The following is a 72089-nucleotide window of genomic DNA, read 5'->3' on the forward strand; positions in this document are numbered from 1 at the left end:
TGACAGGGGATCCCAGTTTGTGTCTAGATTTTGGCGGACGTTTTGTGCCAAGATGGGCATTGATTTGTCTTTCTCGTCTGCATTCCATCCTCAGACGAATGGCCAGACGGAGCGAACTAATCAGACCTTGGAAACTTATTTGAGGTGTTTTGTTTCTGCTGATCAAGATGACTGGGTTGCTTTTTTGCCACTGGCCGAATTTGCTCTTAATAATCGGGCTAGTTCTGCCACGTTGGTCTCTCCTTTTTTTTGTAATTCGGGGTTTCATCCTCGTTTTTCCTCTGGTCAGGTGGAGTCTTCGGATTGTCCTGGAGTGGACGTGGTGGTGGACAGGCTACATCAGATTTGGAATCAGGTGGTGGACAATTTGAAGTTATCTCAGGAGAAGACTCAGCAGTTTGCTAATCGCCGTCGCCGCGTGGGTCCCCGACTTCTTGTTGGGGATTTGGTGTGGTTGTCTTCTCGTTTTGTCCCTATGAAGGTCTCTTCTCCTAAGTTCAAGCCTCGGTTCATCGGTCCTTATAGGATCTCGGAGATTCTTAACCCTGTATCTTTTCGTTTGGATCTCCCAGCATCGTTTGCTATTCATAATGTGTTCCATCGGTCGTTGTTGCGGAGGTATGAGGTGCCCGTTGTTCCTTCGGTTGAGCCTCCTGCTCCGGTGCTGGTGGAGGGAGAATTGGAGTATGTTGTTGAGAAGATCTTGGATTCTCGTGTTTCCAGACGCAAACTCCAGTATTTGGTTAAGTGGAAGGGTTATGGTCAGGAGGATAATTCCTGGGTGGTCGCCTCCGATGTTCATGCGACTGATTTGGTCCGCGCCTTCCATAGAGCTCACCCTGATCGCCCTGGGGGTTTTCGTGAGGGTTCGGTGACCCCTCCTCAAGGGGGGGGTACTGTTGTGGATTCTGTTTGTGGGCTCCCTCTGGTGGTTACTGCTGGTACTGGGTGACTTTGGTGGGTTGCGGCCTTTGGTTTCCACCTGTCCATCAGAGGCTGGGTGTTTCCTATTTTACCTGGCCTTTCTGTCATTCCCTTGCCGGCTATCAATGTATTCAGATGTGCTCTGTTTGGTTCCTGCCTACCTGCTCCCAGATCTGTCAGGATAAGCTAAGTGCTGATTTTCAGTTGTTTGGTTTTTTGTCCAGCTTGCTTATTATGTCTCTATGCTAGCTGGTAGCTCTAGTGGACTGAGGTTCTCCCCATGTGCCATGAGTTGGCACATGGGTTCTTGTAATCTCAGGATGGTTTTTTTTATTAGGGTTTTTTGCTGACCGCTCAGTCCCCTTTTGTATCGTTCTGCTTTCTAGTTTACAGCGGGCCTCAATTTGCTAAAGCTATATATATCATCTCTATGTGTGTGCCTTCCTCTCATTTCACCGTCAATACATGTGGGGGGCAACTATATCTTTTGGGGTTCATTCCTCTGGAGGCAAGTGAGGTCTTTATTTTCTCTGCAGTGCTAGTTAGCTCTTAGGCTGGTGCGTGGCGTCTAGAACCAACGTAGGCACGCTCCCTGGCTATCTCTAGTTGCGTTTGTCAGGCGTAGGGCAGCGGTCAGCCCAGGTTCCATCACCCTAGAGCTCGTCCGTTATTTATTTGTACTTTGCTTGTCCTGTGCTATCCCTAGCCATTGGGGATTCATGACATAGATCTATAGATAGAAGGAATGAGATAGATAGATCTATACATAGATCGATAGATATTATATTATCTATAGACCTATCTATCCCATCTCTATCTACCTGTCTATCTATCTGTCTGACTGTAATGGAGTGTTGGTTGGACAAATGTAAAAGAGGAGGTTGGACAAGAAATTACATTACAAATTTTATTTTTTTTTGTTCAATAATAGATCTTTATTTAGCTTTCAAAAATACATAAAAAAGCATCAAGTCCGCATAAAATAACGCACCGAATTGGATTTTTACCAAGAGATGCGGATTGAGTAAGGAAAAAACCGCAGGCAATGTGTGCACATACCCTAATTCTGACGGAATATAGGCTGAACTGGATGGACAAATTTCTTTTTTCAGCCTTGCTAACTATGTTACTATGTAATTGTACTTTTGAATGACACCATTCATTCTGGAACAGTGTACTAGAAAAAATAGTCCGATGAAATTGCAAAAACAAATTTATTGCAATTACAAACAAGTTTTTTTCAGTCACCCATGAAGGCACAATGAGAGAGGAGATCCGCCCCTTCAAGGACAGGAAGCCTTCAAGATAAAAAGGGCGGCTCCTGTCTCTGTATCAGTTGGTTTCCTGTCCTTGATGGGGAACCCTCGAGATAAAGACAGAAGAGGATCCCTGGGACGGATGGGGTTTGGCAGCCAGGCAGCTGCATCCGTCACCAGGTGCCGGTAGCACCTCGGAGGCCACAATTTGGCTGCCCTCCCTGAGCGAGTATGGGGGAAGACTCTGTGCCAGAACCCACAGCCAAGAGCACATCGGTGACGGGGTGAAGTTGGAAGAGAATGCCCGAGCCTGGGGTGCTCGGTATGGGGCAGAGTTGGTCTGCTGCCGCCACAGCCAGAGCTGCAGTAGCGCCATGGAGGCCGGATTTTTTCTGCCCTCCCTGAGCGGTGTGAGGACACAGGAACTGGTAGGAGATGCTCGGCGGTGTCCATGAAGCAGCGTGCAGGGGATTCACTTACCTTCCCTCCTGCTCTCCCGGGCTCTTCAGGCTCTGAAGCAGCTTCAGTAGCAGGCTGGTGGGTAGTGCAGGGCACGCGCACCGGAGGCCGACAAAGTGACAGCGCAGCTGTCCGATGCCCAGCACGGTAGTCTCCTCAGAGCGCACGTGCAGTCCGGAGGACGCTGGGGAATGCATGCACTGGAAGTCACCTATCAATGACGTGCAAGGCCAGGGGGGGCAATGCCTAGCCTGACGGCGTCCGGGGTTTCTGGAACATTAAAAGGGATGGCACAAATGCAGAGCTAGCAACATGGAGGCCCTGCCACTAGAGCAGCTACAGCCAGTGCAGGAGCAGCAGGTGTTGCTTGAAAAGTCAGACAAGGAGCGTCCTTCACGGCCACATGATAAGAGGAATCAAGATCGCCAGCAGCCATGCCGCAGCAGCAACATTTCTGATTTCATTCATCGTTCAGATCCGGTACCCGTATAAAGCTAGATAGAAACATGGAAAACATGCATGGCTTCTAAACAGATGAAACAACATCATAGCACCATATTAGATAGAAGCCAAATTTATGGGATGTGCAGGACACACCAAAATTACTAAAATACCACAGAGAAAATGGTGTACCAGTCCAGGAGTAATGCAAATACAAATTTTATTAGGATACAAATACAAAAGGTCAAAAGTGACAGTAAGAGACTAAAATCGGCTACACAGCCATAATTGCACGGTAGGGGAACAGAGCGGCATCCATAGTCCAGCAGTCAAAGTCAGACGCAATACAATATCCAATCCAGAATGTCTAACACTCCTATATAAAATATAAACAGACAGTGGGATATAGAAAGAAAGTAGCAAGCCATTCAGATCATGAGACTATTAACATACCGTGTAATGACGAATGCTGGATGATGAGCCCAGACGTCCCCAGCCCTCCCGACACGCGTTTCGGATAAACCTTCCTCAAGGGAGGTATACCCACACTAAAATCCCCCATCCCTTTATGCCTGCCATTCCGATCACCTGTCCGCTCCAAAGCACGCCCACCACCGCTGATTCACACGGGCCCATGTGATCAAGTGTGAGGAAACAGCCGGAAGTGACTAGGATCCGGTCTGACAGACACCGCGCATGCGCAGAAATCGCGTTGCGGCCATCTTAGTAAAGGGCACAAATTGCCCATAGTGCTATGCAAGAACACACGGAGTGCGGAACCTGGATATATGCATACAGAAATAATAAGGGTCACTTTTACCTGCAGCTCCAGGGGACCGCCATGGGGGCGCCCTTTGCGCCCGTCTATGCTTGTCTTTTCCTGGGGCTGTGGGAGAGGGAACTTTTCCTGTCTGATGAATTGGGGTCTATGGACCGGGTCCCATTTTGGATGAGGTACATAGACGATATCTTCTTCATGTGGCAGGGCACTCCAGTCGACCTTGAACAGTTGATCCATACTCTAAAGGACAATGATCTCAATATCCATCTTACATTTGTATTTTCTTGATGTGAGAATAAGGAGGGACCCTGCCGGTACCCTGCAAACTGATATCTACCGGAAAGAAACATCCACAAACACATTACTACATGCTTCTTCGGGTCATCCACACCACATGATTAGATCTGTGCCTGTTGGACAATTTCTCCGCCTCCGTCAAATTTGTTTCTCGGAGGCGGACTTCTTGACCCGGGCGGATGACCTGAGGGAACGTTTTAAAACCCGTGGATATAGTAATAGGTCCATCAAACAGGCATTTAACCGTGCCAAGCATTCCACTCGGCATAATCTCCTATATGGTAATGACCCTCTATCCAACCCTGTTACCTCCTCTAAACTAAGATTTATTATTACCTTCAGCTCCCAGTCTGACAGGATTAGATCAATCCTTCAAGGTGCTTGGCGGATTCCAAGGGTGGATCCGGCTATTGCCAAACTGCTACCTGAGAAACCATCTTTAGCATTTCGGCGAGCAAAAAACCTTAGGGACCATCTTGTCTCCAGTCACTATTCATGCCATGGGGTAGCTAAATTTCTTGACATCTTTCCAAGAGAGGTGGGGTGCTATCCGTGTGGCGGATGTGTCGCCTGTCCAAACATTGTTAGATGTGATGTGTTTACAAATTCTGACAATACTAAACAGCATAAAAATCAGACAGCGGATCACCTGTACCACTAGATATGTGGTGTATCACGCCACATGTTCTTGTGGACTAATTTATGTTGGGTTAACAACACACCAGTTGAAGGTCCGTATAAGAGAACATGTGTTGGGCATTCAGGTGGCACTCGACCACACAGATGTATCTACCCTCAAAACTCTACCCCGCCATTTTAAAGAGTTTCATAACTGATAGTTTTTCTCTGAAAGTTAGAGGTATAGATGCTCTCAAAATTAATATCAGACTGGGAGGACTATCTAAGAGACTGGGTCGACTGGAGAGAAGATGGATCTGGCAACTTAATACTGTTCAGCCCTATGGTCTCAATGAAGGGCTCTCTTTTGCGCCTTTTCTTTAATCCGCTGGCTGTTGCGCATCTTAAGTAGTGCATTCATCTGTATTTGCTTTTTATTATTTGATTTTAATTATCCTTTTATGTTGTTTTCAGTTTCACGAGTGTGGTGCATGCATCTATATGAGGCCGCAATGTGGAGATCTTTCAATATCATCATCTATGCAGTTACGTTTCTTCTCAGCAATTGCTGTTTCGGTCTTGGATTTGTCTTTTGGTATATTATCCATGGTATCATGCTATTCTGCACAGCGAGGGACCCTCTTACTATATTTGATATCATGGATATGTATTGATTATGATTGTGTCCCTTTATGTATTATTGTTGTAATTGCCTTTACAATTCTATGGGCTGATATATTATGAACTTTTTGCTATAACCCTGATATATGTGGTGTTTATCGGCCCATTATGCTGTCATGTTGTATTATATATTTATATACTCCTATGATGGACATCTGTAGTGCATATTCCATTTATGCCCCTTTTTTACCTGTAACCATGATCATGCCAATGTATTGACCTTGTCGTTTGCTGGTAATGTGACGTATTTATTTCTTCTCTGTATATGGTCTAACTAAATATACCCGTTGCGTCACTACCCTAGGTATGTGTTTAAATATTGGGTGTTGCTTTATATGTTTTGTTTGGTGCTTCTGGTTTATGTTGCACTTATTTTGTAGGTTACTGCATATTATTAAGCGCATTGTATTATTTCTGTATGCATATATCCAGGTTCCGCACTCCGTGTGTTCTTGCCTAGCGCTATGGGCAATTTGTGCCCTTTACTAAGATGGCCGCGACGCGATTTCCGCGCATGCGCGGTGTCTGTCAGACCAGATCCTAGTCACTTCCGGCTGTTCCCTCACACTTGATCACATGGGCCCGTGTGAATCAGCGGTGGTGGGCGTGCTTTGGAGCGGACAGGTGATCGGAATGGCAGGCATAAAGGGATGGGGGATTTTAGTGTGGGTATGCCTCCCTTGAGGAAGGTTTATCCGAAACGTGCGTCGGGAGGGCTGGGGACGTCGGGGCTCATCTTCCAGCATTCGTCATTACACGGTATGTTAATAGTCTCATGCTCTAAATGGCTTGCTACTTTCTTTCCCCACTGTCTGGTTATATTTTATATAGGAGTGTTTACCATTCAGGATTTAATATTGTATTGCATCTGACATTGACTGCTGGACTATGGGTGCCGCTGTTCCCCTACCGTGCAATTACGGCTGTGTTGCCGATTTTAGTCTTTTACTGTCACTTTTGACCTTTTGTATTTGTATCCTAATAAAATTTGTATTTGCATTACTCTTGGACTGGTACACCATTTTCTCTGTGGTATTTTAGTAATTTTGGTGTGTCCTGCACATCCCATAAATTTGGCTTCTATCTAATATGGTGCTATGATGTTGTTTCATCTGTTTAGAAGCCATGTGCAATATATATATATTTTGAGACCTGTAACATTTTAATTTTTCAGGATGTGGCCAGAGTTTATTCTTCGCACCCTGAAGCAATATTTTCACTGATACCATTTTGGGGTAGATACAATGTTTTGATTGCCCTTAATTGCAGCAAAAAATAAAAAAAAATTAAAACTCAAATTTATTTATTTGCAGTTTACCATTTTATATTTTAATAAAATCGGACATTCCTAAGCACAGCATAAGCAAATGTGTATAATTTTATTTTTTTTAATGGGGCAAAAGGGAGGCAATTTGAACTTTTTTTTTTTTTTAATCTATTTTAGAGTTGGTCCCTTAGGAGACTAAGCAGTGATCCTCTGATCACCCAATGCTATACATAGCATTGCTGAAGGCTTGCTGTGCACAGCAAAAATCATGATCTATGAAAGCTGGCTACAGTTCACAGAAGCATAGTGATGACCAGCACAGGGTCTTCAGCAGACTTCCTGCTGTCATGACAACCCATCAGCCCCCCAGTGATGGGATCAATGACATGCTTCCTGTCTGTTAAATGCTGCTGTCAGTGATTGACAGCAGCATTTAACTGGTTAACAGCTGCAGGTAGACCTCCAATTCACTGCAGCTGATAGAGGCACTTGATGGCTGAATAATTCAACCATCTACTGCAGGGAAACATGCAGGCCGAGTATGTGAGCCCAACACAACCAAAGAAAAGACAATGTGCTTATAACCTAATGAAAATAAAGAAGTAAAAAAGCAAGTGTATTATATAGGATATTTTGTAAACACTTTTTTGATCAAAAAAGCATAAAGTTGTCCCACCGCGACAAGATATACCCATTTGGGACAGTAACTACACTAATGTTAAAACCTACCTAGTGTGAATAGTGCCTGAGAGTCACAGGGTCCCAACTGGACACTCAGCTTTGGAGGGACTAAAAAAATATATATATAAACTGCCCAGCTCAGTGTATAGGGGGCCGGCGCCCCATCTGAACTGACTACAAAAATACTGAAGAAAGATACCCTGTAAGTACCCCATGTTATTTAATGCACTGGCTTTTTAACTTATTTTTATTAGGGTATATGCACACATCACCTTTTCTTTGGTTTTGTTTGTTTCCATGGCAAGTGTGAAAATGCTTTTACATCATGCATGTTTTCAAGTCATACTCAGGCTCAGTTCTCTGTTTTTCTTGAGTATGTGAGCCCACATCAAAGGCAGGAAGGGACACAGACGATTATGTAAATATATTGAAAGACCAGTCACCTGATGCTACCTTGGCTTTGCATTGAGCCATTACTGCTCTTACTCAGGAATACAGGGTAAAAAAACAAAACAAAACAAAAAAATAATACATGCATGTGCAAATAAAGCAAACATACAGTAAAGTTTGTTTAGGAGAGACCAAAGAGGTGGTATTAACCCCTTCCTGACATGAGCCGTACTAGTACCGGTTTGCGGGAAATTCCCAAATAAAGAAAAAAAAATTTACAATAAATCCATTTATGTAAAAAAAAAACAAAAAAAAAAGCCGGATTACTTACCGGTAATGCTCTTTTAATGAGTCCACGACAGCACCCCACATGAGAGAGAGGGATCCGCCCCATAGGAACAGGAAACCTACAGAATAAAAGGAGGCGGTCCCCTCTCCTCCTCAGTTTAGTTTACAGAGTACAAAAAGGGAACCGCAAAAGCTTTAGTATTAATTCTTATTCAGCAACATAAATATCTTTAAACTCTATACAACCATTATTTGTGAACTTAAAAGAAAGAGCTGTAAATAATTTTAGGGAGGGTAGTAAATGGGTGCTGTCGTGGACTCATTAAAAGAGCATTACCGGTAAGTAATCCGGCTTTTTACCCTTCGCCACGACAGCACCCCACGAGAGATTTTCAGAGAGTCATTGTTTGGGTGGGATTACTGTACTAAGAACAGCTCTACCAAAGGTCAGATCAGAAGATGTAGATAGATCGAGTCTATAATGGTTGTAAAAGGTAGAAGGTGTAGACCAAGTTGCGGCCTTACATATTAAATGGATTGGTACATCTGCTTGTTCCGCCCAGGAGGAAGCCATGGCTCGTGTTGAGTGCGCTTTAATACCCACTGGAGGAATCTCGCCTCTTGATGTATAGGCCAAGCAGATAGCATCTCTGATCCATCGAGATATGGTAGCTCTCGTGACCCCATGTCCTTTCTTGTGGCCATGAAAGGAGATAAACAGAGCCCTACTCTCCCTCCATGTCTGAGACCTTTCTATATAAGTCAGGATGGCTCTTCTGACATCTAAGGTGTGGAACTTTTGTTGTTCTGGAGTTATAGGTGAATCAAAAAAGGAAGGGAGAAATATCTCTTGTGACCTGTGGTAGGTGGACGCTACCTTAGGGAGGTATGAGGGGTCTGGTTTTAGGACTATCCGATCATGAAATATCAGTAAGAAGGGTGGGTCTACTGATAGGGCCTGGATGTCGCTAACCCGTCTAGCTGAGGTTAGGGCTACCAAGAGGGCTACTTTATATGTCAGGACTTTTAAAGGTATTGAATCTAGTGGCTCAAATGGGGAGCTGGTTAAGGCCTCTAGCACTAGATTTAAAACCCATGGAGGTAGACGGGGAATATGAACTGGTTTACTACGTTCACAAGATTTTATAAATCTGGAGATCCACCTATTAGCTGCTATATTGCATCCATATAGGGCTCCTAATGCCGAGACCTGAACTCTTAAGGTATTTACAGATAATCCTAACTCTCGGCCTTTTTGCAAGAACTCTAGAATTTGTGTGACTGGAACTTGCTTAGTGAACGGTACCGTGTAAAAGTCTAAAAATTTATTCCATACCCTACTATATATTAGGGTGGTAGATCTTTTTCTGCTCAATAAGAGGGTGTTTACTAGTTCTGAGAACCATCTTGAACTTAATAGTTGCCTCTCAAATTCCACGCCGTCAAGTGAAGACCTTTCACTTGCGGGTGGAAAAAGGGGCCTTGGGACAGCAGCTCCTTGTCTGATGGGAGAATCCATGGATCGCATAGGCACATGGTCTGGAGACAAGAGAACCATGGTCTTTTCGGCCAGAATGGTGCAATGAGGATCACTCTTGCTTGTTCCCTCCTGATTTTTCTGATCACTAGTGGAATCAGAGACATCGGAGGAAAGGCGTATGCCAGTTTGAACCTCAGAGGATGGTGGAGAGAGTCCAACATATCTGGGTGATCCATGACGTTCAGGGAAGCGAACCTTTTTACTTGCCGGTTGTCTCTTCTGGCAAATAGGTCTATTTGTGGTATCCCCCATGATTCTGTTATCATTCTGAATATGGATTTGTTTAAGGTCCATTCCCCTTGACGTAACTCGTTTCGGCTGAGGTAGTCTGCCCTGATGTTCTCTACACCTCTGATGTGCAGGGCTGTTAGGGATGCTATATGAGTCTGCCAGCTGGAAGATGTCTGCAGCTATGGTCATTAGACTTCCTGATCTTGTACCACCCTGACGGTTCGCATGTGCCACTGTGGTGGAATTGTCCGAGTAAATTCTTACACTTGCTCCTTGAATCTGCGGAAGAAAATGATTTAAGGCATATTCTACCGCTTTTATTCTGCCTGGTCCCAAGTATCTTGGGCCAGACTGTCTTCCATATGTGCTCCCCACCCAATAGGGCTGGCGTCGGTGGTAATTATTTTAGACGGGTCTATTATCCATGGCACACCCCCTGAGAGGTGGTCCATGTCTAGCCACCAGGATAGAGATTCTAAGACATCTTTGGAAAGAGTTATTTTACTTTCTAGATATCCATCTTTTCCCTGAGCCGACAATACTTCATACTGTAATTGACGAGTATGAAATTGTGCCCATGGTACAGCTAGGATACATGATGATAATGACCCCAGTAAAGACATGGCTTTTCTTAGTGTCATGTAGGGGTTGCTTATTGCCTCTGATACCCTTGATTGTATAGTCAGTCTTTTTGACTGAGGAAGGAAGCATCTCTGACTTACGGAGTCTAGCTGGATTCCTAGAAATGTCTGAACGGTTTCTGGATTCAGCTGGGATTTTTCGAAGTTGACGATCCAACCTAACTCCTGTAGGGACGAGATCGTATTAGATAAATGAGTTTTACACTGAAGTATCGAGTTTCCTACTACTAGAAAATCATCTAGGTAGGGTATTATCAAAGTATCCCGTTGGCGTAGATGAGCCATCACTTCTAATATCACCTTAGTGAAGATGCGGGGAGCCATAGAAAGCCCAAATGGCATTGCTACATTGCTACATACTGAAAGTGACGAACCTGTCCCTCCAGGGTGACTGCTACCCTTAGGTACTGCTGACGTTCGGCATGTATGGGAAGATGATAATAGGCATCTTTTAAGTCTATTCCGGCCATGACACCTAGGAAATAAGAGTTTTATGGTAGAACTAATGGATTCCATTTTGAAGGTATGATTACGCAGAAAGGAATTTAATCTTTTGAGATTTATGATGGTTCTAAATGAACCATCTGGCTTATTGATCAAGAATAAAGGGGAATAGAACCCTTTCCCTTCTTGATCCTGGGGAACTTCTATCAGGACTTTCTTAGATAGAAGAGATAGGATCTCTGATTCCAGAGCCCTTTGTTGATCTCGTCCTTTTGGTGATGTTACTATAAAAGAATCCCAAGGGATTCGATCAAATTCCAATTTTAGGCCATATTACACAATGTCCAGAATCCATTGACTAGATGTAATTTGTTCCCATTTGGGAAGGAAATATTTTAATCTGCCGCCCACTTTCTGGCTAGCGGTATTTGTGTTTTGGATTATGGGACCCGCTAAAAAAGGCACCTTTTTGCTTCGGGTCTTTCGTCTCCCATCGCTCCCTTTGTTCGAACGGTTTGTTCCTGGTAAAGGGGCGTCTTCTGAAGGCTCTCCTGTAAGACGGAAGATATTGGTTAGGGAAGCCTTTCTTCCTTTCTCCTGCTTTATTCAGGAGTTCATCCAGCGTCTTTCCAAAAAGGAACTCACCCTGGCAGGGGATCGCACAAAGTTTTGCTTTGGCCTGTGCGTCCCCTTTCCAGTTTTTTAGCCAGAGTGCTCGCCGGGCTGTGTTCACTAGGACGGCTGATCTGGCTGCTAGGCGTAGTGAATCCACGGAGGCATCAGCCAGGAATGCTACAGCTTCTTTAATTAGAGGGAATTTCGGCAGGATTGACTCTCGAAGTTCTACCTCTAATCTGTTCCTCCATCCACACTAGTAGCGACCTTGCCGTGCAGGTACTAGATATGGCGGGCCTGAACGCCCCCGTGTTGGCTTCCCACGATCTTTTTAGTAAAGCTTCTGCTTTACGGTCCAGCGGGTCTGTCAGGACCCCTGAATCCTCCACTGGTAAGACCGACTGCTTGGTTATGGAGGCTACTGCGGCATCAACCTTCAGCACTTTTGAACAGGAATTCAGCTCCTCGTCACTGAAGGGATAGCGTCTCTTAGAGGATGATGGTAGGAAACCTCTTGTGTTTTGCTTATCCCATTCTTTTTTAATAAGTTCTTTAATAGTTGGTATGACGGGGAAGGATCTACGTTTTCTCTGTCCTAACCCCGCAAACATTAGGTCCTGAGCCGATTTCTTTTCCTTCTCGTCTGAGCACCCCATCGTGCTCCTGACAGATTTCACTAAGTTATCCACACTGCTATTGGGTAGACAAAGCCCCCCTTCAGTTTTGGATGAACTCGGCTGAGATCCCGCTTCGTCCGAGGATATATGTACATCCTCTGACTCTGAACTAACTGGAGACCGGGACCTGCTAGGCTGACGGGTACTGGTGCTACTTGTCTGCGCCAAACCCTGCATTTCTTCCCGGATTATGGCTCTGACATCTGATGGAGTCATTATATTCTCCTGCCGCAAGGTTTGTATGATACATTCTGCACAGTTTTTTTAGCATAATCATCCGGGAGGGGCTGCGTGCATAAAGCACATTCCTTGTGCTTGGACTTGTGTGTCCTTTTCTTAGTCTAAAGGAAGGGAGGAGGAACATATATCAGCATATAGGAAGAGATTCTTTCAAAAACTCACCCAGTGAAGCTGACAGGTACCGGTTCTGGAGGCGGATTTCGTTTGGTGGTAGATCCCTTTTCTGGAGGTCGACCACCACTTTTTGTGCTGCTCCTAGCGCTTCTCTCCTTGCTGGGAGAATGCTGTTCTGCTGCGGGCAGGTGCGCTTCGTCGGCCGGTGAAGCCATCTTACACACACACACACACACACACACCGGTCCGACGCCAGCGCTGCTTTTTTAAATCTGCCGCCAAATCTCCTGCCTCCCCGGACCAACCCGGAAGTGCTCCAGCGACTTCCGGGTTAGACGCGCCGCTCTCACTCACCATGCGGCAGCTAGAAGTATTAAGCCGGCCGCTGCAGCGCGCTCGTCCTCATGGTGCCGGGCGGACCCACGGTGACCGGGACCATGGATGTTCGGCCAGACGAGGGGGGAGGCTGCAAGCAGGGGCTCCCCCGCCGCTGCTTCTTTGGTGGAATGGTCTGCGGGCGTCACATTGCGTTTCCAGAGCCCCTGATGTACCTAAACAGTAGAAACCCCCACATCAGGGGCTCTGGAAACGCAATGTGATGCCTGCAGACCATTCCATCAAAGTCTGCATTCCAAAACAGCGCTCCTTCCCTTCCGAGCTCTGCCATGCTCCCAAATGGTGGTTCCCCCCCACATATGGGGTATCAGCGTACTCCGGACAAATTGGACAACTTTTGCAGTCCAATTTCTCCTATTACCCTTGGGAAAATTAAAAAATTGCAGGCTAAAAGATCATTTTGTGGGGAAAAAAAAAACAAAACAACAAGGTTACTTACCGATAGCTGGTTTTTCCGGAACCTATGACGGGACACCTGAGAGAGGGTATCCGCCCAGTCAGGACAGGAAACCCTACTGAAAATAAAAGGGCGGTACCTCTCTGGCACTTCAGTTGGTTTTCAGAGCATGAGAGGCCCCCCGGTTAGTATACAAGGCAATCCATCACATCATATTAACTAAAAAAGCACCCAAAGCAATAGTGCACACCAAAAGGGTGATAAAGGGGGAATATACAGGTGCCGGAAAAAACGGCTACCGGTAAGTAACCTTGGCGTTTTCCCTTCCCCCATGACGGCACACCTGAGAGACTTTTGTAGAATGAAACCTTAGGCTGCCGTCACACTAGCAGTATTTGGTCAGTATTTTACATCAGTATTTGAAAGCCAAAACCAGGAGTGGGTGATAAATGCAGAAGTGGTGCATATGTTTCTGTTATACTTTTCCACTAATTGTACCACTCCTGGTTTTGGCTTACAAATACTGATGTAAAATACTGACCAAATACTGCTAGTGTGACGGCAGCCTTAGGGGAGGGATCACCGCTTGTAGTACCCGTCTACCAAACGTTCGGTCAGCAGAGGAAGAAAGATCTAGTCGGTAGTGCTTGAAAAAAAGTTGAGGGCGAGGACCAGGTAGCGAACTTGCAAATTTGATCAATTGATACCTCAACCTTTTCTGCCCAGGAGGTAGCCACGGCTCTGGTGGAGTGAGCCTTGATGCCTTCAGGAACCGGAGTGCCACCCGCAGAGTAGGATAAACTAATGGCCTCCCTGATCCATCTAGCAATAGTACTTTTAGCTACCCCACACCCTCTTTTGCTACCCTGAAAGGCTACGAATAGGGTTTGGTCTTTCCTCCACTGACTAGTCATAGATATGTATTGTAACCTAGATCTTCTTACATCTAGAATGTGGAACTTTCGTTCCCCTGGATTTCTAGGATTACTACAGAATGATGGTAATCTCTTGACTCCTATGGAATTTTTTGAACCACCTTGGGGAGATACGCCGGGTCTGGTCTTAGAACAATCCTGTCATCAAAAATCTGAGTATAAGGAGGGCATATTGACAGGGCCTGTAAATCACTTACCCTACGTGCCGATGTTAAGGCTACTAGAACTGTTTTAAGGGTAAGTAACTTAGGTGATAACTCCTACAAGGGCTCAAAAGGGTGTTTAGTTAGGGCTTCTAAGACTAAATTTAGATCCCAAGGAGGGATTTTTGGGATAACGACCGGTCGAGATCTACTACAAGATTTTATGAATTGTGAGACCCATCTATTTGAGGCAAGATTACAGTTATATAGGGCCCCCAAGGCTGAAACCTGAACTTTAAGGGTGCTGGTTGCTAACCCAAGATGTAATCCTGCTTGCAGAAATTCTAGGATAGGACCCACTGGAGCCACCTCCCCCAATGGTTCACCCAAGAAGTTAAGAAATTTTTTCCATGTCCTACCATAGATCCTAGAGGTTATGGGTTTTCTGCTTTTCAATAGGGTGGAGATTAAACCCGGTGAGAATCCTTGGCGACTTAGTAACACCCTCTCAAATTCCAGGCTGCCACATGGAAGCCCTTCACCTGAGAGTGTGTCACTGGGCCCTGGGTTAGCAGGTCCAGAACCTCTGGCAGAATCCATGGGTCTGTTACAGTCATCTGCCTTAGAAGGGAGAACCATGGTCTCCTTGGCCAGAATGGAGCTATGAGGATAATTTTCGCTTGATCCTCTCTGATCTTCCGGATCACAGCTGGAATCATCACTATCGGGTGGAATGCATAGGCCAGAGAACTTCCAGGGTATCAGTAAGGCATCTACTGCGAAAGTATGTTCTCTTGGATTTAAGGAGCAGAACTTTGACTTTTTTGTTGTGTGAGTTGGCAAACAAGTCTATTTCTGGTGTGCCCCAGGCTTGGACTATTTGTTGGAATATCTGGGGGTTTAGGGACCATTCCCCGTCTTAAGCCTCTGCGACTCAGGAAGTCTGCTTGTGTGTTTTCTATGCCCCTGATGTGTAGTGCCATCAGAGATGACAGGTGTTCTCCCAACTGAAAGTAGGTTTGATTCTTCCATGAGGCCTTTGGACCTCGTCCCCCCCTGATTGATATACGCCACCACTGCTCGATTGTCTGTCAGGATTCGAGTATGGTGACCCCGGAGCAAAGGGAGAAAATGTCTTAGGGCTTTTTCCACTGCCCATAGCTTTTTCGTTTGACCCATAGTTTTCTTCTAGTAAGGACCAGGTTCCTTGTACAGAGTGAGACCTCAGGTGAGCCCCCCAACCTGTACCCCTTGCGTTGGTCGTGATGATGTCTTTGACCGGATTTTGCCACAGGACCCCCATTGTCAGGTGGTCTTCCACCGTCCAACAAACTAGGGAATCCCTTACGCCCAGGGAGAGACATAGATTTCCTTCTAAATGCCCTCTTAACAGTCTTTGAGCTGAGAACTTCCCACTGTAGTTGTCTTAGGTGGAATTGTGCCCATCCTACTGCCGGAATACACGATGTTAACGAGCCTAGTAGGGACATCGCCTTTCTTAGAGTCATTGCTGGTTGAGGTATTGCTGTACTGGCCAAGTTTATTATCTTGGCTACTTTTGTTTTCTGGAAGGAGGCAGAGCTAACGCTTGAAGTCCAGCATTAACCCCAGGAAGGACTGAGTTTTACTGGTAGTAATCTTGACTTGGTGATATTATCCAACCCAGCTCCATTAGAGTTGATGTTACCACCGATACTTGAGTGCAGTGGGACTCTGACCTCCCTATTACAAGGAAATCGTCCAGATATGGGACAATTACTACATCCCGGGACCGGAGGTATGACATTACTTCCACCATTACTTTGGTGAAAACTCTGGGGGCTGTAGACAGGCCGAATGGAAGGGCTGTATATTGGTAATGCTTTACCTGATTCTGAACATAGAGAGCCGCTCAAGTATTTTCAATATTCCTGATGTATTGGTATATGGTAGTACGCATCTTTTAAGTCTATTACTGCCATGAAGCAGTGTTAGAAGAGAAGTTTTATGGTCGTGTTTATAGACTCCATCTTGAAGGAGTAATTCTCTTATCGATTGGTTGAGCTTCCTTAGATTTATTACACAGGTCAACAAAAAAAAAATTTTTTTCTGGTGTCCAAAATATTTTAATGAATTTGGGGTATTTTTGGGGTGCTGATTCTGAATATGCTATCAGTTTTGCCAGATTGGCTCAAGTTTTTGAGATTTTTGGTATCTTATTTATAGCACTTGTTGGTAAATGCGACGCATCATCTCATTAATTTCTTTGGATTAGTACTTGAACTGAGCAGTTCTCAATATAGTTTTGTGTTAGTGTTCTAAAAGTTTCTTCATAGCTTGATTTTTGCACTAACTTTATGTTGTTGTCTGTTTTCCAGTGAAAAGCATGAACTCATCAAGAAGAAGTTGTCTTAACGATCCAGACTCATTCTGTTACATTTGTGGTGAATACACACTGCCAAAACATAGAAGAAACATAACAGACTTCGTAAAAAGTGTATTTTGCCTATTTTGGGGTTATGCTTGGGGACCAAGACAAGTTTTGGGCACCACACATAGTGTGCAAAGCATGTATCGAATTATTACGAAAATGGAGCAAAGGACAAAGAAAAAGCTTCAAATTTGGTGTTCCAATGGTGTGGAGAGAGCCAAAAAATCATCATGATGACTTATTTCTGTGCAGTGCAAGTGCAAGGATTCAATAAGCATAAGAAACGAAAATGGGAGTAACATGGAATCTGCAAGAAGGCCTGTCCCTCATTGTGAAGATGTGCCTGTACCTGTGTTTACCATAAATAACAGTCATCATGATGATTTTTTGGCTCTCTCCACACCATTGGAACACCAAATTTGAAGCTTTTTCTTTGTCCTTTGCTCCATTTTCGTAATAATTCGATACATGCTTTGCACACTATGTGTGGTGCCCAAAACTTGTCTTGGTCCCCAAGCATAACCCCAAAATAGGCACAATACACTTTTTTTACGAAGTCTGTTATGTTTCTTCTATGTTTTGGCAGTGTGTATTCACCACAAATGTAACAGAATGAGTCTGGATCGTTAAGACAACTTCTTCTTGATGAGTTCATGCTTTTCACTGGAAAACAGACAACATAAAGTTAGTGCAAAAATCAAGCTATCAACAAACTTTTAGAACACTAATTAACACAAAACTATATTGAGAACTGCTCAGTTCAAGTACTAATCCAAAGAAATTAATGAGATGATGCGTCGCATTTACCAACAAGTGCTATAAATAAGATACCAAAAATCTCAAAAACTTGAGCCAATCTGGCAAAACTGATGACATATTCAGAATCAGCACCCCAAAAATACCCTAAATTTGATGAACTATCTTTGGCACCAAAAATGCTGTTGACCAGTGTTATAGTTCTCCAAGAGCCATCCGGTTTATGGATTAAGAAGAGGGGGGAGTAAAATCCGCCTCTTTCTTCCTGAGTCGGGACTTCCTGAAGAACCTTTGTGAATGAGTCACCTCGGTTTCCAGAGCAGATTGCTCCTGCTGGGACTTTCTTCGGGGAGTTATTATAAAGTTTCGCCTGGGTGGACAGATGAATTTTACTTTTAGGCCGTCTTTGATAATATTCACGACCCAGGTACTGGGGGAGATATTTATCCAGGCCGGAAAGAGGGAGTCTTCCCCCCACTTCTGGCGAAATGTCATTGGGGGGGGGGGGGATTTTTTGCCGATGTAGAGGGCTCTTTAAACATATAGCCCTATCCGCTCATCCTTAAAGTCCCAATTTTTCCACTCCCCTGGGGGGGGGGGGGGCAACCTCTGTTATATCTTTTCCTCTGAAAAAAAAGTTTATTTGGAATCATTAGGGATATTGGGAAAAACTTTTTTTTTTTTCATCTCCTGCATGTTCCAGGATCTCTTCTAGCTCTTTCCCATAAAGAAGTTGGCAGTCTCATGGAATGGAGCACAGCTTGTGTTTAGATGGCAAATCCCCCAGACGACCCTTGAGCCAAAGGGCTCTTATTGCCGCATTGGACAAGCTCGCTGCTCTGGCAGTTAGTCTTGTGGAATCTGCAGTAGAGTCTGCCAAGAAAGCTGCTGCTCCTTGCACTAGAGATATATTTGCAAGGATGTCGCTTCTGGGTACTTTGTCCCTTAGCTGATCCTCTATCTGCTGTAGCCAGACCATTAGAGCACGGGCCGTACATGTACCAGCAATTGCTGGCTTCAGGCCCCCCGCTGAGGCTTCCCAGATGTCTAAGAAAACCATCTACTTTTTTTATCAAGCAGGTCTTTAAGAACACCCGAGTCTTCTAATGGAAGGGACGATCTTTTTAAACATTTGGCTACTACCCTGTCAATTTTAGGGATCTTCTCCCAAGATTCAGAGTCTTTATCCTCAAAAGGATATCTCCTTTTGGAACCCATTTATTCAGGTTTTTTCCACTCCTTCTCAATTAATACTTTGATTTTTGCATTTACCAGAAACGTGCGTCCTTTTCTCTTCTAAGCCACCAAACATGACATCTTCTAGTGACCTAGGTGTCTTCTCCTCCTTAAGACCCATAGCAGATCTAACTGCTTTGACTAATTTGTCTACGTCCTCCGTTGGAAAACATGGACGACCTCCTGAATCACTGTCCAAGAGGAATCTGAAGACTGGATAGAGGCCGAGGAGGTAGAGGGAGATCGGGATGATTTACAACTCTCCTGTCTGAGAGGCATCTGACTCTGTAGACGCCTTACGGCTTTTCCTTCTCGGTTTATTAAGTGTCATTTTCAAGGAGTTTATTTCTGCCTGTATTATGGCTTTAAGGCTAGTGGCGAAATTAGGTGTCTCTTGTATGGTTTTATTAATGCAGTCAGCACAGAGATCCTTCTGCCACTGAACTGCAAGCGGGTCTTTACAAAGGGCACACTCTCGGTTCTTTGTTTTCCCGCTAGACTTCCTGGACCCCTAGTGATCAAACAGAAAAAATGGACCCTGTTACCATAAGGGTGACATTCACGTAGATCACTCACCACCGCCAACAATGAAGGGTACCGGTTTTGGAGGTTGGACAGATGCACGTGAAGCGTCCCTCTTGGACAACAAATCTTGCCAGACAAGACGACCGCTGCTCCTACCACTTGAGCGGATGCTCCTGGTATGCTGGTGGCTCGGCAAGGCATCTGGCGAGAGCTCCTGCTGCTCTTGCTGCCCCACTTCCATAATGTAGTTTATGGGCACAAGTGCGTCTTCTGTGGTTATCACCCCTTTTATGGGGGATTCACTGCACTCCCCGCCTCCTCCGGTGCCCAATAGTGGCCCCTCCCCTGCCGCACCATCGGAGTCTATCCACCGGCCGGCGTTTTCTTCATGGGCGCTGCCATCTTGGATCTGGCGCCCGCCTATGACACACGGGCACGCCCATTCCCAGCGTGCCTTGCGTGTGACATCAGACTGGCGACCCGGAAGCGGACGCCGCACGGCAGAAAGGAGGGCGGCGTGGTAGCCACGGAAGGAACCCGGCCAGGACCGTGCTGCACCAATGCCTGCTCGGACGCAGAGCCCCGGAGGACCCGCGGGCAGCGCCTCCAGACCCCGAGCTCCGACGTACAGGCGCTGCCTGTTCTTCCACGCTGGGACGGGAGCTGGGTAAGTAGAACCGCTGTGTTCAGCGCAAGGGTCCCTGTCAGGACAGGAAACCCAACTGAAGCGACAGAGGTACTGCCCTTTTATTTTCAGTAGGGCTTCCTGTCCTGACTGGGCGGATCCCCTCTCTCAGGTGTGCAGTCATGGGGGGGAAAAAATTTTTTAATTTTCACAGCTCTACATTCTAAACTTTAGTGAAACAATTAAGGGTTCAAAGTGCTCACAACACATCTAGATAAGTTCCTTAGGGGGGTCTACTTTCCAAAATAGTGTCACTTGTGGGGGTTTCCACTGTTTAGGCACATCAGGGGCTCTCCAAACACGACATTGTGTCAGATCTCAATTCCAGCAAATTTTGCATTGAAAAGTCAAATGGCGCTCCTTCCCTTCCGAGCTCTACCATGTGCCCAAACAGTGGTTTACCCCCACATATGGGGTATCGGCGTACTTAGGAAAAACTGTACAACGACTTTTGTGGTCCAATTTCTCCTGTTACCCTTGGTAAAAAAAAACTAATTGGATCTGAAGTAAAAATTTTGTGAAAAAAGTTAAATGTTCAATTTTTTTTTGTAAACATTCCAAAAATTCCTGTGAAGCAACTGAAGGGTTAATAAACTTCTTGAATGTCGTTTTGAGTACCTTAAGGGGGTTCAGTTTTTAGAATGGTGTAACTTTTGGGCATTTTCTGTCATATAGGCCTCAAAGTCACTTCTAGTGTGAGGTGGTCCCTAAAAAATAAAAGATATGGTTTTGCAAATTTTGTTGTAAAAATGAGAAAATCGCTGGTCAACTTTAAACCCTTATAACTTCCTAACAAAAAAATAAAAAATTATGTTTCCAAATTTGTGCTAATGTAAAGCAGACATGTGGGTAATGTTATTTATTAACTATTTTGTATGATATGACTAATTTAAGGGCATAAAAACAGTCTAAAAATTGCAAAATTTGCCATATTTCCATTTTTTTCACAAATAAACGCAAGTCATATCGAAGAAATTTTACCACTATCATAATGTACAATATGTCACGAGAAAAGAATCTCAATGACCAGGATCCGTTGAAGCGTTTCAGAGTTATCACCTCAAAGTGACAGTGGTCAGAATTGAAAAAAAAATGGCCTGGTCAGGAAGTTTAAGACAGGCTTCGGGGTGAAGGGGTTAAGCATCCCAGCAATCTGGTGGCTTCAGTTGTGTCAAGATAAATCATGCAGACCGGAAACACCATAAATTGTAAACTTAACCTAGAGGATGAAGCAAATGTATTTTAACATGTTGCTGAGGCAGTTTTCAAACAAGTTATTTTATTAAGACACGCTATTACAAGTCATAGATACAGAGAACCATTGATATTAAGTGCCTTATGTAACAGTCTGAACACTGGTATAACAATACTAGAAAACCCGACACCAAAACTTTCCAGTACAATACAACAGTAACCAGCACAGTAAGATGACTGGATAAGTGAAAGGCTTCTCATTAACCAAGCAAATATGATGCATCAAATTTGGCTACATCATTATAGCTGCTAAACATATAGGAGGGGAAAACACTGAGATTAGCTTTGCAATGTTGAGGCAGCCTTTTAAGACAGAAATTAGTTTTCAGCTTCATCTTTGCAGTCTTTTCCCTTTCTGATCTCATCTTTTTTCTTCTCCTGGGGCGAGGGAGAAAAAAAAAAAAAAAGTATTGTTACTGAATCATGGTAAGGAATTCAGAGGGTGTTTAAAAACATTAATTCTCTAAAATGGGTCACTTACCAACTCCCGTAATCGCTCCAGTTTTGCTGCTATCTGGGCCTCCCTGTTTTCTTTAATGGCTTCCATTTTGGATGTCAGCTTTTCCTCAGCCATCTTGCTGAAATTGTCATTCTCTTCTTTAGCTTTCTGCAGCACTTCTTTCTCATGCTCCCTCTTTTCAGCAAGCTGCTTCAACAGTTCAGCCTCTTGTAACTGAGAAAAGATTAAAATCTTTTTTAAGTTGTATATGTATTTTGTCGTTGCTGACTTAACCTAATAATCTATTTAAACATGAACATGTTTATGTTATTTTTGATACTCATCTATTTTATGCCCATACTAGTTACATCAATTACTTATTTTACTGGTGTGGTTCACCGGTCCAGAGGTATTTAAGTGGGATATATGGGTTATTTGGAATGTCATGATTAAGAGAGCTTGGTCTCCAGAAACGCGTTGAGAATCTTACCCATATGGTTAGTGTTGAAGTTTGTACCCTCTATGTTAAATGTTGTGAATAAAGAAACTTTATTCACGGATTCGGTGGAGCCAGACATCTTTCTTCTTTTGGATTATACACGCTTGGACACAGCGGGTCCGTGCTCCCGAAAGCTCAGCTAATGCATTATGGGTGTCATGTTAAATCAATAAAGCACTGTGTGTGGGCACTTTTTTTTCCTCACAGGCTGAGCTTGCAAGGAGGAAATATAAAAATGGTTCACCCATTCAAGTTTTTGGGTGCCAGAGGGAAAACAAAAAAAGAAAAAAAAAAAAGTTTTATGGATGAACTTAGACCAACAGATTGCTTACAACAAAACCCAGCAGCATCTCATCTGAGACTCTTCTAGTCCAAGAGAAATAAGTGGGAAGTGCAGCATAAAAACAAGAAAAATCAACAGTGGACAATTAACGCCATAAGCTGCACAGCTTATTGTAGTACAGCTTTCACTTCTACACTCCTAGAAGTGCACACCGAGTGCAACAACCTCAATTGTTTAAGTTTTGATATTTTCAACTTGGAGGTGTAAAATATGAAAAATTGAAAACACTAGGGTGCGCAGAGGTGAACATACTCCCTCAAAACTTAGTTTACTGCTAGAATGCATTACGACTGCAGTAAATCTGTGTGGGATCTGACATCACTTCTCCCCGCCTGATATTTTTTTGAAGTTTAGGATCACAGTGCAACTGCAACGTGATACTGTGGTTTGACAATGGCCAAAAAACCACCAACTAGAAGAAAAAAAAACCCCCTTAAAATTTAACTTATTACACACATTTAAACACACGGTAGAGTATACATGAACAGACCCCAATAGAGCTGTTCACCTGCCTATCAGCAGAGGTTGGTACCACCCACTCAATGTTGGCAGTCCAAGTAAGGACTCTTTCACACTTCTATTTTTACAATCTGCACAGGATCCGTCAAAATGTTGAAAATACGGATCCTGTGCAGATTGTAAAAAAACTGGTGCACTGGGTCTTTTTTTTTTTTACGGACCCGTCGAGGCTATGTGCATCTGTTGTATGCATCTTCGCAGCGGTTTTCCACTGCGAAAACGCATACACAACCCATGTTAGAAATAATTACAAAAAAAAAGTGTTATTCTTACCTTCCGGCGTCACCTGCAGCCTTCCCGATGCTAGTGACTCCAGTTCCCAGTAATGCCTTGCGAAATGACCCGATGACTGCTACGTCATCTGGGGTCATTGCCGCGATGCATTACTGGGAACGGGAGCATCGGGAATCGAGAATATCAAATTTTTTTATTTTTATTGTTTTTAACATTATATCTTTTTACTATTGATGCTGCATAGGCAGCATCAATAGTAAAAAGAGAGCGAGCGAGAATTTCCCTGACTGGAAATTCTTCCACGCATGCTCAGTTTCAAAAGATGGAATCTATCGCTGGATTCCCGCTTTTGACAGTCAGCGATGGATCCTGCGTCCATAGGCTTCCATTATAGCCAATAACGGATGGTGCAGGATCCGTCGCTGAGCGATTTTCCGACGTGCACAAAAAAAAAAAAAATAAAAAAATAAAAATAAAAAAAAAAAAATTTCCTCTGTGGGTTGTCTCCGCCCAACGGACACCGATTTTCCTCTGATGAAGACGCTGGAGTAGCGTCGATACGTGTGGGGTTCAGGGCTCTCTTTCTCGAGGGACAGGACTGGGTAACTTACCTCCATAACTGCTATGGAATTACACCTATTTATTTCTTGCATAGACTGACACTTATTCATGCTTTAGGACATTGGATCTTGATTCCTTGTATTTCCATATGGCATGTGTGTGCATATGTTTATTTAAACAACTAGGAAATTGGAGTATTGCAGTATATTTATTTCCCTGATTATTTTCTACAGGGGTCTGCTCTTAGGGTATGTGCACACGTCCAGATTTCTTGCAGAAATTTCCTGAAGAAAACCAGAAATTTTCTGCAAGAAAGCTGCATTTTTTTCCCTTTTTTTTAGCATTTTGCAAGCGTAATTAGCTTGCAGAATGCTAAAGTTTTCCAAGCGATCTGTAGCATCGCTTGGAAAACTGACTGACAGGTTGGTCACACTTGTCAAACATGCTGTTTGACAAGTGTGACCAACTTTTTACTATAGATGCTGCTTATGCAGCATCTATAGTAAAAGATAGAATGTTTAAAAATAATTAAAAAATGGTTATACTAACCTGCAGACAGACGATCTCCTCAGCGGCGTCCGTTCCTATAGATGCCGGTGTGGTTCAGGACCTTCGATGATGTCGCGGCTTGTGATTGGTCGCGTGACCGCTCACGCGACCAATCACAAGACAGCGTCGTCATCGCAGGTCCTGAACCACACAATCTATAGGAACGGAAGAGAGCATGCACCGGAGTGGCGGGAAATCAGAGGGTGAGTATATCACTATTTTTTATTTTAATTCTCTTTTTTTACCAATTATATGGTGCCCAGTCCGTGGAGGAGAGAGTCTTCTCTCCTCCACCCTGGGTACCAACCGCACATAATCTGCTTACTTCCCGCATGGTGTGCACAGCCCCGTGCGGGAAGGAAGCAGATCAATGCACTCCTAGGTGTGCGGAATCCCCGCAATTCCGCATTTTTAATGAACATGTTGCTTTTTTTCCACGCTGCGATTTTTTCGCAGAAAAAAAAAGCAACATTTGCACAAGAAATGCGGAATACTGTAAATAGGAGTCATATGTTAGCTTTTTTTCACGTTTATCACGTTTTTATAGTGAAAAAAAACCGCTAAAAATCCTGAACGTGTGCACATGGCCTTACCTGTTTACCATCTGTTTGCACACATGCCGTTTTGGACAAGATAGGATCCATGATATATCTTCTCCTGATATTAGGCTGGAGTACATGTTATTTGTCATAGTACTCAGGGGGTCAGTTGGCAGCAAACAATAGGATTTATATTTGACCAAGATTGGTGTACTCGTATACTTAGCACTTTTTGGTAATCTTTCCTGTTCTACATATGTTGTGAAGTATTACCTTCTTTTTTTCCCCTCGGGTTAAATTTTTTATGGTCTATTTTGCCATACCATTGTTTTAAATGTATGTCTTGCCTGGCTCTGTTTTTGGATTATGACTTTTGTACAATAAAATTTTTTAAGGGTGATCCCATTGGTTTGAATATCTTCTCTCTGTTCAGTAATTATTTATATGCAATGGTTGATCCCCAATTTTTGTATTGGAGTGGTGCCCGCTTCTTTCTCTCTACGGACACCAATTTTACTACGGATCCAGTGCACGACAGATGAAACGGAAGGCAATCCATCGCAAATACAAGCCTATGAGGAAAAAAAAAAAAAAAGATCCAGCAGAAACACTTGCTGGATCAGTTTTTTTTTTCTTCACAAAATGATGCATTGTGATGGAAAAAGACGAAAGTGTGAAAGAGGCCTAACTTAATAGTGACGTCCTCTTGTCTTCCTACAGTGGCTCCGGCGCAGGCATACTTTGTCTGCCCTGTTGAGGACATCGCATGAAGATAGGAGGCACTGGACCCGGATCGTGACTCCCATCGGACCGGACCGCAGCGGGTGAGTGTAATCTAACTTGTTTTTCTTAGATTCTAATCACCCAGGCGACGCCTCATCTTCATGCGATGACGTCCTTTTCTTGTCTTCCTGCTGCGGCTCCAGCGCTGGGAAAGGTCAGAGAGGCCCGGCGCCTGCGCACTGCTGTACTTTGCTCTGCCCTCAACAGGGCAGACAAAGTAAGCCTGCGCCAGAGCCGCAGCGTGAAGACAAGAGTACGTCATCGTATGAAGATAGAAGGCGCCGGACCACAGCGGGACCACTTCTGGGTGTTTTACCTTTCCGGTTACATCGGGGACTTATCTACAGCATTACAGAATGCTGTAGATAAGCCCCTGATGCCAGTGGCCTTAGCTCATATACAATTTTTGGGGTGACAGATTCCCTTTAAAAGATCCCTTTATCCCGATGGTGAATGAGAATCTGTGGTGGGGTGCAGTTCAGCCCCGACAGGTGATGTCTATGCCCGCCCTTACCTGTCAGGGATGAAACGGACTGCATGTTTGTTCACCTCACACGGGAAGAAGTACTTGCCCAGAGACAAATCTGCGATAACAGTTAAATTATAAGCTAATCGCTCTGGACTAGGGATGGGGGGAAAACCTCAACAAAGTTTCACTATGCTTTGGCACCAAACATTCTATGATGTGGCCAGTTTAAACATGCTCAAACTGGTGACACGAATACCTGTATTAGTGGGCTAGTCAGTTTGTAGACAACCATTACTTATTTGGAAAGACTGAAATTAAAATACCACATCTGGCTCTATTTATGCAGGTTCAGTTTAAAATTCCACAATTTAGGGGCATATGTTGAAAAGCAATGCAATATTGGGCACATTGGGTACATGCTCAAAGTTTGCAGACTTGTCAGTTTATTTTAAAAAATAAATAAAAATTTATAAGGGACCTGTCAGGTTTTTCTCACCCCCAAATTAATGCCATACTTAAATTTAATATCATGGGTTTACATTTAAAATTTTTTTATTTTATTGCTATGCTAGTGAACCACAAGTGCAGTGGGCAGGTACAGCACAGACAGCTTTGCTGCCTCTTCCCTATTACTACTCACTGAGGTAACCAGAGAGAAGAGGGCTGTTTGTGCATGTTGCAATCAGCAAATTATAAAGATTGCACCAGACACTATGTGCTCTGCCGCAGTGAATCAACGCACATGTACTATTTTTCAGATGGGAGTTACAAGCAAGCTAGTGAAACAGTGACCTGTCAATCACTGACAGGTGGAAGATGGGGGGAATAGGGAAGAACAGCAGCAGAGCTATGAGTGCAGTGCCTGTCCACTGCAATTGCAGCTCATTTGCATAACAATACATTTATTTTTTTTTCTAAAATAAGAATATCAAATTAAGTCACTACCATAACATAGATGGCATTAGTTTGGGGTATAAAAACCCCGATGACCGCTACCTTTAAAACACATTCCATGGAGCATCAGTCCATTCAAGGTTAAGCAAACTGTATATAAAGGAAGTAACTCACCTTGCGCCTCTCTTCTGCTGCTTCCAACTTCTTCTGAATTTCTTCCAGCGAGCATTCCTTTTTCTTCGGTGAGGCAAGTGAAAGATCAGGAGCAGCATCAGTAGATGGGGGGCTCAGTATCAGCTCAAATGCCTGACCAGAGGCACGCTTCTCCAGCTCCTTGACCTTAATATCTATATAAAAAGATAAAAAGCAGCGAGTATCAAACAGGTACATAAACCTCTATAAAGGCAGACCTGTCCTCAGATTTCACAAACCAAACTATAGACTATTAGGCTATGTGCACATGTTGCAGAATTGCCACGGAAACTTCTGTGGCAATTCTGCAACTCCCTGCCACGGGTAGAACACATGCAGAATTTGCATGCGTATTCCCACTGAACACTAGTGTTTTGCAAACGTAATTAGCTTGCAGAATGCTAACGTTTTCCAAGCGATCTGTAGCATCGCTTGGAAGTCTGATTGACAGGTTGGTCACACTTGTCAAACAGTGTTTGACAAGTGTGACCAACTTTTTACTATTGATACTGCCTATGAAGCATCAATAGTAAAAAGATATATTGTAAATAAAAAAAGTGATATTCTCACCTTCCCGCTCCCAGTGTTGCCTCGCGACTGAGCCCAGATGACGTAGCATAACGCGAGACCGCTACGTCAGCATCACGAGGAGCGGGAAGGCTGTGGGGGCCGCCGGAAGGTGAGAATAAACGGTTTTATTTTTTATTTATTTATTTTTTCACAGGTATGCGCTTCCCAGGGCCTGGAGGAGAGAGTCTCCACTCCTCCACCCTGGGTACCACCCGCACATGATCCGCATAATGGGAATAGCCACATGCATGGAGTAAGCGGATCAATGCATTCCTATGTGTGTGGAATCCCCGCGATTCCGCACAAAGAATGAGCATGCTGTGGTTTTTTCGCAACGCAATTCCACCGCAAAAAATTATGCAGCATTAGCACAGCATTGCGGAATCCCATTGAATTCAATGGGCTGTGATGTGTATGCGTTTTCACCGCGAAAAATGCATACAGTCTGCAACATGTGCACAGCCTTAAACAATTCTTAGAAAGTGGAGGATTGTGGTTTTACTTTGGGTTAAACCCATTGGGGCATTGCTTTTTCAGATATTAAAATGAGCACGAGTCCAGCAATCGAGTTAGAGGACTCATGCCCAAGAGTATTCAATCTCTACTGACCCAGCCTGACTGACAACTGCACTTTGTACTGAGCAATGCAAGATTTCAGGAGAGGTACGAAAGAAAAGACTAGGCTAATAATGGTGTGAACATCCACATAGTAAAATAAGAAAAAAACCCTTTATTGCACCTCAAGACAAAACATTTAAAAACCATGTAACATGACCAATAAACCATCACCCTCAAAGAACTAGGCCAATTACTCATTTGTGAAACAAATGAAATAATCAATATTATATTTATGAAAAGCTCAGTAATGGCCCATGTACACCATAATATGGGTCTAGTCAGTAAGCACAAGCAAATATTAGTGGCAAGCCATACAACATCCCAAAAATGATGTGACCACAAAAATATGTATAGTGAACACAATACACCTTACATAGCATATATGCACATGATTGCTGTCACAAGTGTGCCACATTGGGAAAACAATGATTCATCCCAACCACCAGATCACTGTTGTGTTATCCTAAACGGTATGGGAATAAATTCCCACAATATGAAACTCCATAGTTGGAAAGAGGAAAGGACAAGGAAAGTCCAATAATGGAATGTGCAGCAACACTGGGAAAGGTAAATATACAACCTGATGGATGGTCACTCCTGGTGGAATAATGTGAGCATGGAATCCTAATAAAGGATAAGAGGGGGGGGAGGTAAGGGCCCCACACGTATCGCTGCAGCAGCAGCTTCGTCAGGGGAAGTCAGACCCTCTCAGCGCCCAGGCCCTGATGCACATGGTACTCTGAAGACGATGAAAGTTTTGGAAGATGCTGAAGGAGTACCTTGCCAAATGTACCAGCATCCTCTGCGATTCCTCTGTGCCTGACTTACCCCGACGAAGCTGCTGCTGCAGCTATACGTTTGGGGCCCTTCCCTCACCCTCTCTTATCCTTTATTAGGATTCCAGGCTCACATGGCTCCATCTTACAGCCTTTCTCCTCAGTTGGTAATGTGGTTTTACCCACTCACATCCCATAGGCTATTGTAGCCCTCTGTTGATCTTTATTCCACCAAGAGTGACCATCTATCAGGTTGTATATTTACCTTTTCCCAGTGTTGCTGCACATTCCATTATTGGACTTTCCTTGTCCTTTCCCCTTTCAAACTATGGCGTTTCATATTGTGGGAATTTATTCCTATACCTTTTAGGATAACACCAGTGATCTGAGGGTTGGGATGCATTATTATATGTTTTCCCCAAAGTGGCACACTTGTGACAGCAATCATGTGCATATATGCTATGTAAGGTGTACAGTATTCAATATACATATTTTTGTGGTCATTTTTGGGATGTTGTATGGCTTGCCACTAATATCTGCTTGAGCTTACTGACTAGACCCCATATTATGGTGTACATGGGCCATTATTGAGCTTTTTATAAATATAACATTGATCATTTCATTTGTTTCACTCGATGCCTAATTGGCCTAGTTATTTGGGGGTGAGTTTATTGGTCATGTCATTTTACATGTTTTTAAAGGTTTTGTCTTGAGGTGCAATGAAGGGTTTTCCTTATATTTTACTATGTGGATGTGCACCCCATTATTAGTCTAGTCTTTTTGCTGATTTCATACACATACAATACAGACTAGGTGCTCCACCCCATTTTTGCAATTTATACATTTGTGATAGTGCACCCCTTATTCCTCTTGTAGATTTCAGGAGAGGGACACAGGCAGTTGGGCTAGTTTAGTGAAGGTTACAGTTACATTTTCAATAATAATCCGATATGGATTTTGAGTGTAAACATCAGGTTTAACCCCTTCATGACCGTGGGATTTGTTTTTCCGTGTTCGTTTTTCGCTCCCCTCCTTCCCAGAGCCATAACTTTTTTATTTTTCTGTCAATTTGGCCATGTGAGGGCTTATTTTTTGCAGGACGAGTTGTACTTTTGAACGTCATCATTGGTTTTACCATGTCGTGTACTAGAAAATGGGAAAAAAATTCCAAGCGCAGTGAAACTGCAAAAAAAGTGCAATCCCACACTTGTTTTTTGTTTGGCTTTTTTGCTAGGTTCACTAAATGCTAAAACTGACCTGCCAATATGATTCTCCAGGTCAGTACGAGTTCATAGACACCTAACATGTCTAGGTTATTTTTTACCTAAGTGGTGAAAAAAAATTCCAAACTTTGCAAAGAAAAAAAAAAAATTGCGCCATTTTCCGATACTTGTAGCGTCTCCATTTTTCGTGATCTGGGGTCAGGTGAGGGCTTATTTTTTGCGTGCCGAGCTGGCGTTTTTAATGATAGCATTTTGGTGCAGATATGATCTTTTGATCGCCCGTTATTGCATTCTAATGCAATATCTCAGCAACCAAAAAAACGTAGTTCTGGCGTTTCGATTTTCTCATTACGCCATTTAGCGATCAGGTTAATGCTTTTTTTATTGATAGATCGGGCGATTCTGAACGCGGCGATACCAAATGTGTAGGTTTAATTTTTTTTTATTGATTTATTTTGATTGGGGCGAAAGGGGGGTGATTTAAACTTATGGTTTTTTTTTTGTTTTTTTTTCACATTTATTTTTTTACTTTTTTTTAAACTTTTGCCATGCTTCAATAGCCTCCATGGGATCGGCTCTGCTACATAACAGCGATCATCAGATCGCTGCTATGTAGCAGAAATACAGGTGTGCTGTGAGCGCCGACCACAGGGTGGCGCTCACAGCTACCGAGGATCAGTAACCATAGAGGTCTCAAGGACCTCTATGGTTATCTTCCTGACACATCGCCAACATGTGATGGGGGTCGGCGAGGACGTAATTTCTGGCCGCCCGGCCGGATGCGGTAGTTAAATGCCGCTGTCTGCTTTGATGCGGGCTCACCGCGGAGCCCTGCATCAAAGCAGGGGAGCCGACATCGGACGGTATAGTACGTCCGATGTCGGTAAGGGGTTAATGTATTCAATACAATAGTTTTCTGAATATGGGGACAGAGGTGGTAGAAATTACCAATTTTCCTTATAGGCCAAGCAAACAGGTTATTAATACTTTGTAATGCTCTAATGAGGTAACCATATTAGCGGTAATTCCAAAAGCCCTTTATAAACTAGTACAAAACAAAGCATTACATCATTTGTTTTATTTGCAGAACTCATTTTATATTAGTGACAACAGGAGACCACCAGATTGATTGTCAATTAAAGTGAATCGGTCAGCAGGTTTTTACCATTTAATCCGAGGACAGCATAATATAACAGCCGAGACAGATTTCAGGAGGTGTCACATCACAATCCTCAGACTGACTGTCCGATCTGACAGCATGCATTTTCTCCGCAGCTGGTCAGGAGAGCAGACGGCCAGTCCGAGCATTGTGATGTGACCCTTGCGCAAGTAATACAGCAGTCAGACTGCCCCCTTATAGTCCATGAGCCGGGCCAGATATCGGTACCACCCGGAGTGACTAATTTTCTTTGGTATTTTTAGGTAGATGCATGTCTGTAGTTTATTTTTTGATATGATAGCCCTTACATATACGTAGCTTATTAACCCCTTCAGCCCTAGGCCTATTTGTACCCAAGTGCCTAAGCCAATCTGACCTGTGCCACTTCATGGGCTAATAACTTTGGAACGCTTTCACCTATCCAAGCCATTCTGAGATTGTTTTCTCGTGACATATTGTACTTCACGTCAGTGCTAAATGGGAGTCAATATATTTTACCTTTCTATATAAAAAAATGCTAAATATTCGGAAATTTTGGAAAAATCGGCAATTTTTTAACTTTGAAATTCTCTGCTTTTTACAAAAATACTGATACCCCCCATAATAGTTATTAATTTACACTCCCCACATGTTTACTTCATATTGGCATCATTTTGAAAATGAAACCTTATTGTTTTACGACGTAATAGGGCTTATAGTTTTATGCGCAATTTTTCACATTTACAGCAAAACCCACTTTTCAAAGGACCAAGTCACTTCTGAAGTCACTTTAAGGGGCTTACATAACAGAAACCACCCATAAATTACCCCATTTTGCAAACTACACCCCTCAAGCTGTTCAAAACTCATTTTTAAAAACTGTTAACCCTTTAGGTGTTCCACAGGAATTTTAGCAGAATGAAGGCGAAATTTCAAAATTTCATTTTTTTTCCAGATATTACATTGTAATCCAATTTTACCTGCAACCTAGCAAGGGTTAACGGCAAACCCAAACTTGGTTACCCTAATTCTGCAGTTTATAGAAACACCCCACATGTACTCGTAAACTAAAGTATGGGCACACAGCACAGCTCAACACGGAAGGAGCGCTATGTGGTTTTTGGGTGGCGGATTCACTGGAAGAAATCTAGGGGGCCATGTCACATTTGAAGGCTGCCTGAGGTACCCCCACAGTGGAAACCCCAAAAAGTGACCCTATTTTGGAAACTACACCCCCAAGGAATCTTTTAGGGGGTATAGTGACCACTTTGACCCAACCAGTGTTTCACAGTAGTTGGAAACACTTGGTTGAGAAAATGGAAAAAGTGCATTTTTTACATGAAGGTGTCATTTTAGGCTCATTTTTTTATTTTTAAGAGGTGTACCAGCAAAAAATGCACCCCACTATTTGTTCACCAATCTCTCCCGAACACAACAACACCCGATATGTTGTCGTACACTGCAGTATTGGGGAACGGCAGGCCTCGGAAGGGAAGGAGCGCCAAATGACTTTTGGAGTGCAAATTTTACTGGAAGAAATCTAGGGGGCTATGTCACATTTGAAGACACCCTGAGGTGCCCCAACACACGCACACACACTGACACATACACGTTCTGTGCTGAACAGGACTCTCCGGTCTTCTCTGCAGAGCTCCTATCTCCCTCTGTAGAGGCTGACACCTCCCAGGCTTGTGACTGATCACATGGCCGTGACATCACCACAGGTCCTGTAGTCCTGTACTGTGTGCTGCTGCTGGTAAGGAACTTGTGGAGAGAGGGGGAACAGTCACCTAGCACCAGCGCTCCCAGCTCTAAGAACGAGCGCCTCATGAAGGTGGGCCCCTGCCTCCTCCTTCCCTGCGCGGCGGCCTTTCCCCCCGGCGGCTGTATTCGGCGTATAAGACAACCGCCCTCTTGGAGCCATGTTTTTCATGGCTAAAAAGTCGTCTTATACGCCAGGAAATACGGTAAATAAAATTTTAATGTTTTTCTTTGTGTTTGCAGGTGTTTACTGACTATCTAACGGCATGATGGAAGTACCAGCAAGGAAGAAATCACGGATCGACTGTATCATACACTGCTCTAATGATGACAGCGATGATCTGGCGTCCCTTAAGGATTTGGACTCCTGGAAAACATTGCTTAGGGCTGCAGAGATCAGGCAGCATGAATCAGTCCTGGTAGCAGCTAAGGGCCTTGAAGAAGGAGAAATACCACACATACAATATCACCGTAAATGTCGTAGTATCTTTACAATGAAGAAGTCACTGGATTCTATCCTTGGCAAGGGTGTCAATGTCGAAACAGCAAGCAAAATCTCCATGAGGAAGCTACCGAGGGGTGCCCCCAGTGATAGCAGGGTGTATGCCAAAGTATGTATCTTCTGTGAGAAGTCAAGCAAGTACCTAAAAGGAAAACAAACAAGGGAGCCAATTGTCCAGTGTGTTGAGCTACGAGCAGATGAGACGATCCGCAGAGCAGCGATAAGGAAAGGCACACAGAGAATACTTGGTTTACTTAGCAGAGACCTTGTTGCTGCAGAGGGGCACTACCACAAGTCGTGCTACAAACTATTCACAAAAGATGATTCCCAAGTGGCCTGTAGGTCTAGTGCAGCTGAAAATCAGGTCGAAAGCGAGGAAGTACGCTACGAAGAGGCAGAGAAAGAGGCCCTTGAAGAACTCTTCTTGTATATAAGGACTAAATTGTTCCCAAACCCAGAAGTACTGCCTATGATAAACCTCACATCTAGGCTTGAGAGATTAATGATATCCCGTGGTATCATCCAACTGAAACCATCGACAAAGAAACATGTTCGACGAAAACTTGAAACAGAGATTGGGGAATCACTCCGCTTTCTCTCAGATGAGAAAGGTAAGCTTCTAGTCTATCCATGTAGCCTATCAATGGACGACCTTGTCCGGCAAGTACACAGCATGACAAAAGATCTGCAAGAAGCAAGAGCTGCTAACTCTGGAGATATCGTAACCAAAGCAGCAATGCAGCTAAGGAATGAGATCAAGAAGCAAGATGTGAGTCAGCCATGGCCTCCCAATACAGATCAGAATGTCGTTCCTGCATTAGTCACTCAATTCCTGCAAACCCTGCTTACAGGAGATTGTGAGTGCCAAACTACCTGTGAAAGAGCTCAACGTCTTGCCACATCCTTCGGCAGTGACTTGGTTTTTGCTGTTACCAATGGAAAGACAAAGCCACCAAAGCACGTACTGCTATCCTTTGCAGTTAAGTCTTTGACCGGCAATACAGAACTGATTCGAACTCTGAATCGTCTTGGCCACTGTGTGTCATATTCAATGGCTGAGGAGATCGATACAGCCCTTTGTATCCAGAAGTTGGAATGTTCAAAGGATGACATCCCAATGCCAGCAAGTATCTACCCAGGTGTGTTCACAACCCTGGCCTGGGATAACATTGACAGACTTGAGGAGACACTAAGTGGAGCAGGTACATCTCATAGAGTCAATGGCATTGCTGTTCAGTCCAATGTTGCATGCTCTGTGACAAAGAAAGTCCTGCCAGATGTAACCAAGTCGAAGAAAAGAAGCATAACTCTGACAGAATTAATGCTACCGATATACAATGTTGGGCAGCGGGGAGAGCCACCCAGGATTGAGACTTCGAATGTTAACACTACCAAGGAGGTCCAGGATTCAAAAACCAAAAACCATATCTGGCTTCTGGCTAGAATGTCAGACCATGAGGATCAGACCACCAGCAGTTGGACTGGGTTCAACATAAAAATCCGCAGCGACATTGTAGTGGCCCAGGACACTGTAAGCTACCTGCCCACTATCAATGCTCCTGCAACAGCCATGTCCACTGTGAATGAAGTCTTGGAGCAAACACATGCCATCATGCAGACCCTGAAGCTTAACAGAATTGTGTGTGTGTTTGATCAAGCACTCTATGCCAAAGCTGCCGAGGTTATCTGGAAACAGGAGAAGTTCAAGAACATTATAATTAGAATGGGTGTCTTCCACACAATCTGTAATCTCCTCTCTATCATAGGGAACAGATTTCAGGATGCAGGCCTTAGAGATCTGTGTGTTGAATCCGGTGTAATCGCTGAAGGATCAGTGTCTGGAGTGATGGACGGCCGGAGGTACAACAGAGCAGTGAGACTACACAAGCTGGTCTATGAAGCACTTATGAGGCTTGCATGGAAAAACTTCCTTCCATGGCTAGAAGAAAACCATGCAAGGGACCTTCACCATCTGGATGAAACACTGAAGAACATCACAAACTTTCGCATCAGTGTGTCGCAGGGATCCTTCGAAAAGCTCTTGGATAATGAATCTTGCACACTTACCCTGAAGCTCTTTCAAGTTTATCTTGAGACCCTCAGAAATGAACAACTCTCAGCATTCTGGATGTCATACTTGGACATGGTCGAGACCATGCTGGCCCTGGTTCGAGCTTCAAGAGAAGGCAACTGGATGCTTCACCTAGGAGCAATCCGACAGATGATACCATGGTGTTTTGCCTATGACAAGGTCAACTATGCCCGATACCTAACCTATTACTATGCCACAATGTCTCGGCTGCCCATAGAACACCCAGAGGTCCATGAATACTTCATGCAAGGTGGCTTTTCGGTCCAGATCGGTAGCAAGAATCCTTTTGGACGAATTCCTGTGGACCAGACCATTGAAGAGACAATCAACAAAGACACCCAGACACCAGGGGGCACAAAAGGCTTCAGCCTCAAAGTTGGAGCTGTTTCCAGGTTCTACCTGACATCAGAGTACCGCAGTATGTACTTGAGGCAGCTGAGGGCCCTGGTAGGCCAACAATATACTGACTTCAGCCATTCAGACCTACAGGTGTCTAGGATTAGAAGAGATGAAGCCGATGTCCAATCTTTCGTTCAACTGCTGGAGACAGGTTGGGTGAACCCCTTCAACAAAGAGCATAATGGTGAACTTATCAGTTTGTCAACAGCGACTGTAGCACCACCAGATGTAGCCAAAGACCTTCAAGGGGCATACAGTATAGGAGAGGATGCATATCAAACATTCAAGGATGAGCGTTTGGGTACCGATAAGCCAACTACATTGTTTCATGACAAGATGACGAAGAACAAACTTAAAACGTTCTCTAACATCCAAATGAAGACACGCAGACAAGGTCTTGGCAAGGAGGTAATTTTGAAGGCTGACAGAAACCTATTTGGCCAGATGATACTTGTATTATATATATATTATGGAGTAACATATATATATATATATATATATATATATATATATATATATATATATATATATATATATATATGCACATGACATGTTCAGTGTGTATTTACATAACTTGGATTAAATTTTGTTACAAATACTACATCTAGTCACTCCGGGTGGTACCGATATCGTCATATTTGGTTCTTGGCTCATGCTAAAATTCCTGTGGAACACCTAAAGGGTTAACAGTTTTTAAAAATGAGTTTTGAACAGCTTGAGGGGTGTAGTTTGCAAAATGGGGTAATTTATGGGTGGTTTCTGTTATGTAAGCCCCTTAAAGTGACTTCAGAAGTGACTTGGTCCTTTGAAAAGTGGGTTTTGCTGTAAATGTGAAAAATTGCGCATAAAACTATAAGCCCTATTACGTCGTAAAACAATAAGGTTTCATTTTCAAAATGATGCCAATATGAAGTAAACATGTGGGGAGTGTAAATTAATAACTATTATGGGGGGTATCAGTATTTTTGTAAAAAGCAGAGAATTTCAAAGTTAAAAAATTGCCGATTTTTCCAAAATTTCCGAATATTTAGCATTTTTTTATATAGAAAGGTAAAATATATTGACTCCCATTTAGCACTGACGTGAAGTACAATATGTCACGAGAAAACAATCTCAGAATGGCTTGGATAGGTGAAAGCGTTCCAAAGTTATTAGCCCATGAAGTGGCACAGGTCAGATTGGCTTAGGCACTTGGGTACAAATAGGCCTAGGGCTGAAGGGGTTAATAAGCTACGTATATGTAAGGGCTATCATATCAAAAAATAAACTACAGACATGCATCTACCTAAAAATACCAAAGAGAATTAGTCACTCCGCTTGGTACCGATATCGTCAAATTTGGTTCTTGGCTCATGGACTATTAGGCTGTGTGAAGATTCCAAAGAATGAAGCTTTATGATAAGATAATCACTGATCTGACCACAACATATGAGCCCTGGTCTGACCATGCCCCCTCTGATAAATAGACAATGTGCATAAAAAGCTGTGGTATGAAACAATCAACAAGGGAGCATGGCTTAAAAAGGGTATTAGGCTGGGTTCACATTGCGTTAACAGCAGCCCGTTCAACACATACGTTAACAGGCTGCTGTTAACACAAGTGCCGGTATGGCTGCCCGCTAACGCAGATAGAGTATCTGCTAGCTCTATCTGCACTAGCGGTGACGGACCCAGAAACACTGCAGCCCGCGTCTCAGGGTCCGTCACTCAATGATGGAACATCGCTAGCGATGCGTCCGACATTGCATTCAATGGTGGCGTTAACGGACTACGTTACACCGCGTCATGTGATCAGGGGTCAGTGGCATAACAACCAGAGGACTCCTGCAAACCTCTATGGTTGTTGATGCCGGATTGCTATGAGCGTAAGCCTGTGGTCGGCACTCATTGCAATGCTGCAATTCTACTACATAGGAGCAATCTGAGCATCTCCACTATGCAGCAGAGGCGATCAAGTTGTGGCAGCTTCTAGTCTCCCATGAAGGCCATTTAATAAGCATGCCAAAACGTAAAAGAAAAGGTAAAAAAAAAAAATATATAGATTTCAAAGTTTCAGGGTATGTGCACACGTTGCGGATTCACTGCGGATCCGCAGTGTTTTTTGCAGTGCAGAAACACTGCAGATCCGCAATTGATTTACAGTACAATGTAAATCAATGAGGAAAAAAAAAATAAAATAAATGATGTGCACACTTTGCGGAAAATCCGCTGCGGTTTAAAAGAAGTAGCATGTCACTTTTTTGTGAATCTGCAGCGTTTTTGTACCCATTCCATTATAGAAAACCGCAGCAAATCCGCAAGAAAACCGCAGCAAAAGCGCACAACAAAACGCAGGTGCGTTTTCTGCCAGGAGAGGCAGAATCCACACCAGAAATTCCTAAGCCTAATCCACAACGTGTGCACATAGCATCACCGAGAAGAAAAAAAAAAAAAAAAAGGGAAAATACACCTGGTCTTAAAGTTAAAGGGAATCAGTCAAGTTTTAGCTGAGGATTCTGATAGCATGATGTAGAGACAGATTCTAGCAATTGATCACCTACTGGACTGCTTGGAGTTTTGATAGAATCCACGTTTTATCTGATGTAGATTTAGCAGAGCCAAGACTTCTGGGCTGTGTATATTACCAACCACATCTCTACCAATAAGTGGTGGGGCAAGGGTTACACACTGGTCCCACACATGCTTCACAAAAACTCCATATATGTTTGGAAACTACCAGTGAAGATTGCAAATGTTTACCACTAAAATGTTTTAGCCCGTGTGTTTATTTTGTTGAGAGCTAAAGGGAGAAAAACCCCAAGATTTTTCACAAATGCAGCAATACACCATGTGTGGTCTGAAACCAGGTTGCCAAATAACAGATTAGAGCAGATTTCCTGGATTAGTTGGCCAACTTCACAAGGTACCAGAACAGCACCCCATTTTGAATATTGTACCTCTCTGGGAGATCAACAGACGCAGTGAACATTTTGGTTTACAAGTGATGTTTGTTATGTCAGTACAATTACAGTGATACCCGATTTATTTAGGTTTTATTTTGAAACACTTTATCACCATAAGGCTTGAGTCACAGTAGCGTATTGCATCGGATGCGATATGCTAGTGACCCTCGGCTCCTGCTCTGCTACGAGCGGGAGCAGAGTTTCATGTGTCTGTGCTCCGAGCCTCTCGCACAGAGCAGATCGGAGCACAGCTGCAGAGAAACTAATTTCTCCATCTCCTCCATTGCCGGCGTATATCGCACATCACCCGGATGATATCCAAGTGATGCGTGTTGTCTCACTCACACCCATAGGCTTATATTTGTTCAAGTGAGCCAATACTCGGTCAAGTGTTGGTGACAATCGCAGCATGCTGCAATTTCACTCACACGTATAATACGGCCGAGGGGAAAAACCGATGATGGGAGCTACCCCATAGAGGAATACTAGTCCGAGTGCTGTGCAATTTTTAATCGCATAGCACTTGTCCGTATTATACGGTAGGGTGACTCCGGCCTAAGAGCTGTAAATTCAGTCAGGTGAGAGCTTGCTTTTGTAGATGACACATACAATTTGCTGTAAACCTTTGGAATGCATTTTTTGTGTACCAGTATGAGGAAAGTTTGTGTTTAGTGTGTTCACTGTACGAGTTATTAGTAATACATCAGGCTGTTCTGGACACTGCAATACCAAAATGTGCACTTTGTGTATTTGTTTTTACGAAAGATCAGTCCGAGTCTAATACATACTAGTTTAATCACTGGTCTAATATATTGCAATGCATTAGACGAGTCAGTGGCACACTAACAGAACGGCTATTGAGCCCTGGCATAAGCAGGGTCTAACAGGCCACAATACTTCACAGACCCAGAGGTCATGGTTTCAATTTTGGCTGCCAACACTGTGGCCTGCTCCCCACGATCACAATGCAGGGGTATGGATGTGTTGCGAGTTAGCCCCCCTCTAAGCAATTGTTTCATTTAGGATATTGACCACAGCGTATAAAGGGAACCTGTCACCAGTTTTGGGTGATACAAGTTACAGCCATCATCTTTCAGGGCTCATAACAGCAATATATATATATATATATATATATATATATATATATATATATATATATATATATATATATATATATATATATATATATATATATATATTTTCACACTAGCGTTTAGACTGGCTGCAGACTTCGTCCATGTGAAGCTCTGCCCACTGCCGCACCTCTTCATTCAGCTCCGCCTACGGCTGCATGCACACCCCATCGTTAACATTGGGTACGCAGGCCATGCCACTGTATGCGGATGACGCTGCATGCGTCGTTTTGATGGTGCAACGACCTGCACTGAACACGAGTTGCAATTTCATGCAGATGTCGCAGTCAAGGCGACACATGCGGTAGTATCTCTATACAGCTGCATGACCTGCGTACCCAATGTTAAAGATAGGTTGTGCACGCCGCATGCAGCCGTAGCTGAATGAAGAGGCACGGCAGTGGGCGGGGCTTCACGGAGGAAGTCTGCATCCCGTCTACATGCTGGTGTGAAACTAGCCTAAGAAAAATGACTTATACTCACCTATGAATAAAGAAAATTGGCGTGCACTCAGGGTAATAAGGGAGCGAGGTGCAGGTGTAGTGGGCTGTAAAAAGCCCCACGTACATAGAGAATATAGTACACCGCACACTCTTGTATATGTTTTGCAATTGTGAAGATTTATTAACAAAGTAACTATATGATGTGAAAGCGACCAGAAGTAATTATGACGTTTCGGCCCTCCCAGGGCCTTAATCATACAATCGCTAGGGAAAAAAAAAACACAAAATAAAATACATGAGTATACAGTATATATAATAAACAATACTCAAAAAAAATAGAACAAAAATAACAGATCCCAACCTGGATGAAAAAAAGGCAAAGAAAAATAAAAAAAGGAATAAAAAGTCATACATAGTAACTGTGAAAACATGCATAATAAAGAGAACACCGCATACATCTGCAAAATAGGGGGTATAAGCATTGTCACAATCACAGGGGAGGAAAAGGCTAGGAAAGCCAGGTCACATGACTATATGCATATAAGTAAAAGACAATTTTTACCTTTATTGTGCAGAGAAGAGAGGATAGAGATCCTTGAAGGAAGAGGTATATACTGTAGGAAAAACAGTAGACGCATACAAGTATGCTTTGATTTATCTAGACCCCCAAAACAGGGCAGTCTAAGGCTACGTTCACATTTGCGGTCAGCGCCGGGCGCCGCAGCGGCGCCGCATGCGTCATGCGCCCCTATATTTAACATGGGGGCGCATGGACATGCGTTGTGCTGCGTTTTGCGCCGCATGGCCGCAAGCGTTGGACGCAAGAAACGCTTCAAGTTGCATTTTTTTTGCGTCCAACTTTCGGCCAAAAAGGACGCATGCGGCGCAAAACGCAGCGTTTTAGCGTGCGTTTTCGTTTGCGTTGTGCGCTGCGGCGCACAACGCAAATGTGAACGTAGCCTAAGGGACTTTGTGTCCGCAGCAATCTGGCACTTAAGGTACACTACACACTGCTCCACCATGCCTACTATGTCCTCTATGTACCTCCTCATACTTATATGCGTCTACTGTTTTTCCAATAGGAAAGTGCTGTTGAAAACCCGCAGAGGAATCCGCAGAATTAACCGCAGGAAAATCCGCAGTGAAAACCACATCGGTTTTGCACTGTGGTTTTTCCAAATCTGCTGCGGAAAAATCCGCAACAAAATCTGCAAAGTGTGAACAAGCCCTTAATGTGTTACATTCTTCACCTATGATACTGCCAGAGAAACCGGAACTCTGCTTTTTCAGGAATCCCAGACAGTGAACAGCGTTAAGAGTATGAACCTCTGCTCCATTCTAGTCTGACAACATCGGTAGACAGTGTTTATAAGGCCTCTTGGCTCTTTAGATTAAAGGTACCGTCACACTGAGCAACTTTCCAACGAGATCGACAGCGATACGTGATGTTGCAGCATCCTGGATAGCGATCTCGTTGTGTTTGACACGCAGCAGCGATCAGGATCCTGCTGTGACATCGCTGGTCGGAGCTAGAAGTCCAGAACTTTATTTCGTCGCTGGATCACCCGCTGTCATCGCTGATCGGTGTGTGTGACACCGATCCAGCGATGTGTTCGCTTGTAACCAGGGTAAACATCGGGTTACTAAGCGCAGGGCCGCGCTTAGTAACCCGATGTTCACCCTGGTTACCATTGTAAATTTAAAAAAAACCAAACCAAAACAAAAACAAAAAAAAAAAAAAAAACAGTACATACTTACATTCCGGTGTCTGTCACGTCCCTCGCCGTCAGCTTCACGCACTGACTGAGCGCCGGCCATAAAGTAAAAGCAGAGCACAGCGGTGACGTCACCGCTGTGCTTTACGGCCGGCACTGACACAGCTCTCCAGCGACCACACAACGACTTACCAACGATCACGGCCAGGTCGTATCGCTGGTCGTGATCGTTGGTAAATCGTTTAGTGTAACGGTACCTTAACCCTTTCACGACATGCGCCGTACATGTACTGCGCATGCCGTGTCTCCCCCTTTGATGTGGGCTCCGGCGCTGAGCCCACATCAAAGTCGCGACATGTCAGCTGTTTTGGACAGCTGACATGTGCGCGCAATAGCGGCGGGTGAAATCGCTATTCACCCGCCGCTATTAACCTGTTAAATGCCGCTGTCAAACGCAGACAGCGGCATTTAACTACCGCATCCGGCCGGGCGGCCGGATATGACGTCATCGCCGACCCCCGTCACATGATCGGGGGTCGGCGATGCGTCAGGAAGGTAACCATAGAGGTCCTTGAGACCTCTATCGTTACTGATCGCAGGTAGCTGTGAGCGCCCCCCTGTGGTCGGCGCTCACAGCACTCCTGCATTTCAGCTACATAACAGCGATCTGATGATCGCTGTTATGTAGCAGAGCCGATCGGGCTGTGCCTGCTTCTAGCCTCCCATGGAGGCTATTGAAGCATGGCAAAAGTGAAAAAAAAAAGTTTTTAAAAATGTGAAAAAAATATTAAAAATATAAAAGTTTAAATCACCCCCCTTTCGCCCCATCCTAAATAAAACAATAAAAAAAACCAAAAACCTACACATATTTGGTATCGCCGCGTTCAGATTCGCCCGATCTATCAATTAAAAAAAAGCATTAACCTGATCGCTAAACAGCGTAGCGAGAAAAAAATCCAAAACGCCAGAATTACGGTTTTTTGGTCGCCATGACATTGCGTTAAAATGCAATAACGGGCGATCAAAAGAACGTATCTGCACCAAAATGATATCATTAAAAACATCAGCTCGGCACGCAAAAAATAAGCCCTCACCTGACCCCAGATCACGAAAAATGGAGACGCTACGGGTATCGGAAAATGGCACTTTTTTTTTTTTTTTTTTTTAAGCAAAGTTTGGAATTTTTTTTCACCATTTAGATAAAAAATAACCTAGTCATGTTAGGTGTCTATGAACTCGTAATGACCGGGAGAATCATAATGGCAGGTTAGTTTTAGCATTTAGTGAACCTAGCAAAAAAAACAAACAAAAAACAAATGTGGGATTGCACTTTTTTTGCAATTTCACCGCACTTGGAATTTTTTTCCCGTTTTCTAGTACATGACATGGTAAAACCAATGATGTCATTCAAAAGTACAACTCGTCCCGCAAAAAATAAGCCCTCACATGGCCATATTGACGGAAAAATAAAAAAGTTATGGCTCTGGGAAGGAGGGGAGCGAAAAACGAAAACACAAAAACGAAAAAGGGCCGCGGGGTGAAGGGGTTAAGAGAAAAAGATTGGGCAGCGTGAATGTTAACATTTAGGGCATGTTCCTAGAGTCAGTAAACACTGTGGGTTGAACGCTGTGTACATCCACAGCAGCCAGATGTTACAGCATAGTGGATGGGATTTCAAGAAATGCCATGCCCACTATGCATGCATCAGCACCCACAGCTTCCCTGCAGAGACAGACATGTGGCACATCCAGACCGCAGCATGTCTATCTTGCGGAGACGCTCAGTCTCTGCAAGAAATATCACCCGTCCAATGTATTCAATGAACACATGCGGAATCACCTGCGTTCAAAAGCCGGCAGCGCCATGGACGCAGCAGACATGTGCTGCGTCCAAAAGTACTGCCTCATATTGACCATGGGAACATACCCTTACACCTAAACCTTTTGTTCCTCAGAAGATCAGATGCTTCCAGAGCAGAGGGGGCCTCTCTAAACTCTGAAAATAAGAATGTACGGCTCACCTGTGTGCAGAATTTGAGAGAGCTAGCAGAGTACAATGCTGCACATGATCTAGTTTCTGTCCCGAGTCCCAGGTACCCTCTGACAGCTTAAAGGGAACCTGTCCCCCCCCAGTCGTTTCAAACTAAATGAGCCACCTTGTGTAGCAGTAATGCTGCATTCTGACAAGGTGGCTCTTTTAGTTCTGGGTGCTGTAACTAGAGAAATAATCAGTTTTATAGTTTGTCAGAAATACCTGGTCCTCAGTCAAGGAGGTCGGCGTTTCCCCCCTGCTTTAGACGCCACACAGCTGTCACTCACATCTTCTTGGCGCCGGCTCCTCCTCACCGCTGTTTTGAAAATAGCCGGCGCCTGCGCTCTCTTCCTCTGCCTGGTGCAGGTGCAGTGAGCGCTGCCCGTCTTTCATCATATGCAGCCCAGCTGACTGCGCCGCCACCCTGCTTGTGATTCCCAGCCCCGCAATGTGAATAAAAAAAGTCACCGCATTACTGCTGCACAAGGTGGATCTTTTAGTTTGAAACGACTGGGGGGGGTGACAGGTTCCCTTTAAGTGCATCGCTCTTCTGATCTGCAGCTGAACCCGGACTTCATGTTCTACCTGTCCAAAGGACAGTGACACCAGCACTAATTGGTGTTGTGATGCGTCATGCCAGCACCTATACAGGGGCCACAGGGAGCGCAACTGTCGACAGTGGGAACGGCACTGACACGGAATACAAGTATAGGCTGTATTTTATGAGGGCCTAACATTTTGATCAAGAAGGCGTTGTCCTAGTAGTGGACAACCCCTTTAAGAGTGGCGTTTAGGGTTTGAGTATTTAAAGGGGTTGTCCACTACTAGGACAAACTTGATCTGAAGGTTTGTCCCAATTAAAAAAACAAAAACATAATATCCATACTACATTTCTGTGCCAGGACTCACTTTTTATTTTATCGTTGGCCAAACAATTAAATCAAGAAGGGGTTGTTTTTGCTAGTGGATAACCCCTTTAAGACTGGTGTTTAGCATATCAGACTTGTGGACTCAGGACAGAATGACCCTTCAAACGAAGTTGAGCCACTCAGTGCTTCATGGTACAGCCAATCTAAATACACCTTTCCACCTGCTTGTGTTCCCTCAGTCTCCTTATTGACAGCTCTGGCTTCAGAGCCAGAGAAGGGCAAAGAAGGAAAACAAGCAGGTGGGAATGTATATAAATGATTGGCCCCACCATGATGCACCATGCGCCTGTACTCCGCTTGAACAGTCACTCTGCTGACAGTTCCTGTATTCAAAGAAACACTGAAGTGTATTGCACAGAATTTATGAAGAGGTGTTCACCTCTAATTTGGTTCATTTTCCTGTGCTGTGCACCAGTTTTCTGATTTAAGATGAACAATTTATCAGTCTACCACACCCCTCACAGGCTCCACCCACTGCCAGTGCTGGGTAGGACAGGTGTAAAATCTGAGAGTTTAGTGAATCCTGCACTTAGCAAGGGGTGGGAGACTATGACCCTGGAAGTCCCTCCCAACTCTTATTATAAAGTTGCCAAAAATGTCACAAATTTTGCAACATTTCACTTTAATGCCAAAAAACCTGGTGAAAACCACATGGATTAGTCCGGGCTAAAGTTAAAGTAGCAGTTAAAAGGAGAGATCTAACTTCATCTACACCTCATATTTGATGGTGACCAGTAAGAGGTAGTCATTGTAGCGCAATGCTTTGAGCATATCCCCCGTTCTAGTTACTTGGTTGGAACAGGATAGTCTTCTGGTGGTAGTATCCAGTAGCAATACTTTACAACCATTAACCACAGCTATCAGTAATTAATTTAAAAGTAATTTAAGGGATTAAATGGCTCCAAGTGAAATTCTCTTAAGAACTGGCCGATTTTTTTCTACCCCTTGGGCCGGTTGCACACAATCCGGAATTAACCTTACCTAATTAACCACTGCCTAATTATGACACTGTACCAACAGCTTTACAGTTTACCCTCAGTGCTTCGGTATTGTGGCCAGCACTCATCAAATTTGGATTTTTTTGGTCACTAACCCACAATCTATATGTTTGCACACCTCTTGCTCTGTTGTGTGGTTTAAAAAAAAAAATACTTTCGAACATTTTATGTGTGATTAATTGAATAAAGTTTTCATATTTATGATAATTAGCATTGACTCTGGTTCCTCGTTATATAACAATCCGGAAGTAGCAGCATTTTGGACGCACATATGATGTACTGGAAAGCAGGAAAAGCATTCCAAGTGTGGTGAAATAGCAAGAGTGCAATTTTTTTGGTGTTTTAGTTACAGCATTGATTTTACAGCAAAACTGACCTGGCAAAATGATGCTCTAGGTAAGGACTAGCACGCAGATACCAACCACGTATAATTTGTTTTCTTTGAAGATGTTGTCCACTACTGAGACAACCCCTTGTCATATGCTACGCTTGACCACCGACAAAAGCTTTGACTCCCCTCCCCTTGTAACAGTCGCATTCCCGGGGCTTGTGCGGTTAAACTTGTGAGCTGGGAACCCAATCAGCGATGGAGTCACTGTCCCCACCTTAGTAAGGTTAAGTAATTAACAGGAAGTGTTGTGGCTGCTCTCCAACCTCCTGATAATTACAAACCGTACAGAGGCAGGGACGCCATTGCTGATTGAGCGCCGGGCTCACATGTCAAACACGCAAGAGCACTGGGAACAAGAGGGCTGACACCAGTGGATAGCATAAACTTATTTTATTGACAGAAAACAAAGGGGTTGTCCTAATGGTGGACATTTTTCAAAACATGCAACTTCAATTTTTGGGATATGGTGATGTGTAAGGGTTTCTTTACTGTGCCCTGAGTGTTTTTATTGATATATTTTGGGGTAGATTCAATGTTTTGATTGCCCATTACCACATTTTTTTGTAAGCAGCTGAAGAACTGCATATCTGGCATTTTTGTTGTGACACTTACCAATCGGATTTTTTTTATATTTTGATAAATTTAATTTATGGGGACCAATGGAGTGATTTGAACTTATTTTTCCTTTTCACTGTATTAGTCCCCTAATGAAATTAGATCCTGTGATTTTCTGATCACTTGTGCTATTATAGTTACAGCATTGATAAATATGGCAGAAGTCACGGTCTCCTACAGATGCCAGCCACGGTTTCACAGGAGCAGTGTGCATAGACCCCTGGCTGTAAGGGCAAATGGCAGCATCACCTGACCTCATCAAGGGTGCGCCGCTGAGGGGTCCATCCTGCAAGCACAGAGACCAGAATCCATCTTGCGTTCAGTGGATACCAGTGCGCATATTCCTATCCTGACTGAGGACGCTCAGGATGGAGCGATCAATTATGGTAGATTTGTGTTTACAGCACAGCTAACATACATTACTAATAAGAATGAACCACAAAAGCCCTTTATTCGTATGTTATAGGGGTACACAAGAGTCCTACCAGCGTCAGACATGGCTGAAAGGGCGAGTGTCCACCAATCCAGGAGCTGCAATGAGAAGGAGACGTATTACTGAGAGGACAGGAGACGTATTACTGAAAGGACAAGCAACAAGTCACTGAGGTACCGAGAACCCGCGCTGTGTCCGCCCGGCAGCTGGTGAGCTCGGCGGGAATCTGCAGGTGATGGGCGGGGCATGGCCCACGTGCTTGAGCGGCCGCGCCCACTTGTCATCCCCACGAGGGTACAACAACAAAAGAGCGCGCAGTCCGAACCACGTGACGCCCGAGAGTAGACAGCGGAGCCGGAGAAATGCCGCGTGCCACACCCGCCAGACCGGCTACACAATGCGAGCATACTTAGGACGCCGTCACCAGCAGTGCAGGGAGGCGCCGGCTGCCCTCCGCCAGTGACAGGAGAGGCGGTGCCAACTACACCTGAACAAAGCAGGGAGCGCGCCTTTTCTTTCGTTCTGTCAGACAGTACAAGTCCCGCACTCCAGCTCTCTCCACATGAACCCGGCAGCGGTAATGGCAGCCGGAATAAGCCCGTCACCGTGTGACCGCTGGTAATAACATGGAACTAGGCGGCTACAGGTGCGCTCACTACGCGGGCCGGTCACATCCCCCCACCGCCTGTGCCGAGCTCTAGCAGCCATCCCTCCACACTCTGCCCGCCACCTGCCTCCGCTGCTCCTCACAGCGCGCCCAGCTCTCACCTGTCTCTGCCGATGAATACCGCGCGCGCTCTTGGCAGCGACGAACAAAAGCGCCCACCACGGCCACGTGACCTGCACTGCGCGCCCCTTATTGGTCGAGACACTGCCTGTCTCCCCGCCTTCCCCAAATACCGGCGGCAGGGGGGGGCATCTGAGGACCCACCAGTGCGCCGTCCCCACCCCTCTCTGTGGTTTAGCCCTGTGCGCTGTCGCCTCAGCGCATCCACCATACACCTGGGATGTACCATTCTACCACATGTGGAGCCGTTTCCATCTGTGTCCCAGACGCTCAGAATTCATTCATTGCAGACGGTAGAGCGCCTGCTCTGGGGGTTGTGCTACTTTCTATCCACCTGTTACACCAGGTTGTCTGACATCCATGTACTTTCACCATGTCCAGGCCATGTCTTGTGTGTGAGTCAATGGGACTAGCAGTGGTCAGTATGGCGTCTCCTCATGGTGGAGTCTCTAGACATGTGCGAGTGACTTCCAGACATGGGGGTTGTGAGGTGAAAGAACATCATACATCCCAACCAGAGGTGTAGCTAGGGTTTTGGTCCAGGGGGGGGGCGAAGCTTCTGAGTGTGCCCCTAACCAGGTAACCTTCATTACAATTCGGTGACGCGCCCTTATAGTGGAGAACCTCAGCAGATGACCGCGCTGTTACTGAAGATAATCTCTATATAAAGACCAACACTGATATTACTGCCATATGGTCAGTGGTAGATACCAGTCCTACAGAACATATAACAGATCTCTGCACAGTTACAGATAGTGACTTACCGCTGACGTTCTTTCTGATAGAATTGTTCATTTTTCCCATCTGGCCCAGACCGACACGACAACTTCTTCCAGCTACAACTCATCTGCAGAGAATACAACAAAGACACGTTTCACTTCTCATATTCCAGCCCCATCACCATCACACAAACTCCTCATCCTGCTGATACCCCAATACTGAGCCGCTGCTGCCGTATGTGTCCTTATTACTGCACCTGATACCCCAATACTGAGCCGCTGCTGCCGTATGTGTCCCTATTACTGCCCCTGATACCCCAATACTGAGCCACTGCTGCCGTATGTGTCCCTATTACTGCACCTGATACCCCAATACTGAGCCGCTGCTGCCGTCTGTGTCCCCATTACTGCACCTGATACCCCAATACTGAGCCGCTGCTGCCGTATGTGTCCCTATTACTGCCCCTGATACCCCAATACTGAGCCACTGTTGCCATATGTGTCCCTATTACTGCCCCTGATACCCCAATACTGAGCCGCTGCTGCCGTATGTGTCCCTATTACTGCCCCTGATACCCCAATACTGAGCCGCTGCTGCCGTATGTGTCTCTATTACTGCCCTTGATACCCCAATACTGAGCCGATGCTGCCGTATGTGTCCCTATTACTGCACCTGATACCTCAATACTGAGTCGCTGCTGCCGTATGTGTCCCTATTACTGCACCTGATACCCCAATACTGAGCCCCTGCCGTATGTGTCCCTATTACTGCCCCTGATACCCCAATACTGAGCCGCTGCTGCCGTATGTGTCCCTATTACTGCCCCTGATACCCCAATATTGAGCAGCTGCTGCTGTATGTGTCCCTATTACTGCACCTGATACCCCAATACTGAGCCTCTGCTGCCGTATGTGTCCCTATTACTGCACCTGATACCCCAATACTGAGCCGCTGCTGCCATATGTGTCCCTATTACTGCACCTGATACCCCAATACTGAGCCGCTGCTGCCATATGTGTCCCTATTACTGCACCTGATACCCCAATACTGAGTCGCTGCTGCCATGTGTCCCTATTACTGCCCCTGATACCCCAATACTGAGCCTCTGCTGCCATATGTCCCTATTACTGCACCTGCTGTGTGGTTCTCTGTGCCCTCTAAATTCTAAAGCACTCCTCTATAATATAGTAATGCCGGGTGCAAGTGCCCTAGAAATCAGTGCCCACATTTTGTCCCCTAGAAAGTAATAATGTCCTCTGTGTGTGACCCTTTGATAGTCACAGTAACCTGAGTTCCCCTGTAAGAATAAGTGCTCAGTTTACATTTAATAAAGTCCCAAGTCTCCCCCACTGTACAGCTCCCCTATACACAGTATGATGCCCCCTCACTGTATATACTGACCCCTTAATATCCCCCAAAATGGCTCCAACACTGTATGATGGCCCCGTCGCTGTAATCTCCACACTGAATGATGGCCCTCTAGATAGCCTCCATATAGCATAATACACCAGATAGTCCTCAATATGGTATAATACATTCCCCATAGGCCTCCACAGGGCCGGACTGGCCATCGGGCTCTTCTGGCAAATGCCAGAAGGGCCGGTGCCAGTAGTGGGCCGCTCGATCCGCCTCCCCCCGCCGTCGCATTCAACTATACCGGCGTATAGACGCCGGTACAGTTGAATTCAATGATGGAGGAGAGCGTCTACAGACGCTCCTCTCCCATCATTCCCCGCTCTGCCTCTGACACTGCGGGTGCGCGATGACGTCATATCATCGCGCACCTGCTGTGTCCCGGGCAGACTGCAGCTGCTGAGACAGAGACAGGAGCAGGAAGGCGGAAGCAACGCTGGCAAGAGGAGAGGTGAGGAGAGTTTTTTTTTTTCCTGGACTGTGGGGCCATTCTCGGAGGAGGTGAGGGGAGGGGGTGGAGGAAGAGAAGAGATGTGGGCTGTGCTCTGTGCTGTATACTACTGTGCTATATATAGTACTCTGTGGCTGTGCTCTGTGCTGTATACTACTGTGCTATATATAGTACTCTGTGGCTGTGCTCTGTGCTGTATACTACTGTGCTATATATAGTACTCTGTGGCTGTGCTCTGTGCTGTATACTACTGTGGGCTGTATATAGTTCTCTGTGGGCTGTGCTCTGTGCTGTATACCACTGTGGGCTGTATATAGTACTCTGTGGCTGTGCTCTGTGCTGTATACTACTGTGGGCTGTATATAGTTCTCTGTGGGCTGTGCTCTGTGCTGTATACCACTGTGGGCTGTATATAGTTCTCTGTGGGCTGTGCTCTGTGCTGTATACTACTGTGGGCTGTATATAGTTCTCTGTGGGCTGTGCTCTGTGCTGTATACTACTGTGGGCTGTATATAGTTCTCTGTGGGCTGTGCTCTGTGCTGTATACTACTGTGGGCTGTATATAGTTCTCTGTGGGCTGTGCTCTGTGCTGTATACCACTGTGGGCTGTATATAGTACTCTGTGGCTGTGCTCTGTGCTGTATACTACTGTGGGCTGTATATAGTTCTCTGGGCTGTGCTCTGTGCTGTATACTACTGTGGGCTGTATATAGTTCTCTGTGGGCTGTGCTCTGTGCTGTATACCACTGTGGGCTGTATATAGTTCCCTGGGCTGTGCTCTGTGCTGTATACTACTGTGGGCTGTATATAGTTCTCTGTGGGCTGTGCTCTGTGCTGTATACTACTGTGGGCTGTATATAGTTCTCTGTGGGCTGTGCTCTGTGCTGTATACCACTGTGGGCTGTATATAGTTCTCTCGGCTGTGCTCTGTGCTGTATACTACTGTGGGCTGTATATAGTTCTCTGTGGGCTGTGTTCTGTGCTGTATACTACTGTGGGCTGTATATAGTTCTCTGTGGGCTGTGCTCTGTGCTGTATACCACTGTGGGCTGTATATAGTTCTCTGTGGGCTGTGCTCTGTGCTGTATACCACTGTGGGCTGTATATAGTACTCTGTGGCTGTGCTCTGTGCTGTATACTACTGTGGGCTGTATATAGTTCTCTGTGGGCTGTGCTCTGTGCTGTATACTACTGTGGGCTGTATATAGTTCTCTGTGGGCTGTGCTCTGTGCTGTATACTACTGTGGGCTGTATATAGTTCTCTGTGGGCTGTGCTCTGTGCTGTATACCACTGTGGGCTGTATATAGTTCTCTGTGGGCTGTGCTCTGTGCTGTATACTACTGTGGGCTGTATATAGTTCTCTGTGGGCTGTGCTCTGTGCTGTATACTACTGTGGGCTGTATATAGTTCTCTGTGGGCTGTGCTCTGTGCTGTATACCACTGTGGGCTGTATATAGTTCTCTGTGGGCTGTGCTCTGTGCTGTATACCACTGTGGGCTGTATATAGTTCTCTGTGGGCTGTGCTCTGTGCTGTATACCACTGTGGGCTGTATATAGTTCTCTGTGGGCTGTGCTCTGTGCTGTATACTACTGTGGGCTGTATATAGTTCTCTGTGGGCTGTGTTCTGTGCTGTATACTACTGTGTGCTATGTGCTATATATAGTACACTGTGGGCTGTGCTGTATGTAGTACTCTCTGGGCTGTGCTGTATATAGTACTCTGTGGGCTGTGCTATATATAGTACTCTGTGGGCTGTGCTGTATATAGTACTCTGTGGGCTGTGCTGTATATAGTACTCTGTGGGCTGTGCTGTATATAGTACTCTGTGGGCTGTGCTGTATATATTGCTCTGTGGGCTGTGCTGTATATATTACTCTGTGGGCTGTGCTGTATATATTACTCTGTGGGCTGTGCTGTATATATTACTTTGTGGGCTGTGCTGTATACTACTGTGTGGACTGTGCTGTATACTTCTACGTGGGCTGTGCTGTATACTACTACGTGGGCTGTGCTGTATACTACTGTGTGGTCTGTGCTGTATACTACTGTGTGGTCTGTGCTGAATACTGCTCTGTGGGCTGTGTTATCTACTACACGGGCTGTGCTATAGTATGCAGGCTGTGCTGTATACTATGCGGTTTGTGCTATATAATATGCGGGCTTTGCTATATACTATGGGGAGTATATTATATTTTATACTATGGGGGGCTGCATTATATTCTATGGGGGGCTACATTATATATTATGGGGAGGTGGGCTGTATTATATTCTATGGGGGTTACATACTCTGGGGTGGCTGCATTATACTCTGGGGTGGCTGCATTATACTCTGTGGTTGGTGTATTATACTCTGGGGTGGCTGCATTATACTATATGTGGGCTGCATGATACTGTATCGAGGACTATGGGGAATACGTTATACTATATGAAGAACTATGGGGTGCATTCTACTATGGGAAGTGAATTGTACTACATGGATGACTGTGGCGGTGCATTATACTATATGGAGCACTATGAGGAGTGTATTATGCTATATGGAGGACTATGAGGAGTGTATTATACTATGTTGAGGACTGAGCAGTGTATTTTAATATATGGAGGACTATAGGGAGTGTATTATACTATATGGAGGACTATGGAGCACATTATAATATATGGAGGACTATGGGGTGTATTTTACTAAACAAGTAAAATGCTGCATATTCAGATTGTTTTTGCTGGAACAAAAAGCCTTGTTGTCAGCAGCACATTGCCAGTGTAAACTGTAGATGTGCTGCTGAAAACATGATACTGTATGGTGATCTGTTAGTGATCTATTAGTGATCGTTCTGTCCCATCATTATTCCTCAGCTGGTGGAAAGAGGCCGAGAAACAAGCGTTGAACAACTTCCGTATTGTCGATCAAACTCATTTAGCGGCCTGAACTCAGCGCACGTAAATACAACAGAAAGGCTTCTGTGTGATGTGGAATATGTTAGCTTTTGGGGCCCCATTTTAAACTTTGCCTAGGGCCCCACTTTGCCTAAAACCGGCCCTGCCTACAAGTGTACAAAGATATTATACAGTCACCATGTGACAAGTGGGCCTGTGTAACTTCAAATGCCAGGGCTGAATTTTAGTCCCAGTCCGGCCCTGGGCCTCCATATAGTATCATGCACTCCCCATAGGCAGACCCTATAGTATAATGCCCTTCACATAGGAAGACTATATAGTATAATGCAGCTCCCATAGGCAGCCTCTATAAGGAAGGCTGTAAATGTGTCCCCAATAAATGTGTCCCCAATCCCCACCGCAAGGCATAAAAATGACCTCATTATACTCACCAATGGTGCTCACCAAGGCATAGCTGGTCTTGACTTAAGATCGCCATCCTCCATTACTGCTTCATCTGGATGACACATCCTACGTCATCCACACCGTGTCACCCATCGCGCTCCTGTGCAGGCGCACTTCTCTCTAGGCTGCTGAAAGCAGAGCCAAGTACTGTAGTGCATATGTGCTGGGAAAGGCCAAAGGGCGCTAGTTACCTGGAAATAAAGCCGGCGCATGCGCACTACAATACTGTGCTCTGACTTCAGCAGGGCAAAGAGAAAGACACCTGCACGGGAGTGCGATAGAGGACACTGAATGCAAAATGTAGAACGCATCTTCCACACAAAGAGGGACAGCGATCACAGGAAGAGGGACGGCGCCGGATCAAGACTAGTGATGCCCGGACCACGCCATCTGTGAGTATAATAAAAGCTCTTTTTTGTGCCTTGCATAGAGGATTGGGGACATAGAGAGCATTCTAGAACACTATGTGAGGGCATAGAAAAGATGCTGGCCGGACCTTATATGGTGACAGGCTCCCACATGTAAAAGCCGTCCTGCAAGACTCCAGCCACTCGCAAACTTAAGGAAATAATCATTCTCCTTCTCATAAGCTAATCAGCAGTAAATACATTATGTGCCAAGACACTTAGCGATCACATGTCAGTTTTCAGTGTCTGTCCAGATTGCAGGATAAACAAGACATACGAGTTTAAGAACCTTCATTGCTTTATATACTGTGCCTGTAAGTATGTATGCAAGGCAACAGATCAGACATATAAAATAGCAAATGACATGTGCCAAGATCCTCCTCATGCTGTGTGGAGAGTGTCCTCTGGTCCTGGGGGCTGCTCCTCAGGCTCCTCCCAGTCAGATGCAGACATCATGTGCAGGCAGTGAGCTCAGGTCACAGTCAGAGGCAGAGTCCCCCTGCGTCCCCGGCTGCTGCTGCTGGAGCTGAGTGATCACTTCTCTGCAGCACAGGAGCTTTGAGCACAGCGCGCTCAGCCGGGATTGGGTGAGCGGTGAGTGACCTCCCTTCCCCCTCTCCTCCACAGACAGCAGAAGAGCGATCACATGACTCACTCCCTGCACTCTGATTGGAGGCCTTCTCTTCCATCTCTCTGTTGACCCCCTGTGAGCGTTTGTACCGTGCATGTTACTTTAGCTACATACACAGTAGAAACGCAGGGGAAATTAAAGATAAACATTGACCAGAGGCAGGGGCCCCTATCGCCGGCCCTGACAGTAGCGTAGCTCCGGGTGGGCCCCCTCAGAGCACAGGGCCCGGGGCGACCGCCCCCTCTGCCCCCCTGGTAGCTACGCTACTGATCCCAACTAAACTATAAGAAAGAAGAACATGGATTGCGGCATGTTTATTTCACACAAAGCCAGTACCCAAACCTCACCAGGTCCTTTATGTGCCCACACAGAAATATTCCTCCCAGTGAAGCCCACTAGTGTCCTCACGCAATATGGTACCCCTGTAATGCTCCCTAAAGAGTAAGATGCCCCACAGAACCACCCATCACACAGAAGAATGCCCCCACAGAAAGGCCCATCACACAGTAGGATGCCCCCACAGAAAGGCCCATCACACAGTAGGATGCCCCCACAGAAAGGCCCATCACACAGTAGGATGCCCCCACAGAAAGGCCCATCACATGAATGCCCATCACACAGTAGGATGCCCCCACAGAAAGGCCCATCACACAGAAGAATGCCCCCACAGAAAGGCCCATCACACAGTAGGATGCCCCCACAGAAAGGCCCATCACACAGTAGGATGCCCCCACAGAAAGGCCCATCACACAGAAGAATGCCCCCACAGAAAGGCCCATCACACAGTAGGATGCCCCCACAGAAAGGCCCATCACACAGTAGGATGCCCCCACAGAAAGGCCCATCACACAGAAGAATGCCCCCACAGAACCACCCATCACACAGAAGAATACCCCCACAGAACTGCCCATCACACAGAAGGATGACCCCACAGAACCACCCATCACACAGTAGGATGCCCCCGCAGAAAGGCCCATCACACAGTAGGATGCCCCCACAGAAAGGCCCATCACACAGAAGAATGCCCACACAGAAAGGCCCATCACACAGTAGGATGTCCCCCAGAAAGGCCCATCACACAGTACGATGCCCCCACAGAAAGGCCCATCACACAGAAGAATGCCCCCACAGAACCACCCATCACTCAGAAGAATACCCCCACAGAACTGCCCATCACACAGAAGGATGACCCCACAGAACCACCCATCACACAGAAGAATACCCCCACAGAACTGCTCATCACACAGAAGGATGACCCCACAGAACCACCCATCCCACAGAAGGATACCCCCACAGAATTGTCCATGACATAGTAGGATGTCCCCACAGAACCGCCCATCTCACAGTAGGATGCCTCCACAAAACTGCCCATCCCACAGAAGGATGCCCTCACAGAATTGCCCATCACACAGTAGGATGCCCTCACAGAACTGCCCATCACAAAGTATGATTCCGCCCAGAGGCCTCACCACACATTATGATGTTCCCCACACTTTACACCCACAAACACTCTCAGCTCTGCTATGCGCATACACTTTACATGTTTCGTTCATGTGTCTTCCAAATTTTCCCACTGAATTATCATTGATTGTCCGGAGACCTTTCAGCTAATGCCATTTATATTACCTGTTTTTTATCTCTAATATGTCTCCTGAACATTTCTGTCCGGCACTATTAGACACTTAGGCTACGTTCACCCCAGCAACTGCAATGTTAGTCACTGTTCTGATGTATATGTGCGGTTTTCCTTTTTTGCACATGGACCAGAGGTCCATTAGAGAACATTCCAGCATGCACTAGTCTTGTGTGTTATGCAGCATAGTCAGTGCTGGTTTTAATAGCAGACAGCTCCTGCAACCTTATGTGATGCCGACAAGTTCATAAAGCTGTGCAGGGATCCAGCCACAGACGCAGTTTGTGGACAAGGCAGGACTAAATATGGCAGTGTTCATCTAACATAGCCTATCCTCATGTGGATTACTTTTAATGATGTATGGCACATAGCCTCTCTTTGCTCAGCTTTTACCATCAGGTTATGGTCACAACATCTTTTTCAGGCTGATTTTGCCAGGAACTCACCTGAATAAGCGCTATAATAAAGAATTAGCATAGTCATAGTATTGTCAAAACAATTTGTTGCTCATATTTTCTCTCTTTTGTCACTTCTTTTAAGCTCTTCAGGCTTCAAAAGCCATGGAGCATCTAAAAGAAGTCACCTGTCCATTCTTATGCCAACTTCAGCTTGAAGCCGCCACCATCTTACATATAGAATGTATGAAAAGTCATCGGTGGCATAGATATAGAAAAGTCTCTTCAGAAAAAACACTGGCATTTTCCAGACGTGCCTTAAGCTTCAAAAACAAAGTGGGTACGCCAAGACAGCATGAGCACACCCTAAACGTTTCATCTATTTGTTTTGCTACAAAAAGTTTTCTTAAGTTTCTCCAAAATATATACATTAAAATCAGATGGAACATGGGTAGCATGTTTTCATATTTCAGTGTAAACCGCTCGGTCTGCAAAAAGACGTGAATATCCCCAAAGAGTATATAGGTATGGGTTTTATCTGTGAAAAGCACGGATCAAACTCATACGTTAAAAACTGGCGTCTGCTGGTACTAGGTGGTTAGTGATAATATATAGGACAGATAATTTTTGCATGCCACGGAAACTAGGAGGCCACATTGTGATGCATGGACTACTTCATGGCTGTGCTGTTAATACTCCTAGATACCTCCATTTCACAATAATAGCACTTAGACTATGTGCGCAAGTTGCGGATTTGCCTTTGCAAAAATCTGTGCAGATTCTGCTTCTCTTGGCAGAAAATGCAGTTGAAAATCCGTGCTGTTTTGATGCGGATTTTCATGCATTTTTCTCTGCGGATTTGTCTGCAGATTTGAAAGCTAAATAAAGATATCTTATTTAACAAAAAAAAAAGAATTGGGATGTCATTTCCTTGTCCAACCTCTTCTTTTACATTCTCCATTGGAGACCATAATATCATTACATACCATGTTCAAATATAATGTTTATACACAAAACAAATGTAAGTGAATATAATATATACTGAATATACTCGAGTATAAGCTGAGATTTTCAGCCCATTTTTTTAGGCTGAAAGTGTCCCTCTTGGCTTATACTCGAGTCATTGTCCCAGGGGGTCGGCGGGGGAGCAGCAGGAGTGGCGGCTGTCACATCATACTCACCCTCCCGGCAAGGTCTCTGCACGTCCCTGCTTCTCGGATGATCTCGGCGCCGGCAGCTTTTCCTGTGTTCAGCACTCACGTGGTACTGCTCATTAAAGTAATGAATATGGACGTGACTCCTCTCGCATAGTGTGGAGTGCATATTCATTACTTTAATGAGCGGTACCATGTGACCGCTGAACACAGGAACAATCTCCCGGCACGCGCTGGAGACCATCGGAGAAGCAGGGACTTGCAGAGACTGCGCCAGGAGGGTATGACGGTGGAGGGTGAGCCATGTGATATTCACCTGTCCCCGTTCCACCACCGGGCTCCGTCTTCCGCATCCTCTTTGTGATGTTCAGGTCAGAGGGCGCAATGACCTGGTTAGTGCGTGCCCTCTGCCTGAACAGTCACTGCAGAGACCCGGAAGACACAGCGGCACGCGGTGGTGGGACAGGGACGGGTGAATATCGCAAGGACCGGGGTCCTGAGCCAGCGGCGACGAGAGGTATGTCATTTTTTTTTAATTGCAGCAGCAGATATGGGGTTATAATATTATATGGAGCATCTTATGGGGCCATCATCAACCTTTATGGAGCAGCATATAGGGCATATTATTCTGTGGAGCATCTTATGGGGCCATCAACTTTTATGGAGCAGCATATAGGGCATATTATTCTATGGAGCACCTTATGGGGCCATCAACTTTTATGGAGCATTATATGGGGCATATTCTACGGAGCATCTTATGGGGCATCATTAACCTTTTATGCAGCATTATATGGGGCATATTTTAATATGGAGCATCTTATGGGGCCATTATTAACCTTTGTGCAGCATTATATGGGGCATATTTGAATATGGAGTATCTTATGGGGCCCATTATGAACTTTATGGAGCATTATATGGGCGTATTTTGTATGGAGCATCTTATGGGACCCATCATGAACTGTATGGAGCAATTATATGGGGCTCCTGATTCAATATGGATATTCAAAAACACTTAACCTACTGATGTCTCAATTTTACTTTCGTTGGTATCTATTTTTATTTTTGAAATTTACCGGTAGCAGCTGCATTTCCTGCTCTAGGCTTATACTCGAGTCAATACGTTTTCCCAGTTTTTTGTGGCAAAATTAGGTGCCTCAGCTTATACTTGGATCGGCTTATACTTGAGCATATGGTATGTACATACATATATATATATATATATATATATATATATATATATATATATATATACTGTATATATATATATATATATATATATATATATATGTATATATATATATATATATATATATATATATATATATATATGTCAGCCAGATACCCTCATTAATAAAATGGTACATAAAGAGTTAAATAAAAGACACACAAAATCTGCGTGAAATGCAATATCTGTTTATTTAAAAAAAATAAAAAAATTTGTGGGCTCCCGCGTAATTTCCATAACCTGCAGAGGGAAAGCTGATGGCTGAGGGCTAATGTTAATATTCTGGGAAGGAGCCAATAGCCATAAAGGTTCCCAGGCTATTATATCAGCTCACAGCAGTTTGCTTAGCCTTTACTATCTAGTTTACAGGGGAACCCCAGAAAATTTGACATGGGGTCACCCTATAAAATTGAATCAGCAAAGGCTAGGCAGAAAACTGTGGGCTGATATTAATAGCCTGGGAAGGGGCCATGTATATTGGCACCCCCCAGGCTGAAAACATCAACGCTCTCAGCTGCCCCTGAAATGGTGCCCCAATTCTGGCACTTAACCTCACTCCTCACTCTTCCCACTTTCCCTGTAGTGGTGGCAAGTGAGGTAATATTTGTGGGGTTGATTTCACCTGTGTATTCTCCGGTGACATCAAGCCCACGGCTTGGTAATGGAGAAGTGTCAATAAGACACCTATCCATTACTAAACCTATAGTTATATGGTAAATAAAGAAACAGCCAGAATAAAGTCCTTTAATTGAAATAATCACAAAGACTCCTTTATTGAATCTTAATTTACCATACTTACTGCATCTCCTAATCTCGAATCCCTCGATCACCTGCAACAAAAATAAAATAAACCAACACATAAATACTCCCTGGCCGATGTAGTCCATTTACTGAGTGTCCCACAATGATCTCACATGTAGAACAGTCACATCGGGAGATGTGACTGCTCTACCCGGCCTCCGGTGATACACTGAAGATTTTAGCGGAGTTTGTGCTCTTACGGCACTACCGCTGTGTGAGAATTTTCTCACGCTCCGGTGCCGCAAGTGACAGCACGAACTCCGGTGACCTCTGATGGTGGCACAGTGATACACTGTGGGAGCGATTAGCTCCTGTCAGTGTATCACCGGGGGTTGGGTAGAGCGGTCACGTCTCTCAATGTGACTGTTCTACACATGAGATCACCTGGGACACTCGTTATTAAATGGACTACGGCGGACAGGCAGTATATGTTTGTTTATTTTTGTTGCAGGAGATCAAGGGCATCGGGGATTAGGTGTTTGGTGAGTATTAATGTGTTTTTTCTTTTTACAATTGAACACAGTCTCCAGATGATGGGACTACTGTTGTCCCATTATCAGCTCATGCTGTCACTGTTATATGTGACACCAGACATAGCCAGATGGGAGTAGTAGTCCCATCAGACGATGCCTGGCTACACACACAGACACCCGCAGACAGACACGCACATATTCTCCGCCCACACACATAGTATTCTCCGCACACACTATTCCTCCTTCCTTTCCGCAGCATTTTTGACACTCAAATCCGCAGCTAATCCACAGATCTGTTTACGCCTGCGGTTTAGCTGTGGATTTGACTGACTCAATGAAAGTCAATGGGTGCAGAAACGCCACAGATCCACAAAAAGAATTGCCATGCTGCTGAAAATAAAACGCTGAGAGTCGGTGCGGAATTTTCTGCAGCATGTGCAAACCAATTCTGGATTCCCATTGATTTACATTGGCTGAGCTACCCTTTTCGGATTTAGTGCAAATCCGCGAGGTAAAAACGCTGCAGGTCCACAGCAAAATCCGCAACGTGTGCACATAGCCTAATAGTTGACAAGGGCAAATCATATATTTCATAAACTGACTTGTCAAAGGTGCCGCATTACTTTCAGTTCTTCAGTGTGCCCTTGCCTAAGACTAGATGCCAATAACCATACTTTTTTGTTTCATAATCGAGCATCCATGAGCCAACACTTGTGGGGGAGAGTTTCAGGGGTGTAGTCAACCAACGTCTGGCCTTAATGCCATATTACAAATTTTTGTCTATGGAAATTGAAAGACCATGTGCTTGACTTTATGCAACGTTTTGCAATGGGTATTACTGAAACACCTAAACTTAGTAATTAGAAGGAATGTTCCCCAGGTTTCAAGAAAGGCTGTACTAGGCCCCCGGTCATAAAGGGAGGCCGACATGACAGGGTGACGTGGGAAGATTGGGAGCTGACATGGCTATGGGGTTTAAGATTTTCCCTAATGGAGTTTAAAATTACATGCTGGGAGGGGCACTGGTTCAGTTATGGAAGGAGGAGGGGTTGGAGGAGGAGTTATGGGGGGACTTTGTAAGAGGGGGCAGACATCTTATTAGAGCAACCATTTTGAGTACCCACCTTTGTGACAAGAAGCAATTCTCTTACAGGATCTAGGTCAGTTATGTTAAGTTTTGCCTGCAATGCAATGTGCCTACCATGTACATATTCACAATTCCTGAACACTAGTCCCGCTTTCTCACAAGAATGTCATCCAGATTTTGAGTGGCCTGCTCTAGTAGATTATTCAAAGAGGAAGCTGATCTTCAAGCTAATAGACTTAAAGGGCTATTCCCACATTGGCAATAATTTTTATAAAGCACAGCATATGCATGACTAAGTGTCTCCAGTCTGTCCTTAACTCTGCTGCCCGACTAATTAATCTCTCTCCTCGCTACACTCCTGCTTCCCCTCTTTGCAAATCCCTTCACTGGCTCCCAATTTCCCAGTGCATCCAGTTTAAACTACTAACACTGACCTACAAAGCCATCCATAACCTTTCTCCTCCGTATATTTCCATACTAATCTCTCAATATCTTCCCTCATGTAATCTCCAGTCCTCCCAAGACCTCCTTCTCTCCTCCACACTTATTCACTCCTCACACAATCGCCTCCAAGTGTCAGGACTCTGAACATTTTTTATTACCTTTTGTGCATTACTGCCCTTTTCCAAGATGGCATCTTTGGTCTCATGTGCACTGTGTCTTCCTGCTATAAAACTCCACCCCAGCCTTCAGTCTGTGCTAGAGTATTCTGCCTTGCATCCAGCTCCTGACCTCTGGTTACTCCCTGGCTATATACCTGCTCCTGTGAACCTGCGAGGTTATCCTGCTACTCTGCTCTGAGTTCCTGCTGCATACACCAGTTCCAGTAATCCTCCTTCATCTGCTGCTCGTGTTTACTTCCATCTGCATTTGCTGGACATGTAAGCTGTTGCTGCTCTGCAAGAACCTGAGACTATTACCCAGGCCTCCCTGGTTGAGCTAAGATATTATTTGAACTGCCTTATAAGCATATCTATCTGTGTATTGGACCAAGCAAGGACTTATTCGTGTCAAGTATCCTCAAGAATAATTGTGCTTCATAGACTTTCTGCGTGATTGCATTTTCCTCTGAAGTTTCCTATAGACTGCTAAGCTGCATTTAATATTTACTCCAAGTGTTGTGGACTTGAGTTTCTCTCTGTACCTGTTTGAATCACCATGTGATAATATAGACTTTACCACTTATAAAACTGTGTCCTGTAGTTGTCTTGTTCCACGCAAAGAGTCTCCTGAGTTATCCTCTATAATTATTACACCAAGACTTTTCCCGAATATCCCCTATCATCTGGAATTCTGTGCCCCAACACGTCCGGTTATCCACCACATTTGGATCCTTCAAACGGAATCTGAAAACCCATCTCTTCAAGAAGCTTACAACCTGTAATGATCACACGGCCACCTCAACACCATCGGAGCTACTGAAACCCCCAACCTACTGTCTCCTTCCCCATAATCCTGTAGAATGTAAGCCCGCAAGGGCAGGGTCCTCTCCCCGCTGTACCAGTCTGCCATTGTTAGTTTTGTTTGCTGTAAGTGATATTTGTATTTTGATGTAACCCCATCTCATGTACAGCACCATGGAATTAATGGTGCTATATAAATAAATATAATAATAATAATATACAGTTAAGTCCATATATATTTGGACAGAGACAACATTTTTCTAATTTTGGTTATAAACATTACCACAATGAATTTTATACAAAGCAATTCAGATGCAGTTGGAGTTCAAACTTTCAGCTTTCATTTGAGGGTATCCACATTAAAATTAGATGAAGGGTTTAGGAGTTTCAGCTCCTTAACATGTGCCACCCTGATTTTAAAGGGACCAAAACTAATTGGACAGATTAAATAATTTTAAATAAAATGTTCATTTCTAGTACTTGGTTGAAAACCCTTTGTTGGCAATGACTGCCTGAAGTCTTGAACTCTGGACATCACCAGACGCTGTGTTTCCTCCTTTTTGATGGTCTGCCAGGCCTTCACTGCAGTGGTTTTCAGTTGCTGTTTGTTTGTGGGACTTTCTGTCTGAAGTTTAGTCACAAGTGAAATGCATGCTCAATTGGGTTGTGATCAGGTGACTGACTTGGCCATTCAAGAATATTTCACTTCTTTGCTTTAATAAACTCCTGGGTTGCTTTGGCTTTATGTTTTGGGTCATTGTCCATCTGTAGTATGAAATGACGACCAACCAGTTTGGCTGCATTTGGCTGGATCTGAGCACACAGTATGGCTCTGAATACCTCAGAATTCATTCGGCTGCTTCTGTCCTGTATCACATCATCAATAAACACTAGTGACCCAGTGCCACTGGCAGCCATGCATGCCCAAGCCATCACACTGCCTCTGCCGTGTTTACAGATGATGTGGTATGCTTTGGATCATGAGCTGTACCACGTCTTCGCCATACTTTTCTCTTTCCATCATTCTGGTAGAGGTTGATCTTGGTTTCATCTGTCCAAAGAATGTTCTTCCAGAACTGTGCAGGCTTTTTTAGATGTTTTTTAGCAAAGTCCAGTCTAGCCTTTTTATTCTTGATGCTTATGAGTGGCTTGCACCGTGCAGTGAACCCTCTGTATTTACTTTCATGCAGTCTTCTCTTTATGGTAGATTTGGATATTGATACGCCTACCTCCTGGAGAGTGTTGGTCACTTGGTTGGCTGTTGTGAAGGGGTTTCTCTTCACTATGGAGATTATTCTGTGATTATCCACCACTGTTGTCTTCCGTGGGCGCCCAGGTCTTTTTGCAGTGATGAGTTCACCAGTGCTTTCTTTCTTTCTCAGGATGTCAAAATAAAAAAATTGCAAAAAGAAAATGCTCACGTAGGATTACATATACCTCACAGTGACAGACGTAAAAAGACAGTGCCCGTGAGACTGGACCAGTGAGTAAGAACGTGGATGGTCGAACAGAAACAACCGAAAAAAGAGCACCAATAACGACCATAAATCCACTAAGATAATGTTTATTAAATAGATTACAATATTAAAAAACAATGGTAAGGGGAAATTCACAGGTTTGTAAAAAAAAAGGACGCTGTTACAGATAAAATTTATGCATATGAATAGCACTATATGATAAAAAAAGAAGAGCCTATTACTTAAAGTGCTAACAAGAAAAATACTCTCCAACAAAAAAATAAAAAATATGCAAAAAGTAAAAATGTGATCTTAAAAATAGGGATTGAGCATCTCCAAACAATGATAGCTCACTATTAAACTCAAGTGAAAAAAAGTGCTAAAGTGAAGTAATAAGCAAGGTGAATCATGTAAAATGTGCTAGCATATAAAAATAGGTATTTTAACAAGTAGTGCTAGGTCGATGGCAGACACTGGGTCTAAAAAAATCGTGATAGCAGTTCAGTACTAGTAGTATTAGGTACAACTTACAGAGTATAATATGGGACGCAGGGCTACAAGACAGCTTCCACCCCAACGCGTGTTTCGGCGCTATTGCCTTCGTCAGGAGGTGACGTAAGGAGAATCAGGGAAGTATTTATGAGCAGAGAGGCCAATGGTAGAAAAGGGAGTGTGAGATGAGAGCCAATGAATATAGAGGGTGGGATAACACTGCTGCGAGGTATGGGAGTGATGTCACTGCAGCCATACTGCTCACGTGGGGGAGCAGGTGATGCAGTAGGCGGAGTAAAGCAGTGACGTATCAAGCAGCCGAGGGGTCCGGCCAGGTTGGAAGAAGTATGGAGTAGCGCGTGCGTAACAGGACGCCAAAAGGTAGCCATGGCGCCCGCGTCACACCGGAGGGAGGCGTGAATGATTCACAGACCCTCCACCGGCATTGCGACGCGACCGCACACGGTCAGCTGAGGGGGACACTGGAGCGCACGTGCACTACTATTCCAACATGGAGGATGATGTAGGCTGGAATGAAAAATAAATAAAGCTAGGAATGACAAAGAAATGAGGTTAGGGGAGACATACAAGAAAGGGGTGAGGAAATATGGGGGCTAGTAAATAAAATTAAGCAAGAATAAATAAAAAATAACAGTGTAAAGGAAGAAATACTAATGTGCAATAGTGAAAATAGTGAAAATAAAAGGTAGGATATGCAAATGAAAAAGTGTAATTGAATAATGTTAGAATAAAAAATGGTACTAATAATAATTAGAACCAACTTCCATAGATAAGAGAAGTGACATGCTGTAAAACAATTAGAAAATATACAATATGCAGATGAATAAATGAAGATTAAATGATTAAAGCTAAAATCCATAGATCATAGTGCAAAAGTTCATTGATAATGAATATTCTTTCTTCATCTCCCAGGGATCAAGTTGGAATCTGTGCCAGATAGTCAGTGGAAAGGGAACCAGCCAGGAAGGTAAGGATTCGCCCAGTATTAAATATGACGGTAACTAAGGGTAATAGATAAAAACAGTCTGTTAAAAATCAATAGACACATGTAAAAAGAGGAAAGTAACTATACATAATAATATGCAATATATTTAAAATACTAGATTAAAAGATAGTAGGCCAGGAAAAATTATTAAAAGCTCAAAATATATAAAAATATAAAACTAATCAGAGAAAAGGGACATACGGTAGCTATTATTTTCGTTAAGGCCCAAGGGTTGGATAGTATTCAAGGTCCATATCCATTTAGTTTCACGTTGGGCAAGTCTACGAGTCACCTTGCCACCTCTAATATCAGAAGATATCACATCTATGCCACGTACTTTAAAAAAGGTTGGATCGCAGTTATGATGGATCTTAAAATGTCTAGGAATATTCTTGAGAGCGTTGATATTGTCCTCATTGCGGGCAGCAGAAATACCTGAAACATGTTCCTGTACATGAACTTTCAGTTGCCTTGTAGTCATGCCTATGTAAATCTTCTGGCATGGGCATGTCGTAAAATAGATTACAGCTTTTGTAGTACAGGTGATGGACTGTTTAATCTGGAATGTCTGCGTGCCATCAGCATTAGTAAAAGAACTACTGTGCTCCACATTTGGGCATGCTACGCAATTCCGACACGGACGACAACCGGGATTGGAACTAGAAAAATTGTCCAAAAAAGTGGGTTGAGGTGTTGTCTTGTAATGACTCCTGACTAGGAAATCGTTAAGATTTCTAGCACAGCGGAAAATCATCTGTGGATTATCAGGTAGGTAATTGGTTAGGACAGGATCGGCTTGAAGAATAGGCCAAAACTTGATGAGACATTGTCTCATGGAATCAGCCTGTGTATTGAACCTACTGTAGATATGAATCTAACCGCGTTATTAGTGCTCCTATTTGTAGTTGAGTACAGGAGTTCGTTGCGAGAGGAGTGTTTAGCTCTATGATACGCTTTTTTGATTGTCCGGGGACTATATCCTCTATCTAGGAATCTTGATTTGAGTTCCTCTGCCTGTTTCTCAAAATCCTCATCTGAGGAACAGATTCTACGTAGGTGGAGGAATTGACCAGTAGGAACTGCTTTGACAACTGTTGCTGGGTGTGCAGATGTATAGTGTAAAAGAGAATTAACGGAAGTGGCCTTACGGAAGATGTCCGTTTGTAAGATATTAGACACATCACGTTTGATATGGACATCGAGGAAATCAATTGAGGTTTGATGGGCCTTATAGGTGAGGTGAATATTGAGGTGATTATCATTAATAGTGGAAAAAAAGGACGTGAGTGATTCAGAGTCTCCCTGCCAGATCAAAAAGATGTCATCGATGTAGCGCGTCCAAAAACGGACGCGCTCCATCGATGACAGCCGATCTGACAGGAAGAGGTCCCTCTCTTCTCTTTATGGTAGATTGGGATATTGATACGCCTACCTCCTGGAGAGTGTTGTTCACTTGGTTGGCTGTCGTGAAGCGGTTTCTCTTCACTATGGAGATTAATCTGCGATTATCCACCACTTTTTGCAGTGATGAGTTCACCAGTGCTTTCTTTCTTTCTCAGGACGTACCAAACTGTAGATTTTGCCACTCCTGATATTGTAGCAATTTCTCGGATGGGTTTTTTCTGTTTTCGCAGCTTAAGGATGGCTTGTTTCACCTGCATGGAGAGCTCCTTTGACCGCATGTTTACTTCACAGCAAAAACTTCCAAATGCAAGCACCACACCTCAAATCAATTCCAGGCCTTTTATCTGCTTAATTGAGAATGACATAACGAAGGGATTGCCCACACCTGTCCAAGAAATAGCCTTGGAGTCAATTGTCCAATTACTTTTGGTCCCTTTAAAAACAGGGTGGCACATGTTAAGGAGCTGAAACTCCTAAACCCTTCATCCAATTTTAATGTGGATACCCTCAAATAAAAGCTGAAAGTCTGAACTTCAACTGCATCTGAATTGTATTGTTTAAAGTTTATTGTGGTAATGTCTATAACCAAAATTAGAAAAATTTTGTCTCTGTTCAAATATATATGGACTTAACTGTACATCATAAGCCCAACATAAAGTTTCTGTCTTGTACCTTTGAGGCTTTAATTTCCTACTGCCCCTCTGTGCATCCAGCTTCACAGAGCTGAATGGATGGTTCGATTCTTATCTGTTCAAACTCCATTTCCTAGCAGCACACTGCTTCTTCTCAGTGCTGCAGGTCTCCATTGGCAATTTTTATTTGTATAGATGAGGTGGCCATTGATATTTTTGAATGTAGTGACAGTGACCCACAATTTCCCCAATATTCATTACAATTTACAATCTCAAAAGAGCAGGAGCAGCACTAGAAGGAATGTGGGTGCAAAATCTCCCTGACAGAAAAACAGCCAGATAAAAAGCAGCAACAGGAGGAAGCATACCAAAGAGTTATGGCAAAAAAACAGTGGTTTATTAGCCAAATTTGTGACGTTTCGGTTTTGATGTGTGAACCTTTTTCTCAAGCAGTGATTGAATGCAATTGCAAACTCAATAAATACATCTGTCAGATCTAACTAGCAAAAAATAATTCCAGTCTGATTTGTGTTGTGGTGTGTTTTTAACCCACTTCAGTCCAACATGCAATGATCTGTCACTCCCTAAGGAAAATCAGCCATAGAGCAGTCAGTCCTTTGTCTGCAAGATGAGGTGGTTCTGCTGGAGCTGAATCAATGTGATGTTGCGTGTTCTGCCTACTCCTCCTCCTTGCTGCTCCATCTGAGGTGCTGTCTGAGTAGTGACTGGCAGCATTTTTTACAGAACAAGACTAGGAGCAGTGGCAGCCTCCCCTCCATCGCACACTTTATGCTTTGAGGCGTTGGGAGGCTGACAGTAAATGAAACCATGCCAAGGCTGTGTTACAGGATGGACAAGCTACCGTATGTCTCTGTTACTACTGACAGCTGTAGGCTATTTTCTAGTATAATCCATTTTATAAATGTCTTAATTTTAACCCATTCGCGATCTTGGGTTTTCTGTTTTTGAGTTTGTTTTTTTCCCCTTCTTCCCAGAGCCTTAAGTTGTTTTTTTTTCCGTCAATATGGCCATGTAAGGGGTTTTTTTTGCAGGATGAGTTGTACTTTTGAACTACATAATTGGTTTTGCCATATAGTGTACTGGAAAACAGGAGAAAAATTCAGAGTGCTGAAATTGCAAAAAAAAGTGCAACTTCACAATTGTTTGCTATTTTACCATGTTCACTAAATGCTAAAACAGACCTGCCATTATGATTCTCCAGGTCATTGTGAGTTCGTGTAGCTACCAAACATGTATAGGTTCTTTTTTAAGTGGTGAAAAAAATCCAAAGTTTCTTAAAAAAAAAAAATAGCCATTTTGCAAGACCCGTAACGTCTTCATTTTTCATGATCTGTGGCTGGGCGAGGGCTTCGCTTCTTTTTGTGTGCCGAGCTGACGTTTTTATTGACTTCATTTTGGTGCAGATACGTTCTTTTCATTGCCCATTATTGCATTTTTATGTTGTGGCTACCAAAAAAAGTAATTCTGGCGTTTTCACTTTTTTCTTGTTAAGGCATTTACCAATCGGATTAATTATTTTTATATATTGATAGATTGATAGATTGGGCGTTTCTAAACATGGCGATACCAAATATGTGTATTTTTTTTTCTTTATTGATTTCTTTTGAATGGGGCGAATGTGGGGTGATTTGAACTTCCATATTTGTTTAATTTTTTAATATTTTCAAAAACATTTATCTTTTTACTTGCTTCAATAGTCCCCATGGGAGACTAGAAGCTGTGATCATCTGACACTTGTGCTACATAGAGCAGGGCTTCAGCCCTGTTCTATGTAGCTAAAATGCTCCCTCGCTTTGAGCACCGACTGCTGGGTGTTGCTCATAGCAATCTGTCAATGACAACCACAGGGGTCTGCTTCATATACCGAGTTGTCATGCCAACACATCAGCGACCTGCGGTCATATTGACACGGTTGGCGATGGGCGGGATTAGTGACGCGCTTACGGTGCAATCATGATAAATGCCACTGTCAGAGATTGACAGCGGCATTTAGCATGTTAACAGCCTCAGGTGGATTGTGATTCCACCCATGGCTGTTTGGGGCACATGCCAGCTGTTCAAACAGGCTGACATGTGCCGGTAAAGTTGAGGGCTCACCGCCGGAGCCCACAGCAAACAGGGGGAGCCCACCTTAGACGTAACTACGTCTAAGGCAGGAAAGGGGTTAAAGTCTGGTTGTATTGTGGTGGATTTATAGTGAACATAAAATGGTTGTCCAAAGAAAATAAATGATCACCTATTCATGGGATAAGTGATGACTTGTTTATCGATGAGGGTCTGACTGCTATCGTCCGCAGAACAAGGCACTTTAATCCCCATTAGAATGCCATTTTGCTGCACCCCATAGAGAATGAAGCAAGCAGCAATCAGCATCCAACCTGCTGGTCCTTTTTCTAAAGGGGATAAAAAGTTACTATACTTACTGCCGATAAATGTATCCCAGAAGTCGGACCCCAAATGATCAATAAGTTATTCATGTCTAACTCCTTTCATGCAAGTTATTGTTTTTTTTTAAGAAAATATATAAAAACCAGTGGAAAAGTCTGCACATGTTGTAGAGCAAGTTACAATTTTCATATATACAGCATGCCCTATATGTTTTAGATTTGTTTTCAGATTTTTGCCCTTTCTTACATATGTTAATCTGTGACATATGGAGATTGTGCAACGAGTACCATACATAATATACCCAAAGGTCAAAAATTAGTTCTAGGATATCTAGACAGTGTAATGCTTCATGTAGAACTACTGAGTTATTCTGAAAACCTGCCTGGATCGATCAAATTAAAAATCTAACTTTTCCATTTAGACTGTAGTTGCTCAAGCTACAAGATCCTTTCAGCATGTCCAGGACATTATATACCCTAAGACTGCCCTATAAGTGCCAATGAGACATTTTAACATGTACAGCCACCTCTAGACAGTTATTAACTGACTGAATCTACCATCTGCTCAGCCAACATCTGCTAGCTACCTAGTCTTTTCTTCCCATACAACACTGCTGCCAATAACGTTAAAATCAGGCTGAGACTCTGGCCAAGTTTACAGCCAATATGAAACTGAAAAACAGAGCAATGATTCATCATCAGCAATGGTACTGATGTAGA

General features: G+C 44.2%; 1 protein-coding gene across 2 annotated transcripts; it reads right to left on the reverse strand.

Annotated features, from left to right (window-relative positions):
• Nucleotides 1-21327: 21327 nt before the first annotated feature.
• STMN1 (stathmin 1) lies at nt 21328-49064 on the reverse strand. Of its 2 annotated transcripts, none has more exons than XM_077295350.1 (5): nt 48821-49064; nt 48105-48150; nt 27326-27498; nt 21804-21995; nt 21328-21700 (listed from the first exon to the last, which is right to left on the reverse strand). In XM_077295350.1, the coding sequence occupies exons 2-5, from the start codon at nt 48115-48117 to the stop codon at nt 21641-21643; spliced, it is 438 nt and encodes a 145-aa protein (XP_077151465.1). In that variant the 5' UTR covers nt 48118-48150; nt 48821-49064; the 3' UTR covers nt 21328-21640. The 2 variants fall into 2 exon arrangements, with proteins under 2 accessions (XP_077151465.1, XP_077151466.1); XM_077295351.1 differs by lacking the exon at nt 48821-49064 and adding an exon at nt 48230-48429.
• Nucleotides 49065-72089: the final 23025 nt, after the last annotated feature.

This window comes from Ranitomeya variabilis, chromosome 3 (assembly GCF_051348905.1).
Source record: "Ranitomeya variabilis isolate aRanVar5 chromosome 3, aRanVar5.hap1, whole genome shotgun sequence".
NCBI lineage: Eukaryota > Metazoa > Chordata > Amphibia > Anura > Dendrobatidae > Ranitomeya > Ranitomeya variabilis.

Bases quoted from the DNA above. Each gene is read 5' to 3' on its own strand.
- STMN1 (XM_077295350.1), bottom strand. The intron at 21,996-27,325 runs GTGAGTTACTTC...ATCTTTTCTCAG, and splicing joins CAGCAGAAGAGAGGCGCAAG to TTACAAGAGGCTGAACTGTT. The intron at 21,701-21,803 runs GTAAGTGACCCA...CCCTCGCCCCAG, and splicing joins TGGAGCGATTACGGGAGTTG to GAGAAGAAAAAAGATGAGAT.